General features: G+C 42.8%; 1 long non-coding RNA gene across 2 annotated transcripts; it reads right to left on the bottom strand.

Moving 5' to 3' along the window:
- Window positions 1–40,965: 40,965 nt before the first annotated feature.
- On the bottom strand, window positions 40,966–45,563 carry LOC142491054 (uncharacterized). 2 transcript variants are annotated; one of them, XR_012800243.1, is made up of 3 exons: window positions 45,338–45,563; window positions 43,398–43,461; window positions 40,966–42,353 (listed from the first exon to the last, which is right to left on the bottom strand). It is a non-coding gene; the product is annotated as an uncharacterized LOC142491054 (long non-coding RNA). The 2 variants fall into 2 exon arrangements; XR_012800242.1 differs by having other exon boundaries at window positions 40,966–42,288.
- Between the last annotated feature and the right edge of the window lie 26,526 nt (window positions 45,564–72,089).

Genomic DNA, 72,089 nt, shown 5'->3' with positions numbered 1-72,089 from the left:
GGGTAAAATAATCTTGGCCAGATTTTAATAGAACAACAGATAATATATGTGCTCAAAAAATGCTGTGGTCAATTTTAAAGCCTTCAATGGTAAGAAGCAAATGATTTTATCTTAGGGCATGAAAAGGTGACCTAAAGGGACGCTTAAGGGTTTGACTGTATTTGGTGGCCTTATTTATGGCACACATGCCCCAATAGAAGCCCACACCAAAATCTTTGGTCTTGTATCTCTCTACAGGTGTTTACGATTAAACCCTATGGAGTAAATCCTTTCCCATCTGACTTGTATGAGCTGATTAAAATGCACTAATATAATAATAGTAGTTGGGGAAGATAGTGATCCTATTGGCATCCTCTCTACAGAGTCCATAAAAACCTCTGTTCCCACAACCACAGAGAGGTCCTCTAAAATAACCCCCTATTTAATATGCTGTGGAGACGTCTTCCTTGCACTGAGAAATAGATCAGCTCCATTCCAATAGATTGGATACAAATCTGCCCCAGCACAGGAAAGACGATTGCACAGCATGTTGAATAGAACGTGCACAGGAGAAATCTCTGATGTGATGTGATATGGGCAAAGAAAGCCAGTTACAGGAACCTATGCCTACGTTGCCCTACATTGTACATACTTCAGTTTCTATTTTGTATATTAGTGGTTGGGAATTCCAAAAAAATGTGATGCACATCCTATCATTTGAAAGTGTGAATAGTTGTCATCAACAAAAATATTGGATTTAATAGAGAAAATGAGGATCCACTGCACTAGCAAACAACATGACAAAACCCCCAAAATACTATTTACACAAATTCATTAAAAAAAAGTTCAGTGTTTTTACTTGAATTAGTCCATCACTAAAATGCTTGCAAATGATACCAAAACTAGAGATCAAGCTTCTCATACAGCAGAGGACCTCTAGCGCATTAGTGTATGGCCCTTCCACAGACTCACTGAATACCCACTGCACTGTGTTGATCTCTGGTTGTGGCATTTGCAAGCATATTTGTATTTGTGGATGTGACAGATTAGGTGATGACACATTTCATGTGCAGTAGCAACATGCTAAGTTTTCAATGGTAGTGATTGTAATTACTGTACATTTTTTGTACATTTGTAAGAAATCCGTTTGGTAGCTTTGGAATGTCAATACATGGAAATTGTACCTTAGACAATGTTAGAATTTATTTAGTGCTCAAATTCAGGAAATATGGATAAACAGATTTTGACAAATACAGCTGAACCCCGTTATAGCGCAGTCCTCGGGGTCCACCCGAGACCACCGCATTAGTAACGGGGTCGCGAAAAAACAAAGTGGCCGCAGCAAAAAAAAAAATGGCCGCCGCATAAGTGCTACTGGTTGAGCAGGGAGGGGTGTTACTGTTTGAGCAGGGGGGGTATTTTTAGCAGGAGGGTACTGTGAGCAGGGGGGGGATACTGTGAGAGAGGGGGGTACTGTAAGCACGGGGGGTACTTTGTGAGCAGGTGTGTACTTTGAGCAAGGGGGGGCTGTGAGCAGGGGGGGGGGGTGTTTTGTCCCAATTTATGCCCACCCCAAAAAAAAATTTAAATTTAAAAATAATTTTTAAAAAACGGGAGCCACGTGAAAACCGCGTTATAACCGATTTCACGTTATAACGGGTCGCGCTATAACGGGGTTTAGCTGTATATGTATAAATCAAACTTTAAGATGTAAATTTCAGTCATACATTTCGTTTTAGGAAAATAATACTGTAGCTTAGAAACGACTAACCCAAATAATATCACAATTATCAAACATTATTTAAAATGTAAAAAAGCACTTCAAGTAAGAAGAAGAAGCATTTCATTAAACCCATTCTCAAGGTACTTAAAAAGATCTTTACCTGTATTGACAGGGATAGAAAAATGCAATTTAGAATTAGAAACTGCATGGCTTAGATATTCACCTTCCCCAGTATGTGTTACATTAAAACTCTAAGGACAGCAATGATTGATAAGGCAACAATAAAAGTTAAGAGTAAAATAAACACTTGAAGAGACATGAATTTGGACAATGTTATAAAAACCATTATGGCACCAAATAGCAGTTGAAGAGGTTTTGCAACAATGGATACCACAGGTCACCATACTGTGATGGAAAATTCTCTAGTCTAGAGATTCATTCAGCTAGCTGATGTTAGTGTCTGGTAGAGGACTTGAGCTCCGCTGAAGAAAGGATACAGCAGTTTTAGCTATGTCCCCTAATTTGCTTTTAAATATGTGTTGAGGCAAAAAAACTACTAGAGAATTTCACAATAAACTGTGTAATCAATGGAAAATGTGAAAGTAAAAGTCATTTAGACAAGAAAGGGTTAAGCAGGTCTGAACTCTAAAGTGCTCCTTGCTTTAATCACAAGAGAAACAATGGTAGTAAAGTGGAGGGATTAACTAATTATTTGCACATTAACATATAGGCTTTTCACAACTGCTATATAATGGGTCAATATACAGTACAAGTTATATGCCATTGTATTTTTGGTGCAAAAAGATACTGAGCAATTAGTTTAACGTGTTATACTATATTAATGAACATTATATTGCTTTCCATAAGCCCTGCGAACCATCTTGCAGATTTTTAATAACTATTCCAATGAAATGTGTTCGATTATATTCCCAAATCATATTTTGCATAGAAACTAATACCTCAACCTATACAGAATATTGGATGGTCATTAAATACTGGCATTGCCTTAGAAGTTTACATAAATACCTCCTACTGTCTCTGTAAATTCTCCCCACTTAGATTGTAAGCTCTTGGGGCAGGGACTCCTTTTCCTCATGGCGCGTGTATTACTGCTCTAAAGCGCTATATACATGGATGGCACTATATAAATAAAGATACATATATAAATACACTACTTATACTACAGAGAGCGATCAGTGGAAACAAAGACAAACCAGGCCAGTAGCATAAATTCCTCTCTGGGGCTAAAGAAAGGTTGGCATTGCTACTAACGCACTGAGAGCTTTTGGAATCCCTGCTGAGAAGATGGAGTCCTAATCAGTGGTCTGTGAAGCTGTCCTCTTCAAAAGATTGCCTAGCCAGATCAACCAGAGGTCCTTAATGAGCACAAAGCAAGATATTTCATTATCCATAGATGCAGAATTTGTTTGGTGAACTCACATTTAAAGTGCTTAAGCTTCGTTGCTAAATGATTATTGATTAACTGTTTATAAAGCAGAATTATCACATGTAAATATTAACTCTGTAAAGCGATTGCTTTGTTAATAATTTTTTTTACACTGGATGTATTTTCATGTGTACTGAATTGTAATTTATATTTAGTGTTCGTGAGTCGATTGTTCAGTGAGACTAAAGGAATTTTGGAATACTATAAAGCGTGTTTTGATATAAATGCCCAGATGAAATACAAATGCAGTCGGTTGCTTTGTTATGCTTAAGCTTGGTACTGTACTAATTAAACAAACATGAAACGACATTTTATCCTTTTATAGCTAATACAGCTCTTGCATTATAGTACTCAATATAATAATTCATGAAATCTAATAGAAATAAGAAGATATAAATGCAGACATAGCACTGCAAAATGTATTCTCTGCCACAGTCCCAAAGAACGTTAGTTGTGCTAGATTGGGATGCCTCACAGGTTCGTCAATGTTGTTACGTCAGAAAATTGTGGTGTCTCATGACACAGTCTGATCCACCACACTGTCCTGGGGGAAGAGCCGGGACAACTGTCAAGGACCCGGAGCTCTGGGGGACTGGCAGGCCTAGACAAAAAGTTAGCCCCAAGCAGCAGGCGGGCCTAACTTCGCAAGCGTTTAGCACCTGGGTGGGCCTGCCTCCTTCAACCTGGGCCTATATCCGTCCACTCTACTGGGCCTGTGCTCTCCCCGCTTCTGGAATTTCAGGTATTAAGGTCCCATTTGCTGAACTACCCTTCAGATGGATATCCAATAGCAATGGGAAACTAAAAAATCCAATATATGTGTAGCCCTCTTTCCTGCTGATATAGAGAGACTACTAATGCTGTATATACCTGCTGGCTCAGCGAGATCTGGGCCTCAGCTAACTGGGAGCCTGGGGTAACAATATGTACTTGGCAGTGCCTCCACTTGCCCAGGATCCCCAATAAGTAAGATTCCCGTGGACAAGAATAATGATAATAATCCACAACGTTGTAACCTTTTACTATTAAGTGAATGCAGAGCATGAACATACACATATCACCCATATAACCACCGTGCATACATATATATAGCAATGCAATAATTAGATATCAGTGGCCTCGCCACACTCCACCTTGGAATAATGTCCTTTACCCACCACCGTCTGCGCCCACACCGTTTCCAAAGTACTGGACCAGTCCCTTGGTCACTTAACCCTCAGTGTCCCCAAAGACCCCCCCCCCCCCCAAGGCGGGATCAGCGCCTGCCGGTGCACTTATAGACTACCTTCCGACCGCTCCAGCAGCCGGTAACAGTACTTCGCAAAGGATCCGCCGATCCAGCATAGTCTCTCACGAGTAGTTGCTTGACTCCAGCAGCTTGATCCCAAACCACTGGCAGCACAGCAATGCAGGAAGAATACTGTGTCCCTGTCTGATACTACAGTAAAGGGTATGCTGTCCCTATCTATGGCTGTTCCCTGCAGTACCACAAGCTAGTGGTGACTCAGGGCCTGCACTGGGGCCTAAGGGGAATCTCTGGCCTATGCAGGTGGGTCACTGACCCCCTGCAACACACACCTCCTCTCCCCTTGCTCCTCCAGGACCCTCTGCTAGCGTGGTCTCTCCCCCACGCTTCCCTTTCCTGCCTGCCAGCCAATCCTCCTCTCCTATTCGCTCCCTGGCATCACATGCCCCTACTGAGGCTTATGGGAATTGTAGTCCCAGCTCAGAGCCTTTCTCCTATTGGCCATCCTTCGCGCGCTATTCACTGCGCATGCGCAAACTTCTTCAGTCCTCCCGTCGCGCATAGGTACTGCGCATGTGCCAGACACAACATGGCGGCGCCCTGTGCTATCGGGCCGCCGCGGAACCTCCCTGCTCAACCCCCACCTTCCTAAAGTGCCGGCGGGTCTGCCGCTCATCCCTGACAGTGCCGTGATCGCCCCTGCAGCAGAGGTACAAAGGGGACCAGGGGAACACCACTACATATGTAATCCAAGAATAGGTCATACAATAGACATAGAAATCATTGCTTAAATTGCAGTGCACATTTTTTGTGAAAAGTCATTTGGGTGATCAGGGGTAAGTATCTAAATAATCTACAGTGTATACATGCATTAAAATCAAAGCACACATTAGAATATTGATTGACACTTAACAACTAACATAGTTCATAACACTTTATATTTCACTTGTCCTCATGGTTTTAGATAAAAAGTGGGTGCAGAACTCACTGCCTAACTGTTGGTCATTTGTGCTTCTGGAGGGGTGAGAGATGACAAAAACAAAGGGTGCAAAATATTCAGTTTAATAATGATTAAATGAAACCATTTCTATTACATGACCGAAAACATTGCAATGGATAATGATGATACTAAACACACAATCCCAGCAAGCTCTAACCCTAGAACCGACCACATCAAGTACAGTATATATATATATATATATATATATATATATACACCATAATACTGAGTTAAGTTATGGTGAGTAAAAAAAGTGACAAAAACCCTCCACAGGAAAGCAAATATGCAAATACAACTGTATGCTCATCTGCATGTCTTAGGCAGGTCTGCAACCCCGCCTTTCCCCAATCCCAGAATCCCTTGCTGCAGTGGAAGTGCTGTATGCTGGGTGATAATGGGGAAAGGCGGGGTTGCAGACCTGCCTAAGACATGCAGATGAGCATACAGTTGTATTTGCATATATATATATATATATATATATATATATATATATAGATGAGCACTCCCTTGAGAACGGTCCTGTTGTTATGACCGAAACGTCAGTTGATTGTGCCTTTTAAATACATCGTTTTGGACTTTACCATGAGTGATGTCTCTTTTCTTGCTGCGTGGTCCTGGATCTCCTGGTCTGCCTGGTAAGGAACTCTGTTACATATATATATATACCGTTTGAAGCACGAGATCAGGAGACAGCACTCTGGTAAATTTGATCACAAGTTTTTGTATCGAAAAAGACACATAAATAAAATTGTTTATATGTCTTTTTCAATACAAAAACTTGTGATCAAATTTACCAGAGTGCTGTCTCCTGATCTCGTGCTTCAAACGGTATCGTATGGTTTATTATTGCTTTATGGGACAAGCACCCAATTTTTTCTACTTGCAAGTGGAGTGCCGGCTGCTTCTTAGGGAACCATGTTAAAAATGGTTATTGAGGCAAAAAGTGACACTGTGTGCTCATTTGCATGTCATTTCCCAGAATCCCTTGCTGCAGTGGAAGTGCTGTATGCTGGGTGATAATGGGGAAAGGTGGGGTTGCAGACCTGCCTAAGACATGCAGATGAGCATACAGCTATATTTGCATATATATATATATATATATATATATATATATATATATATATATATCAAAAGGAGTGCTACTGAGTGTGGCCAAATGTATACAACAAAAGACAGAAATACCCAATGCTACATCCAATGTGACAAAATACATAGTTAAATACGTAAATGTTAGCATTCTCATGAGTAAGGGTTATTTAGTTAAATCCTTTGGCAAAAAGCATTATAAGCCTGCAGCCACGTCACGACATGACCAGTAAGCAGGTCCTAACGCTACATGTGAAAATTCTCATTTACCACTGCTGGAGGGAGAATGGCCTCAGTGGACCTGTCATGCTCAGGAACATAAAAAAACTGCTATTTAAAAAGTGGGGTGAGCTTAAACCCTGGGAGGAGGGACCAATAACCTCCAAACAAATGATACCAGTTGAAACTTAATAAACACACGATCCCAGCAAGCTCTAACCACAGAACCCACTATATATATATATATATATATATATATATATATATATATATATATATATATATATACGACAAATCACCAAAAAATCTACTCGCCACACAAAAAAATCTACTCGCCACCTAGTATCAAACGTGTGCTGCTTGGGCCAATAGGACCTCGCCACGATGTTAAATCTACTCGCCCGGGGCAAGCAAATGTATAGGTTTGTCGAACACTGTATATATATATATATATATATATATATATATATATATATATATATATATATATATATATATGTAGCCATGTGTAAAATTGGTGTACATATCTCTTTCTCATGCTGGCAGTAAACCTGGTAAGTATGCAGGATTGCCAGTAGTCATCATGGAGGTTTGCCCTCAAACCCTGGTGAGGTGTCATATGTCCCAAAGGAAGTGACAACATGCTTGGTGTCCACCCTTAGTGACATCAGAGATGTGCCTGTTCCTGAGGTGATATAAGACACAGCACTGCCTAAAGTTAGTAGTTCAGTTCCTGTTGTTGTGCTGCCTCTGATCAGTAAGAGGCACGTGAAGGTCTGCAACATTGTTGCAGTAGTCTCATGCTAGCTGTGAGTCTAGAAGCAGACAGAGAAGCTGTTGAATCTCCCTAAGGGGAGAGGTGGAAAGCAACTCCATTAGGAGAAGGAGGAACTTTCCAGATGTAGTGCAGCAAAGGAATGAGCAGCTAAGCTGATAGCTGTGAGGGGCAGCTGGCCCATACCACCATGCCAATAAAGATGACCTTGAATAAAGACACTTCACTGTGTGAGTCTGGAATTACTCAGCAGGGGAAGGCATCACCAAGAAGGAGTTCCTCATCAGAACCATCCCCATGCGGACGCAGGGATCCTGATGAGGTGGAGGCACTGCACTGGATATAGGTAGGACTCGCACACACTACCTCAGCTACCTGTCTGGGTTGGCAATCCCCACACATCATGCGGGAGACTCAGGAGTCCTGTTGCCAACAGGTGCACCACCAGACACTACACTGTAATGGGGACTGGTTAGACCACAGGGGCCAATGTGAGATTGGGTGGGTCAGGCTAGGCCAGAAAATCTGTTACATTTGGAGGCGCTGCTGAGATACCTGTCAACAGGACAGGCTTTTGCTAGGCACACTGGGAAACAGGGAGAGTGTATGCTGCCACTTTGTGCTGTGTTGGGACGGACCTAGGGGTAGTCAGGGGGCTGATGGGGTTTGTCAGTTCGCAGGGACGACCTAGGGGCCTGAAAGGAGTTGGGGGTTTGGAGCCGGGCTATAGCTGTCCTAGTCACCTTGAGGTAGTGCTAGTTGGTAGGATGCCTGAAGGGATAGCCTGTTAACGTGGTCAGGAATTCTGGAGAGGGTCTGCGCTAGGCTAGCCAACAGTAGGTAGACGTCCAAGTACTGCATGGAAGAGCCAGAGTACTCTAGCCCATTCCAGACCACTTACCGAAGGGAGCACAGACTGGGAGGAAGGAGATACAGCAGACACAGAGAGAGTGAGCCTAGCATGAGGTAGTGCAAACACGAGTCCTGCCTACATTAGGTACACAAGGTGGTGCATCAAGGCAATCTTTATTGTACTGGTGTGGTAGCTTCCCCGCAAAGATGAGCTCCATGTACAATAATCGAAAGTACAGCAATGAAATGGCGACCGCAAAAGTGGAGAATCCGCGCGGTGCGGGAAGTCCAAAATGGCGGACGGAGGCAGATGGAGGGAGCGCATGTAGTGTGCGTTCCGCTGAAGAGCAAGTTACTGATGTGACTTTGGCAAGCCTGTTGTGGAGTGGCGCGAAAGCTGTGGCCGCGCCGTTCTGGTCCTGCCTAGGGCCGCGGAGTATTACTCCGGATGATAGCAAGGAGGACATTTTCGTAATGTGTGGGGAGAATGGTGAATTTGCTTGCCAGTCAGCGTACAACACACAAAAAGCTACCTCAGTTGCTAAAGAGATTGGCGATGCAAATCAAAATGGCGGCTCCAGCTTCCCTGGGAGCCCGCGTGGGCCAGTTGCAGAAAATTCTGCAAATGCGGGACTTGCAGAGAGTTGGCCAGGAGTGGCGCCAACAGGAAAACCCCGCCCTGATGGGGGGTATGGCGCGAAAGCTGCGGCCGCGCCTTCTTGGACTATGACCAGCTCAGCCCCAGTGTTGGGTCACCCGATAAATCTATGGGACCTTCCCCTAATCTCAACCAGGTGAAGTGGTTTCCAATTATGCCCCGTGGGCATGACTCCAGCGGAGCAAGGAGCTGGTGAACCGGCCGTATCATTACAGAAAGTAGTTCCTGTAATCAGTGCTGCCCGCGGAAAAGAGGACAAGGATTTTGCAAGCAAGGTGGCTGCAGGAAATGGGCCGGAATTGGCGCCAAATAAGGAGTTATGCTCAGGGGGTAGTGGCGCGAAATCGGAGGCCGCGCCCCCCAGGACTGTGAAAAGTTCAGCCCCAGTGCCGGGGCATCCAATTAACTTGTGGGACCCTCCCCAAATATTCACCAGGCGGAGGGGTCTCTACCTCTGCCAAGCGAGACCCGAGTTGTCTGAGGGAGGAGCTGGATGTGAGCTTCCTGTCCCAACGTTGCGAGGAGCTGGTGAACAGGAGAGACCATTGCGCAAAGTGTCGCCCGTAACCAGCACTACAAAGAGCGAGATGGACATTGGGGTACTTCGTACCTTCGTACCAGGGCAGACCGAGGAGGCGGGAGCGGACACAGCCATGCTGACGGCTGAAGCCCCGTGCGTGGTCCGGAAAGAACCTGTTGATCCCGGAGTATGGGGATCGCTCCTAATGATCAGAACGGAACCTGAAGAGAAAGGGGCCTACAAACGTGGTGAGAACCCGGAACCTCACCTTCGGTCCCCTGCGGGAGTGCCACTCCCCGAGTCGGAGTTCGGCTCCTCGAAAGAGGAACAAGCGACCCTAACGACGGTGGTGATGCGCCTACCGGCGGACCACTACAGCGGTGCTGGAAAAGAACCGGCACTTACCTGTGTCACGGCGGAGCGGAGTCTCGTGTCGCCAGTGCAGAAACAACCTGAGAGGCGGAGTCCCATGGCCGTGGTGACTGGCGGAGTCGATGGCGGAGGAAGAACCACCCCGAGCCGACGGAGCGGTGAGACACATCCTTACCCTCCACAGGCGCCGGTGGTGGCAACGGCGGAGGAAGGCCTAGCCCAGGCCCGTGCGGAGCGGAGAGCAGAACCATCACTTCCGGCGGCGGATGTCGTTCTGGAGGAAGAGGTTCCTGATGAGGTGGAGGCGCTGCACTGGATATAGGTAGGACTCGCACACACTACCTCAGCTACCTGTCTGGGTTGGCAATCCCCACACAACATCATGTGGGAGACTCAGGAGTCCTGTTGCCAACAGGTGCACCACCAGACACTACACTGTAATGGGGACTGATTAGACCACAGGGGCCAATGTGAGATTGGGTGGGTCAGGCTAGGCCAGAAAATCCGTTACATATATATATATATATAACGGAAATAGCCGTGTTTGTCCAGTTGCGGATATGATTCAATGCAACCAATGTTACCAAGGATGCTACATTGGGGAATCCAGCCTAAAACTTCAAGGCAGAATGAATATACACAGACACTATACTCCACAATGAACAAGAAAGATACTGCTCACCTGTGGGACATCATTTCTCACAACCAGATCATTCCATAAATGATTTAAAAATCAAAATACTCAATGGAATGTTTAAACGCACCCAAGAACGGAAAACATTTGAATTCATAATGGTAAGACTCTTTGACACAAAAACAAAAGGACTTAATGCGGATATTGGGTTTCTCACACATTATCAGAATTTTTTGTAATTATCCTGCTTGCCTCTCTTCTTATCCACACCTGCCCCCCACAGCACCCCCTTCCTCTCTATGCTGCTCCTTGACCCCCTTCCATGTCTTCAAACACTTTCTCACCCTACTTTATCTACAGTACATCTCTGTTGTTTTTTCTTTTCTTCCCCTGCTCTCCCAAATACTGCTTTAGCCATAGATTCCTTTGTTAATCAGTATTGCTGACCTGAGGAATAGAGGGGAACTCTCGAAAGCTTGTCCTATGACATAAATTGTTAGTTCAAAAAAAAAAGGTATCACCTAATACTGAAGAACTCATTTATTCTGCACTATATATATATATATATGAAAAAAAGAAAAGAAAAAACAGGCACACACCTAGTGCATTAACGTTATAAAAATTGTATTAAAGGAACATAAAATCTGACAGATGTCCACTCACAAGGTATAAGCAATAAAATAGCGTGTATGAGATAGGCTCTCATTTGCCGTTGACTCGCTCCCCTCTGTGTAACTCCAAGTCCTGGTGTCGTCACGTGATTTTGCCAGGTTACGACAGATCCAATGTGACCATTCTTCCTGTAATTATACAGCTTGGAGGGAACCCCTGAAGAAATCACTTCCTGTGACGAAACGCGTAGGGCGTGACTAGCTTGAGACCGCCATTTGCCCACGAGCACAGAGGCTTGCTGCTGCCAGAGACTCCTCCGTTGGTGTGTATCAGACGGCTCAGATACAGCACTACCATAGAGGACCTGGAGGACCTTTGCCGTCCAGAGGGTCCCTTCCCAGCCGACTACATGTGAGCTTCCGTTTCCGGTTCACCAGCTCACCGGTTACACGAGGGAAATCACGTGACGACGCCAGGACTTGGAGTTACACAGAGGGGAGCGAGTCAACGGCAAATGAGAGCCTATCTCATACACGCTATTTTATTGCTAATACCTTGTGAGTGGACATCTGTCAGATTTTATGTTCCTTTAATACAATTTTTATAACGTTAATGCACTAGGTGTGCGCCTGTTTTTTCTTTTCTTTTTTTCAGATATGGTCAGGGACTGGTGATCCCATCAAAACGGGCAGCAAGATCCTGGTGTTTTTATCATTGGAACAGGACTTTTAATTTTGAAGGTTTTTTTGTATTTTTTCATTTTTCACTTTTTTACTTTTTTACTATTTTGTGTTATTAAACTGTTAGCTATCCAAACCTATAGAGGTATTTTAATTTAGTTATAAATAGTGATTTAGTCCTTATTGCATTGTATTTTTTAGTCTTTATCATCGTGTATCAGTTTTGTAACTAGTCACCCCACCAAGCACTTTATATGATTAGCTTTACTGGTTCTTATATACTCATTAGTTATATATAGAGGCGCTACTTCATTCCTTTGTTTGTTTTGATATATATATATATATATATATATATATATATATATATATATATATAGGAACAAAAGTAGTAGCGCCAGAGTATAACTATAAATGAAATATACCTAATTAGTGACTAAAGTGTATAAGCTAATTAGTGTGAAAATACTACATAAAATCTAATCTAAGTATAAGTGCCCATAAGCAATGATGTGTATCACAATAAACTTAACAAAATAAATATATTAGTGCAAAAAATGTGAAGAAGATATGTAAATATAAATAGTCCAACCAGTCCTTGTTATTAGTGAATAATAGATGAAATTGCTGGTAAAGGGGTCTCCGGCTGCTCTCACATGGGATGAACCACATCCAGGGGTATCTAGAAACAAGAAAAGAGAGAGAGCGCACGCCCCATAGCATAAAACTGTGTGCTTTCCTTTCCCTTTTACTATTAAACACACAGTTTTATGCTATGGGGCGTGCGCTCCCTCTCTTTTCTTGTTTATATATATATATATATATATATATATATATATATATATATATATAAAAGAGTTCTTCAGTATTAGGTGATACCTTTTTTACTGAAGAACTCTTTTATTCTGCACTATCGCAACTGGACTAACACGGCTATTTTCTGCTTTATATATATATATATATATATATATATATATGTATGTGTGTGTGTGTGTCAAAATGAGTGATACTGAGCGTGGCCAAATGTATACAAAAATACCCAATGGTTTAACTAAATGACCCTTAGGCCAAGTCCCCAGGGGCTGCTACAGCGTGCGCAGCAGGAACAAGATCCGCTCCTCTATGGTGGCGGCCCAGTAGCTGCCTGCACGCATGTTGTCTTTTCTTGCGGTGGCCACATCATGGCGGCGGTTCAATCAATGAGGGCGAATGCTTGATGTCATGACTGCGCCCCGTCACCTCTCACACCCCATCGCAATCTCCTGCTCTTCTCCTGCAGCTCAACCACAGACTGCAGATCACAACTTTCACCCATCCACGCGCCACCAGGCCGCCAAGCGCGCGTGCAGCATTTAATACTGGGGCCGTAGCTATTGCCATGAGAATACTAAAATTGATGTATTTAACTATGTATTTGTCACATTGGACATAGCATTGGGTATTTTTGTCTTTTTATGGATAATGATGACAATGTTTTGTACCCCATACTACCTTGTCATTAGTCTTACAGAAATCATACAAGTTATGGAGCTACTGTGGAAATCAGCCAACTTTTTTCTAATGTTTGTTATGAAATAATTTTCATGGAGAAAGAAATTGAAATTGAAATATCTGTAATAAGGATTTTTTTTTTAAACACTCATACAGAACATCTTCTGTCTGTGAGACCAATGCAAATAATTGCAATTTTAAGTGGTATTCCTCCTCAGCCAGATGCAAGCTTATATCTATGCCACTCATTGCAGCTGTGCCACTTCTCTACATTGCTAATGCATTTTAACATGGTATTTCCTACATTGAAGAGGGACTTGTGAATATGGTGCACTTCTCTCGCACACTTACAGTAGTTCTCAGAGTTTGTGGGTAGTTACATTATGGGCTATTTGCTTGATAGGCCTTAAATTTCACTAAAACATAATACCGTTAAGTGAATCTGGATATTTCTCTTAAGTAACGTGCATCCTGCAACCCACATTATTTAGAAACAAAAAGAAAAAACAGGTTCCAAAAGGCAGCACCTGCAGAAACTCCTATCTCTGCTATCCAGATCATTGGTCAGCAGCTAGCTGTCTTCCCGGTGTGTCCATTTGAGATCCGGTGCTCCGGTGTATGCAGCTTCAATAGCACTCCGCTATCAACAGATGCCTGTGTGTGTAAAGGAGCCTACCAATCTGTGCCAGTAACATGGAGCCGTCTGTTTGAATATATCACCTGTCGATCTTTTCATGCTATATTTTAAGCTATTTAAGGCACCTGGGGTATTCCCCTTTCATCCCTGCTATACGGATACTATTGCGGGTGCAGCATTATACTTTGCTGCTGGGTACGCTTTGAAGAAAATATTAGCTGGATTACATCTATCTCTAACAATCTACCTGTTTAGACCTCACTTATATGGGGTGTTTAATACCGGGCTCAAACAGATCGGGACACATGGACATTTAACCTGATATCCATAATTTCAGGCTGCACTTAAAAAGGGACTTCCTTTAAGTAGTGGCATAGGCTTTTTGCTACATGCTATACTTTTCATTTTGATACTATGTCATGAGGCATCTCCCAGATATGCCACAGCATTGTTATTCTCCGATGTCAGCTTTTCATGCAGTAATTATTCACGTTTATTCATGACCTAACAGCTTCTCTTCCACCAGTGTTTGTAAGCTTAATATTATATGTCGGATTCCTTTCCAGCTGGTTAGGCGTCCTCTAATTTGGGAGAGGTTTTTTTTTTTTTTACCCCTCCTGGATTTTTGTGATTGCTGTGATCATTCATTTGCTGACATAATTAGTATTAGTATCTTCTGGCTACTGTTTTGTGCTTTGTGACCTATAGACAGCTTTTAAGCTTGCTGCAACCATTTATTACTATATTTAGATGATCTGGAGTAGTGTTTATATGTTTTTTAATCTATTTTAGCATTCTTTTGTCTTTCTTCGACCAATGGTAATTATAATACATTTTGTAATATTTTTCACCAACCCTGAGTGCCCCGTTTTGGAGTTTCTGCAGGTTCTGCCTTTTGGAACCTGTTTTTTCTTTTTGTTTCTAATCATGTTTTGCTGCTGGGTGCAGCACCTTTAATATTTATATTTAGGAGGTGTTGGATTTTGTTATTTATATTTGGTAGTAGAGCTTTTCTCAGACCCCCTTTTTCTAACCCACATTATTTATTTGCCTAGTTACTAAAATCCCATATAAATGAACCTCTTTACTTAAGTCACAAAACATAAGCTTTTCTGTAAAAATGGGAAAAATCAGCAAAAATTGAGTACTTGTCAACAAAAGCTTTATCTTTGCAGATTTTCTTCAAATTTTCTAAATGCCCAAATTTGCCTTGTTTGCTTTTGCCAGTGAATTATTCACTCATCCGTGATTGTGTGAAAACAATCATAACCTCACTTTTTTACAGCATGCATTATAAATCTTGACCAGATACATCGGTTCTAAACGTGTTTATAAACATGATAAAACCAGCACTAAACTATTACTTAATCACATCTCATTTTAATGGGATTCTAAAGTGACATCTGGTGACAACATTATCAGCAGCATTTGGCTAATAATTAGAATAACAATATTAACATATATATATTTAGCAGTATTAATGGTGTTATTAATGAGATTTTTTATGAAAGACAGATTTCTTGCGTATAATTATGAAAATTGATCTTTTGCATTTTACTTATTCTTTGAAATCAGATAAGTGATTTAACTACATGTATTATTTCTAATAAATATTCAAGAGTGCATTTAAACAAGGCTGCTCATTCTATTCTTCTTTATATTCCTCCCATTTAAATAAAAGTGTAATTGCTCTTCTTTTTTTTTACAACCGTTAGTTTAGATTAGCTGTCTAACCTGTACAGTGTGGCTGTTTGCTGTTTGCATTTTTAATAGCTTTATTACCATTTGGTGAAGCCTTAATTTCTGACTCTCTTGAAGTCAGCTCCACAATTTAACCAGTAATAATGTGTCAAAGATCCTCACTATGTCCAACCCCTAATGAAACACAGTAGAGATGTGATGTGTATTATCATGTCACTGTTTCAGAATAGATCTGTGTGTGCCTTAAAATATAACACTTCAAAGTTTGACAAACTTTACATTGTCGTGTTTAACAATTTTAATCCAGAGTTGGGCATGCATTATGCCATTCACTAGTACAGATACAGCAATTATATTAAACACAAATTGTCTGGATCTCATGATATGAGAAAATGATCCTATTTGATCAGGCAAAAGAGTATTTTGACAAGCTTTACTTAACTGGTATTTTTATTTTATTTTATATAACACTGCCTACATATATTCTGTTTTTCATGATACATATTCAAACTTAAGGTACATGTTCGAAGTCAATAATAATATTTTACACGTATAGGGCTATGCTCCCGAGACATTCATGCAGCCATAGGAGACTATGCTGGCAGTATGTTTTCGGAAACTATGGTCTGCAAATAAAGGTATGTAGCCATCTATCCTATGCTCTAGAGTGACTACGATTACTGCATACACCTGTGGCTCCAGGAGATGCCTCCACTAACTGGGAGCGTGAGGGTACTAGATATCGTATTGGCAGCGCCTCCACTTACCCAGGATCCCCGTTGCGTAAGATTCCCCTGGGCAAGAACAATAGCAACACACATATGATGGGAACTGTTTACTGTAACGTATGGACAACCCCTTATTGCATAATCATGACAAGGACACATATAACACTTTAAGTAACTTCTATATAACACTAGTGGCTCGGCCACTCTCATAAGGAGAAATGTCACTGTCCCGTCACCGCGTGCCCCCACACCGTGTCCATGTACTATAATATGTATATAGGCTCAGTCCTTTGGCCACTCCACTTAGTGTCCCCAAAGAGTGTTCCCCAAGGCGGGATCAGCGCCTGTTGACCGGTGTTGGTGCACTTTAGTAAATACCTTCCGGTCACTGCGGTGACTGGTAACAACTTCGAAAAGGATCCGCCGATCCAGCGCCTGTCTTTCCAATGTCACGATGCACAACAGTTTGGTCCCAGATGACGAGCAGCAACCTTGGCTCCACACACTTTGTCCCTATCTGTTGTACAGTAAGGGCTGATGTCGCTATCACTACAGGGCGTCCCTGCAGCATACAATTTACTGTGACTCAGGGAACCTACTAGGGCCTACGGGGAAGATCTATCCTATGCAGGTGGGTCACGGACCCCCTGCACCCACACTACCTCTTCCCTTGCTCCTCCGGTGCCCTCTGGCTAGCGTGGTCTCTCCCCCACGCTTCCCTTTCCTCCTCCCGCGAATCCAGCCATCCCATTCGCTCCCTAGCGTCAGGTGACTCCACTAAGGCTCCTGGGAGTTGTAGTTACTGGCTGAGCCTCTCCCTTATTGGCCAGCCGTTCGCGCGCTCGCATTGCGCATGCGCGACCTCTCTCTCCTTATTATTGAGCAACAACATGGCGGCGCCCTATACTGTCGGGCCGCCGCGGAACCTTACAACACTCCCTCCGGAGACGCACTGCAGCAAAGGAAAGGCAAACTAACACATCCCTACAGGTATATTATTAATGAGCTAAGACACAAGGAAATAAAGCAGCGTCAGATAATAGAGCAAGTGTTACGGTTACATCTAAAATGCCCTTTTAATATGGGGAATTATTTGAAAGCCCTCATATAATGGCAGTCTGATTCTTTAGCGAGTACTGAATTCCCAGAAGCCCCTTTACCCTACCTTACAAACTAAAGTATATACAAGAAAAACGAAGAACGAGATGTAGGGCAACAGCTATTTAAATTTCTATGCCACTGTATGTAGTGTATAAAGTGTACTTAGTTACATTAGGTCTCATTTATTAAACCATGCTATTAAATAAGTGCTGCATAATGAGTGAGGTGGTTTATAGCGATATTACCCAAGTATTCATCTTTAGAGATAGCAAGGCTACATCTCAAAGATCCTTGAGAGGATTGTTGCAATCCCATTTAAGGGCTCAAACTTGCTTCTCGTATATTTATATATAATAATGATATAATAATAAGTAATCACAAGAGTAAAACACTCATGCATACAGACACTAATTTATCTTGCAAGCCTTGACCTGTGCAGGCTCTCCACCATCATTGAATGAAAGAAACACACAATGCTTCTTTGTGGGAACAAGGCCACTGCTTTATTAAATGATATCAAGAACCAGATGACCTTGCCAGGATTCCCGTCAGTGATCTTGAGCCCATATCACTGCCATAGCTCGTTACTCCCACTGCTCCCAGAACTCCGGACCAGCAGATCTGTTATTGATAATGAGGAATACTTCCCTAACTGAATAACCCACCGTAGAGCACGATTAAAACTCACCAAGTAATTCAGCCCCAACCTGGCCAGTCAACTCCACAAGCGCACCGCACATTACACACACTTCAACACAAATACATTCATTCATCTTTTATTTATTTTTATAAAAATTATTTTCATATATATGTATTTTTTTATGTAAAAGAGTACAACAGCCAACCAAAAAAGAGTCAGGGAGGGAGGAACTGCTTCACTGGAAGATCACTAGGTAAGAGGCCTTCCTCATGTGACCACCCCTGTTAAGGACTAGCCTAAGGAAACACCCCTCCCCCCGCCCCATAGAACTTAACCCTTAGGGCCCTATGCAGAGAGCAGCGCTAAAATAAATTGGAGATGTTAATAAATTGTACCTGTAATGGCGTGATTTTATGCCCATATGCAGAAAGGCCCGAAAACTGCATTTAAAATCATGTGTGATTATGGAGAGTTTCAACCGGCGAGATGCGCGCTGGTGAAACATGTTTGAAAAAAAACGCGTTTTTTTTTCTTCTTTTCCCTCTCGCCGGTGAGCTCCAGCTTCCTGCCAACTTTTTTTGGCGGAGCAAATTGTACAATTTCTCTCCATTTTAATGGCGCGAACAGCCACTAGATGGCGATCGTGCCTTTCTGCATACGGCGGTTTAAAAGACTGAAGAAATATAGGTTCTCGCCAGCCGCGCGGCGAGATTTACAAATTGAAAAAAAAAATGGTGCGTTTTTCGTAACCCGCCATTTTCTGCTGTTTTCAACGCAAATTTCTCCAAAAAATGGCGATATTTACTATAGCGCTGCTCTCTGCATAGGGCCCTTAGCCTTCATTGTGTTCTGATGGAGGGAGGGAGATGGTTGGCTTGGCCATGCTGCACCAGCATTAGTACAGATGGTTTATTTTTGTTGCAGTGGCATTCACAAATGAAAGAATAACTTCTTTTTAAACGGATTTTAAACCAAAGAAGCATGTTGCTGTTCCAACTGGAATTGTCATCTAATATTTTATTTATTAAGGAGTCAAAGTATAAAAAAAAAATTGTCAACAACTTTCCAGTGTTTACAAAAATAATCAGTTAAAGTTAGTTTTACTTATTTGAATCCTAATAAATATGAAAGAAATATCCCGTTTTCTGAATAGGTGTACTGTGTATCAGGTAGTTATGTTTATCTAAACAAAGAAAAAGAAGTGCAAATCCCAATAGACAGGATGAGCAGAAACTCCCTGATGATCCACCCTTCCCCCCCTTCGCTTCATCAGAAGTAATTAAATAGCCCTCTAAATGAGCTTATAAAGGAGTAATAATTGATAGTACACACCCATCTGTTTAATGAATTCATTGTATATATGTAACTGTAAATAAACATAAACACTTGTGGTCTAAGGAAAACTTAATGAAAACTATATATCGTGTGTGTGTGTGTGTGTGTGTGTGTGTGTGTGTGTGTGTGTGTGTGTGTGTGTGTGTGTGTGTGTGTGTGTGTGTGTGTGTGTGTGTGTGTGTGTGTGTGTGTGTGTGTGTGTGTGTGTGTTTTTATAGCAAAATTTGTGAATGAAAAAACCAGCAACACAAGCATGAGGATGAATAATAAATAAAATACAAATGTATCACATACTGAAACTAAGGACAACATGTGTAATACGGAATGAAAGCAAAATATAGAAGTGAGTAAAAAAAAATAGGGGAGGAGTGTTCCTAACCAAGGACTACAACTCGCTCTACCAGGCTAATTATCCCACATTGCTGAAAGTATTAAAAGCAGACCTCATGGTATGGACTAAATTAATATTTCATGGGTGGGTAGAGTCTAGTCAGTAAAGATGAACCTACTTCCCAGGTTGCTCTACCTTTTTCAGACTCTCCCCATACCCATTGTGTTCTCAGACATACTCCAAGCCCTGGTTTCAAAATGTATTTAGAACAAGAGACTCAGACTTAATCGCAGGTTGTTGACAAGACCCACTAGAGCATGTGGTCTGGCGCTCCCCCGCCTCCTCTCGTACTACAGGGACGCCCAGGCAAGCCAATGGGTAGCCTGGAACACCAGTCCCTTACTCAGGCAGTGGGTCGCCTTGGAGTCTCAACTATATCCAACCACCAAAAAAAATAGTCTTTGGCTTCCTACCCCTGTCAATCTGTTGAAACACCCGATCTTAACAACAATCTCACACTCCCTCAGAATATGGGACAGGCTTAAGTTTAAATACAAGCTTAGTAGTTCCAACTCTCTGACCCCTATTTTTCAAAACAGGGACATCTCTCTGGGCCAGTCCATGCACATTTTTGCAACTTATCGGTGAGCCAATATCAGCAGACTCCTTGATACAAGCAATGATCTTAATGTGATCCCCTTTGACAAACTCGTAAAAGAAAGGGGAATTCCGTTGAGGGAGATCTTCCGTTATTTTCAAATTAGAGCTTTCTATACAAAAGTCCTGCCCGCTAACCCTGTTACATTATTTGTAAAACTGTGTCTGAGGGTGGACTCCGACCAGAGGCTTATTTCAGAGTTGTATGGGCAATTCTCTCTGTTGGACTCAGGATCTCAGGAAAAACCTGGGTTTATCAGGAGGTGGGAGATAGACCTGGGTGAAGATTGGGAGAAAATCTTTGATTGAGTAGCTAAAAGCTCAATATGTTCAACAGTCTGAGAGAATGCTTATAAATTTATGATGCTGGTTGGTACAAGACACCCGAAAATATCTCTAAATATGTACCAGGCTATTCCCCTCTGTGCCCCAAGGCGGTGGTGGCCTCTTTCCTCCATATGTGGTGCTCCTGCCCATGGGTGCACGAGCTGTGGAGACTGGTGAGAACCTAGCTTCAACAGATCTCGAACCAAGACATCCCCTTAGACCCATGGCTATTTCTTTTAAATAGGCCTCTCTAAGGTCACACGAGGGCAAAAAACAAATTAATAACCCATATTGTAACAGCAACGAGATGTTCCATAGCGATTCTCTGGAAACAAAACAAGCTACTATCAATCCAGGTCATTAGGAACAACCTATGGTTTATAAGTATGAAGGAAAATTAACTAGTTTCCTGAACGACACATGCCATAACTTGCAAAAAGTCTGGATACCCTGGATTTCTTATGCAGGTAGCTCACAGGTGGATTCAGGTTCCTTGTGTTTGTAACCCCTCACTACCAGTTGCTTATAACATGCAGGGGCTCGCTGGGAGGATCCCCTGTATTAATTTGGACTGTCACTCACTACGAGTTCTCGCTAAGACGCGTGATGTGTTGAAGTGGACACCCGGGCAGGGCAAATGGTCCACTCTAACTGGCAGGACATTTATTTCATTGACACTATAGTTTTTTTCTGGGATGCCTTTGTCTTGAGCAGCACTTGGATTCGCTATTACTTTTTATTTTTTTGAATCAACCAATACACTATTATTCATAACTCTTCAACATATTATATATCAATGATGGAGTGTAATGCTTCTTTTTTTATTATTACTACCCATCAATTAACATAAAGCTTTGAATCATTTATAGGATTTATTATTAACAGATTTTATTCTTGCAATAAAAACTACACATACAAGTCACCAATTTAGAAAGTCGTGATGTCATCATATTTGTAGGTTTTTTTTGCCGAGGTTTGCCAGACGACTATTCTGATGAGATTAATTCCACAACTACAGGTACATGAGATTTGCTGTTTAGAATGTCAGGCAAATGTCTTGACATCACCAACACTAAAATATGGATGAATACATGGCCTAAATGGTCTGACAGAACTTGACATGACTGAAGCTTGAAAAACATACTTGTAGTTAGGATCATGTCCCATGCAGCAACTATTTGGACCCCCTGCTCTGAAGAGAACCAGTATGTGAAAAGGTAGAGAGGACGAGTTTACTTTAGTTGAGGTGATCATTCAGTTGGATGAATTTAATATACATTGTGCACTAGATACTTCGCCCTTCTGTGATACATAAGGATACTCCAGTAATAAAAAATATACATAAACATACAGTAGTTATCAAAAGAAACATTATCCACGCACAAGACACTTATCAAATGTACTGAATAACTTGGTATGCATTACTTTTCCTCTTTTTTTTTGAAGACATTGTATTTTATAGTTTGTAGTGATGTATTTTAACATTTGCAGGTCTTTTGTGTGTGTTGCCTGGTATAGCATGGATTTCAACAAAAGTATATTACACAACAACAGTTATTTCATATTTGTGGTTATTTTTGTACCATTAATACATGTACTCGTTCAAAACTCCAGTTTAATTTGTTGACTGCATCCAGTGTATTAATTTGTACATCATTTGGGATAACAATTGAACATTAACTGTACTAAAGTTTACTTCATAGAAATATATTGCACATTTAAGTTATATATTATCTATTATTTCATATTCATTAAATAAATCATATAGGAAAAAGACTATTTGTCCAACATTTTGAAGTAGGGAATTAGTTTAGTAGACTTCTATTCCATATACTGTATGAGGACCAGAGTTTAAATATTTTTCTCAAAATCTAGGACTTTGGAAAGGGGGACAAAAATAGTTAGTTAATGTGCATGTTTTCTAAATTAAAAGAATATGCCACATTTTGAAGTTTTGGAATGGACCTGACGTCTTAACACAGTGAACAGATAAGAAAAGTTCCACTTTGTATTCAACTAAAATAATTAATGTAATATATTGGAAGTTATTACACAGGTAACGTTGGATACAAATGGCTCTAGAATTCGAGACAAGTCCCATCGCCTAATCGTTACTCCTTCCAAACAATGGTTATTGTCATTTGTTCAGTTCATTTTTATAATGGACAATAGATTGTCAATATTTCATTTCAAAACAGATTATCCAAGGGGCAAATATTTTGGGACCCATAATGTTTGTCATCCGTGTGTTATTGGTCATAATTGTAAGTCAGTACCATATTAAGAAATGCAAATGTATTGTAATATTTATTTTAATTTGGGTTGACAACAAAATATTGATGCTGATATCGGAATGGGGGAATAGGGTCAAGGAAAATTTATTATTCAGAGTGCAATATTTTAACCTTGTTTTGTACAGCTATTTTAATTCAATGTATTTGTTTTAATGAAAACACAATGCTTAGCAAATTAATTTCACGTGAACGATTTGCGTGCGTCTCTTAATTAAGGATGTGAAGAATATGATTGCAATCAAAGCCTCTTCCGTGCACCTACACGAAGGTCAGAATATGGGGGGGGGGGGGTAAGAGTTAGCAAGCTTTTAGATCTACAACCAGCTCATTCACAATTAACAATCAACTTGTGTATGAAGTGGTAAGGAAATGCTTTTGGCAAAAAAAACATTGTACATATACACGGTGAAGAAAATGATAAACATTAACAAGTATATTATGTTAAAAACAATGGTACACTGGTCATAAGCCAGAGCCTGACAAAGCTCCAGGTTTCAAAAGGGTTTCTTTGAGTCTGTCTTCTTGGTATAATTATTGAGGGTTCAGAGCAACCAGATCTGGAGTGTTGTAAAAAGCAACACAATGAACTTGACAGACAGCCAGATTTCTGTTCTCAGCCAGTTTAGGGTTACTATAATCTCATTATTATGCTTGAAAGACGACAAGTAATAGAATCTCAGGTAGCTGTTCTGTCTTTACTCAGCCGCATCTTCTCTTTTATGCCGATTTCCCTTGATTACATGAACTAGTGCAGCTCAGTTTTCAACCACTTATCCTACAGAAATAATCATCTGATCAGCCTTACAAGGTTCTCACTGCAGTCAATGGTTTTAATGGGTCAAGCGTTAAATTAACCCTTTACACCATATCCCCATGGTATAGATGCCTAACTTCCTGTGAAGCAATTTACCCTCTCCACATTGTTAACTTTTCAAATGAAAATAAAGAGCTGTTTAATGCACTTTCCTGTCCCCTTTTTCTACTTATGTAAAGATGATATTAAGACATGTATTCTATTCAATATTGCATAAATGATGTACCATATTTATAGGGATGTTGAGAGTTATAGTGGATGGATTCATAGCAAAGCTGCCCTAAAGATATATTATTTTAACATGGTTCATTAAACTTTCTAGTTTCAGGAAATCATTGTTAGCATTTTCTTAACCATCACTTCCTATATGAAACTGCTATAGTATAGTACAATTTCTGTAATTTTTATACCAATATAATAGTTTATGTTATATCGCCCCTGGGATATTATCTTTTTTATAACAAAAGTTGTGATTTCAGTACTTTAAATAAAAATTCAAATAACTGAAAGGTTCATGCACACCGATTCTCTTTTTCACGCATAGTATACAGTACTAGCAGAATAATGGCAGATTAGTTCCAATGCCCATGGAATCATTAGTCAAAATAATTTTAGTCCTATTTGTTCTCATTGTTTTTTATCTGCATTTCCTTTGAAGTTATGTACCTTTAAGCACAGAAAGTGGATTCTCAGAAATTATATTCTTACATATTTTTTTTGGAAGTCTAACATACAGTACACACAGAATAATGTACAAACTGTTTAACAGTGTTGGTCTGATTCCACCAGATAACGTAGTTTATAAAGGGTAATATCAAACATTTCCAATTGAATATTTAAGTAAGAGTAAGACAAATTTTAGGAAAAATAAGAATTTCCTTTGATAACTTGGAAAATGTGTCACGGCCTTACTACCTATCTTACTAGCAATATAAATATCTCCTACATTGATAGTGGATTACAGATTCAACAACGTTATACCAGTCATTTGTTTGTGCTCGAGATATGGTAATACTCAGTCAAATCATTTGTCAAGTGATAACCACTATGGTTTAGACCAACACAAGGATGCTAAGCTTAAGCATGCCCCAGCTCCCATTCATATGAATAAGAGTATAGGGGTGCTAATGTTTAGCACCGTTTTGTGGATCTGGGCCATAGATTGTAAACTCACTGGAAGGATTATTTTTCCTGTTGCGTGACTTTGTTTGTACTTATTACATAATATTTTTCCTGTATTCTAAAGTGTGATTTGTAAAGAACAGCGTGCTTTGTTGTTATAATGTCCAATAAGTTTAATTTCGCTGATTTTGGTCCTACACAAGCACACCTTTCTCAATGCAGCATTAGTGTTTTGAGAACTGATAAATTTTGCACTTCTGGTGGCCAATGAGCATTGTATAAAGGTGATGATGCCTTCCATTTATTACATTATCTTGATAAAGGTCCATGCTTGTAGAACCAAATCATTGATGGAATTAAAAGACCAGTGTGCCACTTTTGCTTTTTTAGGCTTTGTATATCACTACCCAAGGCTGAGTGAGCACACATTGTTTATTGTAAGAGGCATGCTTTCATTTGACATCTTTTATGCTAGTAAAGCATGCCAGGACCGTTTTACCCATCTATGTTTATATAATAACCTACTATTTTCATTATTGAATGACCAAAAACAGACATTATTATTCCAAGACTTACTATTACATTGTGTTACTCTATCAATAACACATTATATACATTTATATATGTAAATTACAGTGAAGGCCAAGTATTGTGGGACTTCATGAGATTAAATGTCAACAATTTACTGATGTGTGTGATCTATAAGGAGAGCTCTGGAAATTCAACATCTTGGTAGAATGGAAGAATTTGAAAAGATTTGAAAAATAATAAACATGCATTTGTGGTAAGTATTTTTTATTTTATTATTATTATCTCCAGGAAAAACTGTTTCTTAAAAGAAAATCTAATTTTTCTGGGACTTAAACCCTATAAAACACAAACACTTAAAAAAAAAAAAAAAAAAAAAAGACACTGCAAGTTTTCACAATAGGACACAAACTCCGGGGGGGGAACTAAATAACAATAAGATGCTCCATCTTATTTTTCTGACAAAAGAAGGTTGCAGAAAGCTTACACAACCTAAGAGATGTCAGTCACTATAAATGCCACTAAATTGGGCTCATCTTGCATTCAGTGTGTAGGGAATCCCTCTTGCAACATGGCCATGTCATAACCAAACAATTTTCCTGTCATGATTTTTTCTGTGTTGATGTTTGTAGTAAAAAAAAACCCATTAAAACCTTATAATCTAAACCATAGCACTTTCAAGTCTAGAGATGTACAATTGAAGACTTTGTTCAAGGTGGAAAACATTAGCAAATTATCAATACTGATGTGCAAATGTGTAGAAAGCAAAATGGACTATTTTCCACCTGCCAATTATTTTGCAATTGCAAAAGGGGCATATGTTGTATTAGTAATGCAATAATCAGCTAATCTAGTGTAACCCCCTTTCACTGTGCTTATGGGAAACCGCAGGCGATTACGCGTGCTGCTATTACCTGTGAGGCTCAGAGGCCAACGCCTCTGCTTCTGGGGAGCCTGGGGTACTATATCTCTCTCTTTCTCGGTGCAGCACCTCCACATATGAGGATCCCAGCTTAGGCGGGATTTGCTCCTGTTTCCATAGGAAACAATATACTCAACAATAATACTATTACAACCAAAATATATATATAACTCGTCTTTACTGTGGTCCCACAATAAAACTCAGACAATAATAAACACCATTTAAAACCAGAGACAGAACATAAAACACAGACAAAGCTCAGTTTTAGCACATCTAGTGAAACTCATACACGGTACAGTGCCTAAATATATATGTATAAATATCTATTAAATTAAATGGTCTTTTAGTTTGACATTTTTGGCCAAAATTGTTGTAAGCCCCTGAGCCAACTTCACGGCAGACCACAATTCAGGGGTCCCTAACGCTAATATAAATTCTTAATAACCTGTGTAATAACAGGAAGAATGATTTATAGTAAATCTGTCAATATTAGTTGCAAAGTTCTAAGTCTGATTGAAGCCTTTATTAACCTGTACATTACCAGGAAAAGCACTCTGTATTAGAGTTGTCACTCTACTGCAGCCTAGTGGAAATGCACTGGCTTGCTCCTGCAACAATCCCTCTCCCTCCAGAGGCTCCTTGCTGACTCATTCGATGGCTCTCTGTCCGCGGAGGATATCCTGCTCCAAAAGGCTGTAGGCATCCCATTGGCTGGGTGGGACATCCCATGTGTCTTGGCCCTCCCCCCCCCGCTAGGATTATGGGACTTGTAGTCCCGCTTCATTACATGCGGAGCCATCCCAAGATAGCAACCACAACTTTCTCATGAGTCTTCTAGGGGTTGTAGTTCCGTGATTCCCAAAAATGGCCACCGCAAATTAGTCTTGGGCTGCCGGAGGAGCGGAGCAGTTCCCCCTCACATCGGAGATAAGGAAAGGTGACCCTGCTATATCAGTTTAAAACATTTAATTGAACTTTGTCTTCTATAAAGTTGTTTATGATATGTGAAGTGCTTCCAGATACACTTCCCTGTGTATATCCATATTAATAAATATCTCAGGTGTGCTTCTTTTTGTGTACAGATGTCTCTCCATGTGGTGTCTAAGGCCTGGGACATAGAGGGTTCAGCCGCGCTGAGCCGCGCTCCTGCTGTGTCTCGCCTGCTGAAAATGGTGCTTTTTTCTGTCCTTGCAGGCGAGGCAGTGAGCGCGCTCTGGGGGCGGGGCAGAGGCGGGGCAGACGCGTGTCAGGAGGCGGAGCGGGAGGCAGGGCTATTCCCCCACTCCCATTGGATGGGAGCGGTCACGTGACCGCTCCTTCACTTCCCTGAGCGGAAAATTTGAAACTTGCCTGTCTCGGCAAAGTTTCTGAGCCTCCGCACGCATCAGCACGCATGCGGAGGGGGAAACTGAAACTGATGACAGATGCAGGGGGTTAGTACATCTGCTTAGCGTGGCTCAGCCTGCCTCAGCGAGGTTGAACTTACTATGTCCCAGGCCTAAGGGTTAGTCCCCGCTGGCACTGAGCATGCTCATCCTTGGAGAGCGCCCCAAGCTTGAGCGCCGGGTGTCCTGGCATTTGCGTGTGCGGGGGGGGGGGCATTGCGGGTAGTTGAGCACGCTAGAAAGTCAGTTTTTTGTTGTTTACCTGAGCACCGGTGAGCGTGTGTGCCCATGAGCGGGGATTTACGTATATCTATATATGTAAGTAACCGCGGCAAGCGCTACCCGTGTGTGTGTGTGTGTGTGTGTGTGTGTGTGTGTGTGTGTGTGTGTGTGTGTGTGTGTGTGTGTGTGTGTGTGTGTGTGTGTGTGTGTGTGTGTGTGTGTGTGTGTGTGACGAGCATAATAATCAAAAACATATAGACGATACCGTTCTGTGGCTAACAAATTGCTTTTATTTGTGTTAGCTTTCGAGATACACTGATCTCTTCCTCCGGTGGTGTTACAATGGATAAAGCAAGCAAGGGTTTTACTTAAAAACAGTGTCTCTTGGAATGTGGTACCTATTGGTATATAAGGATAGAATTACATTGTACATATATGTGTAGGAGACAGCTGTGTGTGCATTCATTTTGCACAGTATGTACAGACGTGGCCTTTAGCACTCATGGGAAGAGAGTTCTCTTGTTTCTGATTAGTGACTCATGAAGCTGCGGTCTTTGTTTAGGCACCGCTAAGTGTCCCGAACAGTTGTAAAAATGTGTGCTCGTGCAACCGTCTCTCTTTCGGTGTTCTAAGATTACCTTTGAGTATGGCCACCTTCAGATCGTTCATTTTATGGCCAGAGTCAGAGAGATGTTCGCCGACAGGACTGTCTCTTGTTCCGTGTGTGATGCTGTGGCGATGCAGATTCATTCTCGGCACTTTGGACTCCAGCAAAATAGGACTCTCTCCTCTCCAGCAAAATCCATATTTCATGATATGAATGGAGCTAACACCACTTTAGGTCATAGCTAACTAACGCCTTGTTAAATCCCTACGTTAACTATCACAGAGCTCTGTGGATTGGCGTTGGTACAGGGAACACCTCTTTTGCATATCATTAGCACCAACGTCCGTTGTAGTAACGCAAGGCCTGTGATGGCTGAAAACAGCGCGTAACGCAGTGTTAGTGAAGCTTTGAAGATACCCGTTAGCACTTAATGATGCGTCAACATACTGCTGCGGCCGAGTTTATTCGAGCATTTGCCCGTTCTCGGAGGGTGCCGGGCGCGCGCCGAAGCAGCGGAAGAGCGCCCTCCGATCGGGGCGCTCTCCCTCCCGCTGCCGGGTCCGCCGGGTCCCCCGGAACCCCCTGCCGCCGTCCCCCACATCGCGGGACACCAGGGCTCCCTCTGGGAGCCCTGGACGCGCGTGCAGGGGGCGCTGGCACCCGATGACTCGTGACCGCGCATCGGTGACGCGCGGCACGCCGAGGGAGTGGGGCTGGCAAGCCGGGGCATCCCCCGGCTTGCGGAACTAGCCCTGCTCGAATAAATCGTGTCGGTAGTGTAAGTCAATAACGTTGCTCTGTGAATCTGGGCCCTAGTTTGTCCCTAACCCTCCTAACCAAGCTCCTTACATGATATCTTAAATTACATTAAAAAACAAGCACACGTTGATCTGTATAGTTTTTACCATTCATTTGGGGCCTATGTATTAAGCATGGCAAATGGCTTTTTAGTACAAAATGAGCACATGGAAATCTCCTTTTAAATTGCGCTTGTTTGTGCCTACGTACTAAAATTAAATTTCTAAATGTATTGATCTGAATACAGTTGCCCCAAATAGTTTATGAAGAGTTATGCTTTTTTCTCTATATCTGACCACTTATTCTTTTCTTGAATATCACCCTGTCTGCAGACTATTTGTCTACAATCAATCTATAATATTCATATGGAGTTATGTTTAATCCATGCACGTTTGCTTTTTCATTAAGGGTCTCAATTTGATATTTCATTATATCTTTCACTTTTATCACATGACAAAAAACAAAACACAAAGGGAGCCCAGAGCTACATCCAATATGATAAAAATACACAGTGAAATACCTATATATATATCTTTTGTAAAAAGGGTCATTTAGTTTAACCCTTTGGCCAAAGCATTATAAGCCTGCGAGCCACTTCAAGGCATGACCAGGTAAATAAGAATTTTAATCAGTTAGTGTTAAGACCTGCGATATCTGGTCATGCCTGGTCATCACCCAGCTACCTGAACAAGCTGCTCACCCCTACCACATGCAGTACCTATCACCTGAGATCAGACTCCAAAAGACTATTCATGGTCCCAAGACTCAACAAAGTTCCCGGACGTACCTCCTTCTCCTTCCGTGCACCCCAAAACTGGAACAACCTACCAGAGACTCTCATATCCACCACCAGCTTAAGTTCTTTCAAATCTAAGGCTGTCTCACACTTTAATCTGGTCTGTAACTGTTTCATACGCTCATAATATATATTTTCTTTAACTGTGCATGCAATATCTTGTATATAATGTATACCTTGTTCATTTATGTAACTGTATTTGTAACCATGTATTATTTTGTTTTACTCTGTGCCCAGGACATACTTGAAAACGAGAGGTAACTCTCAATGTATTACTTCCTGGTAAAATATTTTATAAATAAATAAATAAATAAATAAATAAATAAATAAGTGGCTCGCAGGCTTATAATGCTTTGGCCAAAGGGTTAAACTAAATGACCCTTTTTTCAAGATATATATATATTAGTATTTCACTGTGTATTTTTGTCATATTGGATATAGTATACAGTGCCACGCCCAGTAGCACTCCTTTTGACACTAATATAAATATATATATTGGGGTTTCTATGTGCTTACTGGGTTTCTGTGTGTACCTTTTATTATATGGACTTTATGATCACAAATAATGTCTGTAGGTAACAGAGACTGTGTATTTAAACTGAATTCGCTCTAAAGCTATCTACTCGTATATTTTAGATCGATTTTACGACGATAAAAAACTATAATCTTATACAGAATTTAAACCAGACCTGGTATTCTCTCTTCCACCGTCCCCATATTGTTTTAGGTTGATTTATTATTGGTTGTATTATGTGAGATTCTAGCCTTTATAATACTCCTTCTTTGTCTTCCTATGGGCTCCTACATGGGCAACATCATCACACTGGGACTATTTAGACTTTGCTGATACAAGGTACTCTTTACGTCCCTGATGCAGCTGGTAGCGAAACGCGCATTTGGTGATATCATTGTGGCATGCACGAATAGTCAGAGATCACCGGAGACTGGGATGCACATCACTATGTGTTCTCCACTTGTATCTGAAAGAGAACACTGTAGCTCTGATTACCTAGGCAACGATTTTGAGTACATAGCACAAGGATATGTTGAGTATATATACCTTATAATTCTGTGTTAGCTTTTGTATTGTGGTGTATTGGTCCTTAAACATTTCTGTGTATTTACTACTGAGCAATATCCCCTCCTAACTTTGGGTACTAAGTTATTTTTCTTGGTGTATCCATTATACAACCTTTCTGTATATACCGTGTAGCAGGGTCGCCCCTAACTACTATTCTGCCCAATGGGCTGACAGTAAACCCTGGCACTATCAAGTTGCCAGTAGTTGGTATAGGGTTTTCCCCCTCACCTTTGGTACTGCACTTGAGTGACAGCAGAGGGTGGTACATCCTGTTATAGCTGGGACAACGGGGTGCCCGCCTTCTGGTTATACTTAAGGGCAGGACTGCCCTAAAGTTAAGAGTGCCTTCCCCCACTTGAGGAAGGCAGGTCACACATTGGAGAGGCTGCATATTGGGCCTACTCTATTCCTCTTCCCCTTGGGAGAGAATTAGTGTGTACCTTGCCTCCGCTAGAGAGGTGGGGAAGAGCTAGGATGGCTATGGGTGCCCTTGGCCTGTAGTGGCGGTCCAGGGACATCATCCGGTGAATCCTGAGAGACTGAATTGGGCAGATTCTGCCTTGTTCCTGTTACTGCAGAGTATAGTAATAAACCCGTTCCTGTTTGCAATGTACCTCCTGCCTGGTGCGTGACCTTACTGGGGGGAGAGGTAATAAGTTCTACCATGGAAGATCACCTTCAATTCCTGGATTCTACGGTAGATGGAGGCGCTGCACTGATATAGAGATATGTGGGGTATGAACTCCAGAAGCCTGTTCCTGTGTCCCCACTACCATCGGCTGACGACTCAGCCCTCCTGTTGCCAACAGGTATATGCACCACTTACCCTGTAATGGCCTCTATCTGCGATCAGGTGAGGGAAACACCGTTACGTGCCATGTTATTAGGTAATATTTACTTTGATTTAACATATCCTCTGGCCTGATTATGCATTGATATTGCTTTAAAGTTCCCATGTACGTTTGTACATATTTCAGGACAGGGTGCATGTGATACCCCTCCTGACCCATGGTCTCATATGTTTATTTAATGCATGTATTAGAACTTGCCGGCCTTTGGTGACTGCAATTATTTTTATTGTTTTGATCTATTTTTATTCAGTCCTGATATAATACACTTTTTCTTTTTTTACCTTGAGTACCCTTGTTCTTTGGGGGAGTTCCTTACTTTATTGTAAGTTCTCTCTTTTATGTCATTTCTCAATTTATCCATCTTTAAAAGTCCCCAGACGATCTCCTAGCTCCTTTCAGAGAGAGGGAGTGTCTCTGATATGCTTGCAATATTTTGGGAAATGTGAGTACCCTTTTCCTTTATTCTGAATCCACATATCATCATCCCAGCCTCCATATACTGCACTATTGGTATTTTTCTTTTTTAATGTGGACCTGTGCTCCCCTTTACCGAAGACTCCACTGCGATTGAAGAACCATCAGAATGGTTCTTTGTAGAGAGTTTTTTGAGCTGTCTTAAGAATGCTATATATCTATATTTGCACATGTACACTTTTTTAATTTACACCATTGGCACATTTTGTGTCCACATGTTATTCACTTAAAATGGATTATCAGTAATAATTTTATTTCTAGTGATTGCACTGTTTCACCATCTATTTTAGGAGCACCCTTTTTTACATTCTTTTTAGCAATTTAACAGGGACTAATCCCTGTTTAAATAAAGCAGACTCAAGCTCCGAGAAGTCAACAGAGAGATAGTTAATTTCAGCCACTCAATTAACTAGTCTCCACCTGGACTAATGACAGCTCATGTGAGACACAGGAGAGAGATTCCTTAGCTCACAATTGGGCTGACACAGGAAAGCAGAGAAACCTGCACACAGACACTGTCTTGAGCACAAAGGTGTGCTGAGATCAAGACATCCAGACAACCAGAGACCTATATTTCCTCGACACAGAAGATCCAGGAACTTGCCAGAGACTGACATGGAGGGACACCTGCTTAAGGTACCTCCTGAGACTTTGGGGTGATAGGCTGGTAATGGGAATATCCCTCCAGTCCTGCAGAGGGTCTGGGGAAGTAAGTTAGTCCTTACAAAGGGATACGGGTTTGTTATGTTGTTGTTTTTGTATGTTTTGCCTGGATAAAGGAACAGGCTCAATAAAACCAAGATATAATTTCACCCTAATCGTCTCCATTATATGAACCTCTGCACACATCTCTTACAAGCACATTTCTCAATTAATGCCATCAGCTCACAGCAATGGCCTGCACTTGACATACAGATATACTGTAAATGGCATGTGTCACCCAAAAAACGCAAAAAGTGCATCAAAATCATCCACCAAGTTCCTTTGTCATAAACCCTAAAAAGTTTTATTTAAATTGTTAGCGCAAAATCAAGTTCTATAGCAACAAACAATACATTTTTTCCCAGCACGGATATTTCATTATACAGTATACAGATGTAGCCAGACTTACTGTCCTTGTGGAGACAATAAGTCTTCCGGCCAGGAAGTCTTCATACTGCGAAGTTCCATACTTTTGACACTTCTCCCCCATGTCACACTGCCCCAATGCCACCAGGGGCTGCCTGGCAAATTTTAGCCCAGAGGAAGGGGGAGGGGGGGGCAAGTCCAACACACTGGCCAAAGAATCAGGTGGCGCACATACCAGACTCCCCCATCATACACACACAGGGCCGCAGACCGCTTTCCCAGGGGCCAGAACCCCCTCCCCCCAGTCTCGGTGGCCTTGCAAGACCCCTCCCTTCTCTCTCCTCCTACCTCTCCCTCATGCCCCCACCTCTCTCTCTCTTTCCCTCATGCCCCCACTTCTCTCTCTCTCATGCCCCACCTCTCCCTGCTGACTTATCTCACCCACCCATTGAAAAAGTCAGGCCATGGAGAAACACACAAACACACGCTTACCTGGGGTCCTCCCAAGCGGGCCAACTTCTGGCGTGTGGGGGTGGGGCTTGATTGGAGGAGCAGCAGGGGAGTGATGGTCGGGGCCCGGCAGGCAATAGAGGCCAGACATGGATGTTGGGCCTGACCTTTGTCAGCCCAACTTCCAGCACTGGCCGGCCATGCCCCTGCAGCCACCAAATCCACGAATGATGTCCTGGTAACCCCCTCTATACAAACCATACAATAAGCAAGCTCCACACGCATACAGACACCCAAGAAACATGCTCATCAAAAACACAAAGCATATACATGTGTATACACACACACACACTAGATACATGCAGCATGAAAAAAATCTGTCCCAATCACACACATCACACATCACACCAGACATGCTATGCATGCATTATATAATGGGTGCGCAAACTTTTTAAGTCGCACCCCCCTGCCTGCTCTCTAACATGCTCGCCAGCATCTCTCTGTTATGTCGCAACGTCACGTTGTTATGACAACGCAAGATCACGTTGTCATGTCAATGCAACGTCGCATTGTCATGCAATCTCATGTTGCCATTTGACGTTGCGTTGTCAGAGCAACGCATATCAGGAGAAGCCGGAGAGCAGGTAAGAGACAATTAGAGATGCCCCGCGCTCTCCCTCGGCAATCAATTAAAATGTTGTGGAGAAGAGCGCGGAGCCTCTGTAAGTGCAGGCCCCCCGCCGTTACAAAATTGCGTGCCCTCCAGTTTGTGCTCCCCTGCTTTATATACATACAAACACAACATATATGTACATTATACATACACATGTAACACATTTTATTGCACTAGTTGGTGTATTACAACAGGTTCAACACACCATCCGGAATAATAATGTGTGTTACATTTGTAGACACAGAATACATGCACAATATACATAAACACACGTATGTATGTGTATATATAAATACCAGTGAAAGTGCCAACCCTTATTTACAATCATACTCATCAGTCATATTGAAACGTTTGACATGTTACTTCCAGTTGATAAACAATCAAACAGGACAGAATTGCCATTTACATCAGCAGTATGTCTTTATGTTTGTTATAACAATGTGGGGTGTATTGGATAAGGTTTGGTCTATTACACTAACTGTAGGGGGGCTTCACCAAGTGGCCCTTTGGCTAAACTTACTAAGTGGGGCTAAGCCCTAAGACACCTTCTGTACACCCCAGTCATTTAAATTGGCTGTAAGATGTCTTATAGTGTATACACCGCTTAATAAATATGACTCTGTCTCCCTGTGGCACCAAACATTCAATTGTAAATTCATGTGTAAAGTATTTAGGAAATGGGTTCTTAATGCCTGTATTATTCTTCGGTGAAAAGTAATTATTGTCTTTCTCAAAGTGCCCCTGAGATCTTTTCACTTGCCATGAATAAAGACAAATTTAAGGTCCCAAACATCATCATAATAATGGTAAAGGAAACCCAAATGCCATCTCATTGCAGGTCGCCCTAGCCAGGGACGCAAAGTTATATCTCATTACTAATATTTTCCAGATCATTTTACTGAACTACTTGTGCAGTTAAAATGATCACATGGTCCATATTATATTTGTCCTGGTAAGACAAACTTTTCTAGCATACTGAACCGTCTATCTGAATTTAATAACATAAATTCCCCCTATGCTACCTGGACCCGCCTTCTCCCCTTATAAGACCGGTTTATATTTTCCTGATTACAACTTGGTGCAAAGGAATGTATCTTGTAATAAAAAGGCTGACTGTCTAGATAGAATAAAGTCTGCCTCCTGGCTGACAATAGCAATTCCTGCATATTTGAAGGCGCACATTTTAGAAGCTGTATTGATCCTTAAATATATAGTTGGAAGTGTTTAGGATGTTAAGGCCCATATTTACTAAGACATGTTACGCCATAAGACACCTTCCTGCACAACTAAAGGGCCTTATACCGCCATTTGAAATTAATGTCCTGTATAATTTCTTCCCTCTCTGTGATGTCTTATGGAGTAGCACTTTCCCATGTGACATCATGTTGTCATGGCAATGCGCCGCATGTAACAATGTAGCGTCATTTGCTACAGAAGGAGGAGGGCGGTGTGAATGAAAAGGTAAGACACCTTTCCAGAGTCCCTATGCTCTACTCCGGCAATCAGTGGCAAAGAGAGCTGGGCCTCTGTACATTTTGCTGCTTTGGTCAGGGCCTAATGGGAAATCCATCGCTGATAAAGAGAGATACATTGTTGACCCAGGGGAGCGACAGACAGGCTTTGTTAAAAGGTTTTGCTAAAAGTTCTGTTTATCTCTAGTCTATAGCCAATCCATAATCTAAGCAAGCCTGTACACATAATGAACATTTCTATCATAGCCACTTGAAATTTATAGTGAGCAAACACAGGAAAAGGCAAACATTTGCACATTCACTGTGTTTGTAATTAACATGACTATCTGCTTTTTGAGGGTCATCGATATGTGCAATGAAACCAGGGGGGTCTTCTATAGCGTTATTCATAAAATTTTATAAAATGTTACAAACTGCAAAAGTATGTGCTTCTCAATTTTATTAATGCCATTTACATAATGAAGTGTTCTCTCTTTATATGAAGTATTAAAGGGAGTTAGGAATTTCAATGTGGTCATATATTGGTAGGAAAAAGATGAGTGGGCTATTTATGGTGGTAAGTATAGTCTGAACAAAAGTTGCAAAACCTTACAATACTTTTATGTAGCCTTTCTTTGTGAATTCTAAACAGAGTTGAGTAGGAAGGTATGTGACGTTAGAAGCTTAGAAGCGAGGCTTAATTAATCAGGCTTTTAATAGTGTTCCTTCACAAGTGAATTACGTCATATGAAGTATGAGTGCACTTAACAAGAGTTTTAAGTGCTTATCCGGTGTATTGTACCATGTTGTGATATAATGGTACTGAGCTGAGTTTAATCAAAACTGATATTTGTTAAATGGACTAGATCAAGATAAAATCTTCATCAAGATACAATTATGTTTGGACTTTGGATTTCTCATGCTGATATGAATGAAAAAATAAGACTTCATTAGTACGGGCACATTGTCTGGAATCGAATAGTACTTTCTTGTTCCAATGAGTAGGCAAACCATGAGAAGGACACATACTTCATTTTACATCTAACAGTGTAACATTTCCACCTACTGTAAGTTTGTTTGGAAAAATAAGTATCCATTCCTCCAAAGTATTTAATTACCGTGACAGAGGATCCAAGTGGAATGAAAGATTTATGGATCCCTGATTATCATACTGGAACAGAAAGTGATCTGTTCCTATGAGTTTTATTGGAAGGCACTTTATTGCAACACCCAACCCCCCTTGGTTGCTGACTGTAAAATAAGAAAACTATTACCCAGCTGGGGTAACAATAGGCTCACACTGTGCTTTTCTGCTTAGCCTGCAGCTGCCAGTGAAAGTGGAAACTACACCAGCAGGATTACATTCTTTTCTTACAGCCTGTTTCTATGGCCAAGTAGCCCTCCCACTGGCTCAAGGTATTTTCTATGCAAAACTGCAGAAGAAGTGACATTTTAAAAGTTTTGACCTTTGTTTTTTTGTGTGTGTGTGTTTTACACAAACTGAGACTTACAATTTTTAAATCCTTCTCACAGAGTTAGAAAACGGCCCAGAGGCATTATTGTTATAATAAAATGATTACAAATGTGAAAAGTCTCTATTAGATGACATCCATAGACAACATGTGTATGGAAAATGAGTGATGTGGCATTTAATCTAACTTCCACATTGTCAATTAAACATACAGTAAATTGTGACTATGATGTCACGTGATCTGCTAAAAGTGAGTCATGTTGTACTATTTCCTTCCCCCTTAAAATTATTTTAAATATAATTCAGTAAACTGTATGACATTGTGGTGATGTTAGGTTTTCAAATACACCCCCTTCCTAAATATATAAATAAGAAACAGTCTGAAAAATACAAGAGGTTTGTTATGTTGCTATGAATATCTTAAAAATGTAGAATGGAAGCGAACGCAACATTAGGCTACAATAACGTGACACTAAGGCTAAGGCCCCGGTCTCTCCACTGTAACGCGTGCCCGCGCTTTTGGCGGCGCGTTCAGCCGATTCCCCGGTCTGCAGCTCACTGCAGGAGGAGAGACCGGGGGGGGCGTGGCGGAGGAGTGACGGGGGCGCGGCCATGACGACACCCGGCAGGTTCGCCCTCATTGGCTGAACCGCCGGGGGGCGTGCCTAATCGCTCGACACGAGTCCTGCTCTCAATTCTATTGAGAGCAGGAATAGCTCTCACGCGAGCGCTGCGGCCCCCCCTAGCAGCGGGCCTGGCACCATTGCGGGGAGGGCTCTCGTGCGCACAGCGTCCGCCACAGCGGACGCTGTTGTAGGCAGCGGGGGCAAGGCCTAAGCCTTCTGTAGGCTAAAAAGATGTAGAACAGCCATTGTTTTTGCATATAGATAGTTTTAAGGATGTATGTTAACCTCGGAGAACATAACCACCATTCCTGTTTTGGGCAAGATCCTATTATGATATTCTAAAGTGTGTTTTAGTAGGTGCTCCCCCAGTTAACCAGTGAAAAGTGTTGACTGAAAAATCAAGCTGAGTAAAATATAATATGGTGATAAAAAGGAATAGTGATTAAATAGTGAAATAATTTAGTGAAAAAGTTAAATATAAATCATGCAACAGTGAATACAAAATCTTAAACAGTGCAAGCAATCAAGGTAATCCCTGACTCAAACCCAGCAAATACAGGAACAGTCTCATAGGCTCCTTTTTCTGAACAAATGCGCCAAGTAAGAGGAGCATGGGATACCGAAAAATAAAACACAGAAACAAAACCCAATGGCGCAATATCGTTGGAGTTATACGTGAGTTATATAGGCTTGACAAAACCTATTAGATCTGTCTGATGCGTACTTATATTCTCGAGGAAAGAGAGGTACGCAAAATAGTACAGATGGTAAAGACATAAAAACTTTGTATAAGTAAAAACTATAGACTACGTACTTACAACGAGTACATCCTTTAAAACATATAAAAAGCAGAAAATGCCAAATATGGGGTCTTCCAAGTGTAGACCTGCCTCGGTCTCACCACCTCTGCAGGACCTGATGGAGCTGAGTCACAATGAAACGCATTGAGTCGTTTGCTAAAAGACTAAGAGTGGCGCTGTCTTGGTTCCCCAACAGAGCAAGAGAGAAAAAAACGGAGCACTAGATCCAAACCTGGCAATGCCAGAAAAAGTTCAAGGATGCGTTCCCATAAATAAAAGCTTACTTTAATGAATCAGAAACAAAAAACCACACCAACGCGTTTCAGACTATCGCTAGTCCTTTATCAAGGTGAATGACTATTTACCCCCTTGGAGTGTCATTTATACAAAAGAGGAGATCTAGGCATGCCAATCGCCGATACTTCCGCGTATGTCACGTGATGAAGACGTCCGACGTCATCACGCACGGACGCGTCACAAACACGTGCACACATCAAGTCCGACAGCAAGGGGGGTGCGGCATATAGACAGGATAGCCACTATCCGAAGCAGTGGCTCCCAAGTATCAAACGCTACTCCCCCAGATGGAGTCGAGCATGAAACTAATTACGCCCATCGACGTGACGTCATTACGTCACGTGGCGCGGCGTATGACGTACGCGTGTCATAGAATCCAATTTACATTGAAAAAACTTTATTGAATTTAAAAATTTTAACACTTCAAGTGGGCAATATCAAAGGAAAAGAAAGAAAAAGAAAAGCAATATGCAAATAATGAGATAACATGATATAAACATAAAAAAGTTACAAAATAACAAAAAAAACTTTTAAAAGAATCATTAAAAAGATAAACAACCTTTGATATTTGCCAAGAATATCGTAGTAACGAAGGTAGTGCATTGGGCAATGTAATCTTGAAATATCAAAGAAGATACATATAAACTGTATATATTAAATCCACAGAGCCCAATGCATATGGAAAAAGTAAAATGAGACTAAACAAGAGCATATTTACAATCAGTAAATTCTTAGTAAACATATATTGTTTCAATCATATTGTGAAATCAATAACTGAAGAATATGTAAATCACATCAATTCTATCACATAGACAATGATCTGTCAAATAATTGATATAAATGATTTGAATAAACATACATAGTTGGTTCCCCAACAGGACTGACTGGTGTAGACCCCCTTGAGTCTCACCACCTCTGCAGGTCCTTGGAGTCACACGTGGGAGTCCCAGATTTACACTTGTGTAACAAGTCAGTCCTAGTTTTGATGTCTTTACCATCTACACTATTTTGCGTTCCTCTCTTTTCTTGAGAATACGAGTACGCATCAGACAGATCCAATCTGAATTTTCCACAGTTTGGAATTCTGCCTATTTATCTTACCGTATGGACTCTGATCTTTCTTTTAGACTCTACCCAAGGTTGTCTCATCATTTCCCCCATTTACATCTCCAGCCCTCGTCCGTCTTATACCTTTTTCACTAATCTCTCCCTACCTATGGAATGCTCTTCCACTCAATATTTGGGAAGCACTCTCATTTTCCACATTCAAAGCCCATCTGATAATCCACCTCTTAAAAGAACTTTCTATGCCTCTACTACGAAATCCAGATGCACTTGACCACACCTGTCTGCACTTTTAATAATGCACGTTTTTCTCCTACTTTGTCTGTAAGCTTCCCAACATAACACTTGCATTGTGAACTCTTCAGGGCAGTGTCTCCCTTTGCCTTAGGTTGTAATTTACCTGTTGCACTTATCCCCATTGTTTATACTATAAAGTGCTATAAAGTGCTGCGGAAACTGTTGGTACTAATTAAGCAAAATTATACATACATGTGTTTGTTTCTTAAGAAAGCTATGAGTAATAGTTGCTGTTGTATTTTTGTATAAGCTGACTGTGTACAAATTGTTGAAATTGCTTCTGGAAAATGTGACAAGGAAACCAAATAAAACAACAATGATTTAAAGAAAATAAATGATTTGGAATAAATATATTGATAAACAAATAATAATCTGCAATATATTGATGTAACGCGTAGCTCACCACAAATGAGGCGCGGCCGCGGGGCTGAGGTAGGGATTGATATAGAACGCTGTAGACGGACGCTCACAGAGGTACACAATTGGAGACTTTTGTAAGGTGAAATTATAACAAGGCTTTATTGTGCCTTTTCCTTAACATCAGGAAACCATCCAAACAAGGGGGAAACAAAGCTTCTATTCACTTGGGAGTGGTTCTAGTGAAATACTATGCAATTCACAACTCCCTTAGTTAAGCATGTCTCCCAGCCCCAAACACATAGCATGAAATGAACAGATATAAAAAGTCTTGTTAATAAAAGTCTTATCTGTTAGCTGGCTGCTGTAGGGGAAGTTTCTCTGCTCTCCTGGAACCGCACCCGTGTGGGCACAGAAAATTTCAGCATCCAGGTTTAGAAGTCTTATTTGTCAGCTCCAGAGATCTGTGTTCTCTTGGTTAGTCTCTCCTGGGAGACTCAAGAACCTCTGCTCTGTCTCCAAAGTTCAGTAGCCAGAGTCAGGATTGGAGAAAGCAGAGTTGTCGTTAAGCCAAAGCCAGAGTCAGTGCAGGAGAGTATCAGAATGTCCAATGTCCAAGGCAGGGTCTGGCAGCAGGATAGGAATCAGGCAAGGCAGGATGCAGCGAGGTTTAGTGTCACAAACAGGAGTTATGCTCGGCAATGCAAGAGAGTACCGATAAGGAACCTCCCTCCAATGGGAGACAACCAGGAAGTGGCGGAACCCTCACCGATAGGCTGCTGGATCGCGCAGGTTCTATTATACAGCCGATTAGGAGTGTGGGTGGAACCTCTAACGACACCTGCGTCAGTGCGGGGGCGGAGACCGGAGGCGGGACCCGAGGCGAGGGGGAAGGAACATGTGCGACTACTGTGCCACGTACCTCCGACGTCTGGGCGGGGCCGGGAGCGGAGACCACGGAACTCTGAAGAGTGCGCACCGCGCGTCACAGCCACTGGGGGACGCGAGTATCCTGGACGTGGGAACATGTAGACCGTCCGAGCACGCACTCGAACCGCCGCTGGGATGCCCTTTCTGAGTGTCTCTTGAACCTGAAGGACAGGTGAGGGTTAACGGGACAGAACCGCTGGAATGGCGAATCCTCACAATAGAGTACCTTCACAGAAAAAAAAGTCACACTTATTGTTCATAGCTCACACAGCATTTTATAACTTGTTGGAGCTTCTAATTAGTGTGATAAAATATAATGTGTATGACCATGACAAGTATCACTATTAATTCTACTCAACTGGTATTTTCACAGGAACCTTGAAAGTACAGTATCTTACTGCTCTTCCGTTTCCATTTTGTGAAACTTGCTTGGGATAGTAGGTAAAGTTAAATCCCCGGGATTCATTCAGATTAGAGATGTATTTAAATTTTAGCGCAAAGGTGAAAAGTTAATGCAAATGTTTTTGTCGTTAAGCATAAATGAACATTATGAAATTCATCAAAAATCTAGCTAAAGTCAACTACTGCAAAAGATCACCAGACTATTCATGAAAATATAAGATTCTGATAATGCATCTTTAATTTAATATTTTCGCAAAAATGCACACATATTTTCTTAATCTTTACCAAGTATATAGTTTCATAATTTTTTTGTGGCCTTCTCATGTGATTTCTTTTAACTTCAGGACTAAGGCCCTATATTCACTATGCACTGCTATTCTATGAGACACCTTCCTGCGTCAATAGACACCAGAAGGTATTTTATGACATACAGTAGCTCTTTTTAGTACATTTGGCCCTAAATCTCTTCATGTTATGTGCCGGGAGACTGGAATATGACATTATGTTCTAGAATACAGCAGTACATATTCCCAGTACCCAAATGGAATATATATGATATCCAATAGTACAGGCTCTTTCTATGTATACACACACATATGCTATCATGTACAGCAAGTATGTCAAACTCAAAGGCTAACACGGGCCAAATAAACAAGGTTTAAGTTTATGTGGGCCGCAAAAAAACAAAAACTTCAATTTTCGTGGAAACGTAGGATTATTTCGAAAAGTACAGTGTGTGTGTGTGTGTCGGATGACCTCACTTACTGAAAAAAAAACCCAGATGTGAATGACTTCTGAACCCATTAACCAGTGTCAGGATGCCCCCTCTTAACAATTTCCAAAGCAGCAATCCCGCCTGGGATCTTACCTGATCTGCAGTCCCTCAAGGTACTATACTGGAGGGGAGGTCTTCTGATGTCCCCCGTGTGAAACTTGAGAGTCAGATTTGGAAAAAAGCAGAATAGGTTATTTCGGTGTAGGTATAGGGCAGTTAAGATAAAACAGAGAGAGTGGGTGAGGGTGACAGAGAGAGAGAGGGTGACAGAGAGAGAGAGAGGGTGACAGAGAGAGAGAGAGAGGGTGACAGAGAGAGAGAGGGTGACAGAGAGAGAGGGTGGCAAAGAGAGAGAGAGGGTGACAGAGAGAGAGAGAGATGGTGACAGAGAGAGAGAGAGGGTGGCAAAGAGAGAGAGAGGGTGACAGAGAGAGGGTGACAGAGAGAGGGTGACAGAGAGAGGGTGACAGAGAGAGGGTGACAGAGAGAGGGAGACAGAGAGAGGGAGACAGAGAGAGGGAGACAGAGAGAGGGAGACAGAGACAGAGAGGGTGGGGAGAGTGAGAGAGAGGGTGGGAGAGTGAGAGAGAGGGTGGGAGAGTGGGAGAGAGAGGGTGGGAGAGTGAGAGAGAGAGGGTGGGAGAGTGAGAGAGAGAGGATGGGAGAGTGAGAGAGAGAGGATGGGAGAGTGAGAGGGTGGGAGAGTGAGCAAGGGTGGGAGAGTGAGCGAGGGTGGGAGAGGGATGGTGGGAGAGTGAGAGAGAGAGTGTGGGAGAGTGAGAGAGAGAGGGTGGGAGAGTGAGAGAGAGAGGGTGGGAGAGTGAGAGAGAGAGGGTGGGAGAGTGAGAGAGAGAGGGTGGGAGAGAGAGAGAGAGGGTGGGTGGGAGAGAGAGAGGGTGGGAGAGTGAGAGAGAGAGGGTGGGAGAGTGAGAGAGGTGGGAGAGTGAGAGAGAGAGGGTGGGAGAGTGAGAGAGAGAGGGTGGGAGAGTGAGAGAGAGAGGGTGGGAGAGTGAGAGAAAGAGGGTGGGAGAGAGAGAGAGGGGGAGAGAGAGAGGGAGGTTGACTGACTCACCGGGCCTGGGACGCCAACCCTGGCAGACCCCCCTGTTGGCGGCCTTGTCCCTAATACTCTCTCTACATCCCCCCACCCCCCATTTTCTCTCACCCTCCCCCATTCAATCTCCCTTCCCTCCAAACCCCATTCTCTCAATCCCCTCTTCTCTCTCCCCACCCATCTCCCTCTCCCCCCCCCTCCATTCTCTCTCTGACCTGCACAGACGCACACAGCCACTGACCTACAGACACTCACACAGACAGACCAACAAAGACACTGACCACGCACAGACACCCACACAGTCACTGCTGGCCTGCACAGACACACACACACAGCCACTGATACACACAGCCACTAATACACACACTCTCCCCCCCCACCACACACACTCTCCCCCCCACCACACACACTCTCCCCCCCCACACACACACACTCTCCCCCCCACACACACACTCTCCCCCCCCACGCACACAATCTCCCCCCCCCCACACACACAATCTCCACCCCCACAAACACTCTCCCCCCCCACTCGCACACTCTCCCCCACACACACACACTCTCCCCACCCCACACACACACTCTCCCCCCCCACACACACTCTCCCCCCCCCCACACACCCACTCTCCCCCCCAACACACACACTCTCTCCCCCCCCCCACACACACACTCGGCCTCTCCCCCCTCCCCCCCCATGATCATCTCGGCCTCTTCCCCCCCCATGATCATCTTGGCCTCTCCCCCCCCCATGATCATCTCGGCCTCTCTCTCCCCCCCCATGATCATCTCGGCCTCTCTCTCTCCCCCCCCCCCCCATGATCATCTCGGCCTCTCTCTCCCCCCCCATGATCATCTCGGCCTCTCCCCCCCACCCCCCCATGATCATCTCGGCCTCTCCCCCCACCCCCCCATGATCATCTCGGCCTCTCCCCCCAGATCATCTCGGCCTCTCCCTCCCCCCCCAAAAAAATATTGTCCTTACCTTATTCCAGGCAGGAGGCAGAAGGCAGTCTCACAGACGTCTTTGAAGCTGTCTCCGCCGGGGTGTTGGCTCCGCCCCCGCTGTCCTCCCACACACGGCACGAGTGCAGGATGACTGCGCCCGGCCACCGTCCGACTCCAGTCCCAGCAGGCCAGCTTTTCCTTCCGGCCGTGCTCGTCGCATCCGCCACACCCGCGCTCGCCACCGCGCTCGCTACTCCCGCGGTCAAAACTTGCAACCACCGCCCACGCGCTCACCGACGCACACGGCCGCCGCACCGGTTGTGGGTGCGCCGCAAAAATATTCGTGGCGGGCCGCAAGTTTGACATGCTTGATGTACAGTATATGTTGTAGATAGAAAAAATCAGCATTAAACTAGAAATGCATATGAATATTAACTCTTAATTCATTTTAAGGTTGCAAAACTGAATCTTGTGTTCTTTCAGCTTTCTATAGAATGCAGGCCAGGTGTTTTTATTTCACTTTACTGTACGTTTGTTATTAACAGTTAAACTAAATGAAATAGTAAAAGGTAATGCAATTAAGTGGGATATTAATATTCAGGATGGTGTATATCCTTGGTTAGCAGATGCAAAAATAGTAACAGACTTATTAAAGAAAAAAACAATTTTTAATGAGAATGTTTTTTTCTCTCTGATGAAAAGGATCTGTTTTGTTACCCAGTATTGCACTTGTTTTGTGGCAGGTAAACAGCAGACAAATGATCACCATTGTCTTTCCAATTGCAGATCAATGGAAACAAAGTCTACCACCCTTGTGTTTCAATTATAATATTTGCATTAGTATATTACATGCATCTTTTCCCCCTTTAGCCACTTAAAATTATTTGTGTATTTTATTTTTCTAATTTACAAATAAAATAGATACATACAATTCAGGGATTTTAAAATGTAGGTTTAGTCTTAGAATCTAGCTTGGAAATGGCACACGCCTATTAAATCCTGCTACATTATCTCCGGACAGAGAGCTGCTTGGCCATTTCAAACTGGGAACAGTGCCACCAGAAAACACATTGGCTGCATTAACATTATCTCTTGGCTCCCTAGCATCATGCTAATCTATTTAGATGGCATGGTGCCTGCTTACAGGTTTATCCTTCCCATGCTCATGGCATACAGTAAATTCTAAACAGCAATGCATTGTGAATCATTGCTTTAGAAAGAAGTTCTATAAGGGTGCCAGCAGCTACGTAGGGAAGCACATGTTTTAAAAGCACAACACAAATAGTTATAGCCATGTTTATGAAAGACAATTTCCTCACATCTTTTTTTTAGTCCAACCACCATCTCTTTTTTTTATGCGCATACATTTCTATGTTTCTTAAGAGCACATACAAACATCCAAAAGGACCAAAATTATTGAATGAAGAAAACGACAGTCACATTGTAAATGATTAGATTATAGGGATTGTTGAAAGATGTTCTTCATCTGTACCATACTTATATCCTACATATAGGTCCCCCCTGGGTTCCCATTAGCTCCCTTACCTCTGCTGCGGCCAGGGAGAGGTTGAAATATTGTGTAATAGGTGAGCTCACATGGTCACAGAACCCATGTCAGAGTCTTCTCCCTACACAGTGCCATCTTTTTGCAGTAATGCCTTTTAATGTTGCTGGATTTTCCCTTTGCCTTTTATAGGAAAAGACCTTCATGCTGATGTAAGTATATAAACTCAGATGTGTATGATTTACTGTACGTTATTTTGCAAAGGAACGTGCCACTTTGGGGAACATTTGCCAATGGTGCTGTCTTAGTGAATGAATTGCTACCTTTTGGTGGCCTGGCTTTTCGAAAATACATTTGCACTCTTTCATTTAAAAATTGCAAAGGTATTCATGAAGAGAATGAACTGGGACACAACTGAAGCATTGGACAGCAACTTCTACACTTTACTAGGTGCTTAAATGTGAGATTTTAAATTGCGTACACAGTCGTACAAATAAACACTCTAAATCTTCCCATTTTAGCATCTGGTATGTTAAAAGGAAATGTCAAGGCCTTGACCCGTTATAATAAGCAATGTTTAAATACAGTCGTGTTTTCTTTTTTTTTGTAACTCACATTTTATTGAAGGTCAATACATTTAACATACATATCAAAACATCACATTTATTTATTTATTTATAAAATATTTTACCAGGAAGGAATACATTGAGAGTTACCTCTCGTTTTCAAGTATGTCCTGGGCACAGAGTTAAGACAAATAATACATGGTTACAAATATAGTTACATAAATGAACAGGGTATACATTATATACAAGACATTGCATGCACAGTTAAAGAAAATATATATAATGGGCGTATGAAACAGTTACAGACCAGATTAAAATGTGTGACAGCCTTAGATTTGAAAGAACTTAAACTGGTGGTGGATGTGAGAGTCTCTGGTAGGTTGTTCCAGTTTTGGGGTGTACTGTAAGAGAAGGAGGAGCGGCCGGATACTTTGTTGAGCCTTGGGACCATGAACAGTCTTTTGGAGTCTGATCTCAGGTGATAGGTGCTGCATGTGGCTGCTTGTTTAGATAGCTGGGTAGCTTGCCCATAAAGAATTTAAAGGCAAGAAAGGAAAGGTGAACTTTGCGCCTAGACTCTAGTGATGACCAATCGAGTTCTTTGAGCATTTCGCAGTGATGTGTGTTGTAGTTGCATTGGAGAACAAAACGACAAATTGAATGGTAGAGGGTGTCAAGTTTGCTAAGGTGGGTTTGAGGTGCCGAGCCATATGCTATGTCTCCATAGTCAATAATTGGCATTAGCATCTGCTGTGCGATACACTTTCTGACCAGGAGACTTAGGGAGGATTTGTTCCTGTAAAGTACCCTTAGTTTGGCATAGGTCTTGGTTGTCAGGGTATCAATGTGCATTCCGAATGTTAAGTGGGAGTCAAACCATAAGCCCAGGTATTTAAAACTAGTGACAGGGGTTAGGGTGGTGTTAGCATTTTTTCTAATCAGGAGCTCAGTCGCTGGAAGCTTTAAAATTTAGTCTTGGTCCCAAATATCATTGTTACAGTCTTGTCAGTGTTTAAAAACAGTTTGTATTGGGAAATCCAGTTTTCGAGTCTCAAAAAGTCAGACTGAAGTATGTGTTTAAGGTCAGAGAGGCTATGGCTGTGTGCATATAGGATTGTGTTATCTGCATACATGTGTATTGAGGCTTCCTTACAAGCTGTGGGAAGATCATTAATGAACACTGAGAAGAGTAGGGGGGCCCAGAACAGAGCCTTGCGGGACACCACAGGTGATATCCAGGGGTTGGAGTTAGAGCCTGAGATGGACACATGTTAGGATCTTCCTGATAGGTAGGACTGAAATCCAGGGCTGCCAAACTTTTGGGAATTTAGTACCAGTATCATTGACCATGCTCGTTAATGTCTCCATTTGGCAAACATACCAAATTCTGTTTCAGATTTTAGCCACTAATGGGGTTTCTTTTTGTTTCCATAATGCTGCAATCTCGCATCTCGGTGCAGTGGCAAAATGAGCAACAAGTTTACTTTCAGCTCTGGATATACTTTGTATTGGTCTGTTTAGAAGGAATAGCCAGGGATCCATAGGGATGCTGAGGACTAAAATCCTCTGTAGCCAATTTTTAATTTTCCTCCTGAGAGATGCAACTTGAGGGCTAGACCACACCATATGTAAATGTCAGCCAGTTCTCCACAGTTTTTTTGGGCACATTGGAGAATAGCCTGGAATAAATTCGGAAGCTTTACATGGGTAAGGTATCATCTCATTAAGACTTTATATGCATTCTCCTTTAACGTGGTGCATATTAAGCTCTTAGCAGCCTACACAAAGATCTCATTCCAGTCTTCCTCATCTAAAACGTCTTCTAAGTCAGTCTCCCACTGTGTCATATATTGCATTTTGTGTGTATATTCTGTGCCAGTACATATTACTTATTTATCCATTTAAGATGTGAGACCACTAGTGTCTGTCTCAAGTACAGAATACAGGGCTTTTCAAAGTTTGTTAGCGGGGGAAAAGGAAGGTGCTTATTATAAAATGCTCGAAGCTGGAGGTACCGAAAGAATTTAGTATGGGGTAGTTCTTTTTGTCTTAAGTTGTTCATATGTCTTAGTATTTGTATCAGTCCCTAAATCTTTGAGCCTATGTAGCCCGTTCTGTTGCCAAATTGCAAAATTTTTACTGTCCAGACCGGGAGCAAAATCTGAATGATCCAAAAGAGGTGTCATTAACGATCTTTTGGTAATCAATGTGCATTTGAATTTGTTACCAATTTTGGAGACCAAATTATTTTATTCAGATCCAGGGGAAAGCAAGCTTCTTTATCTAATGCTACTCACCCTTTCAGGTTGGGATCAATATGCCATTAAGAAATTTGGCTAAGTTGGGACGCTCTATAGTATGATAACAAGTATGGTACTGCTAATCCTCCTGTTGTGTCGGTCTTTTAAGAACACTTCCCTTAATTCTTGGTTTCTTATAGTTCCAGATGAATTTGGTGAATAAGGATTAAAGGGAAAGAATATCCTTTGGTACAACCGGCACTGGAAGGGTCTGAAATAGATATAAAATGCAAAGGAGCAAGTTCATTTTAATACACTGTAACTTGCCTATCCATGAGATATTATATCTGGACCAAATTCTGATATTTTCCCTGAACGTTTGGAATAATTTGGGGAAGTTTGCCCGATAGAGAATTTTATAGTGGTTTATGAGTGAAACACCTAAGTATTTAATGGAAGACGGTTGCCTTTTGAAATTGAAGTTGATGGCTTGCAGTTTCTCAACTTATTTTGGTACATTTATATTCAATGCTTCTGATTTAGCATTATTTATCTTAAAACCTGAAATGTTGTTCAAAGTCTTGAAGGTTAAATAGGTTAGGCAGGGAAGTAAGAGGTATGGATGCCGTCAGGATAACATCATCTGCAAAAAGAGCTACTTTACAGTATGTGACTACTTGTGTATTTGAATCCCAGTTATATCTGGGTTCTTCCTGATCTGCCTGTGGCTCCATACATAAGGCAATAGTAGTGGGGAGAGCGGGCACCCTTGTTGTGTGCCACTCTCAATCTTGAAAGAATCAGAGGGAAATCCTTGAAAAAAATACCCTAGCTACTGGATTATAGTACAATGTCAAACTGGCTCTCATAATTCTTCCTCCAAAACCAAATGCTTCACGCGAAGTGTTTAAATAGGGCCAGTCAATCCTGTCAAATGCTTTTTCAGCATCTAGACCCAGAACCATAAGGGGTATTTTCTTTCTGATGGTCAGCTCGGTTAAGTCAATTATTTGCGGCTTGTCTTCATTTTATAAACCCTACCTGATCAGGACGAATTAACCTAGGTAAAATCTGACATTCTATTAGCTAACATTTTCGAATATATTTAAATGTCTGTTTTTATAAAGGAAATTGGCCATTAACTTGTGCAATTTGTTGGATCTTTACCCTGTTTATAGTTTAAATAAATGTACACTTGAAGCATGTGTTCCAGGAACGAGGCACCCGACATTATTGAATTAAACAAACGAAGGAGTTGTGGGGCCAATAGATTTGCAATTTGTTTGTAGTACAAATAAGAAAACCCATCTGGGCCAGGTGCCTTGGAGGGTTTTAGAAGTTTAATCACTTGCAATAGCACTTCTAATGTAAATTTCTTAAATCCTTGCTCTCTTCCCTGCTAAACCTAGGAAAATCCAAATTCACTAAAAAATATTTCAACGCCTGTCTCGTGTTATGCGTGACTTTTTCTCCATTATATAGGTTCTCGTAGTAATGTTTGCACTCTAATTTTGGGATATGAGGTGATATTTTCAGACTTTAGTCTAATAGCTTGAATACTGTAGTTTGTTTGCCTATTTCTCAGCTTATTCTCTAACAATGTATCTGGCTTGTTAGATTTTTCAAAATACGTCCTTTTTGACCAACTCAAAGAATTTTCTGCCTTGGAGGTCAAAAGTAGATTTAGTTCTACTCTGATATCCTTTAGCTCCTTAAGTATTCTTCTTTACCATTTTTTTGTGTAACGTGGAGAGCTCTGCCAATTTTGCTTGTAATTTAATTGTATGTGTGTGTGTGTGTGTGTATATATATATATATATATATATATATATATATATATACACACACACACACACACATACAATTAAATTACAAGCAAAATAGCGCTTCACAGTAGTAATACACGTAACAATCATATAAATAACAAATAATACAAATAACAGATCATGGGAAAAGGTGCTTCAGACATAAAATTAAAATTTCGGAAGAGGAGTCCCTGCTCCGAAGAGCTTACAATCTAATTGGTAGGTAGGAAGAACGTACAGAGACAGTAAGAGGGAATTCTGCAGGGGGCCAAGCTCATGTGTATCAAGTATCATGTGTCTAGTATTATCCACGGTGCTACTCATATGCTTCTTTAAGCAAGTGTGTCTTAAGGTGGGTCTTTAAGGTGGATAGAGAGGGTGCTAGTTGGGTATTGAGGGGAAGGGCATTCCAGAGGTGTGGGGAAGTCATTGACAAAGGTTTAAGGTCTGACAGGGCTTTGTTACAAAGGGGTAGAGAGACGACATCCTTGAGCAGAACGCAAGAGTCGGAATGATGCATAGCAAGAAATTAGGGCTGAGATGTAAGGAGGGGCAGAAGAGTGTAAAGCATTAAAAGTGATGAGGGGATGAGTGCGAGATGCGGGATTTGATAGGAAGCCAGGAGAGTGATTTCAGCAGAGAAAACGCTATGACAGATTTAGGAAAGAGTAGAGTGATTCTGGCAGCAGCATTTAGAGTAGATTGTAGGGGAGACAGGTGAGAGGCAGGAAGGCCGGACAGCAGGGAGGTTACAGTAATCGAGATGGGAGAGAATGAGGTCCTGAGTCAGAGTTTTAGCAGTCCAGCAACAGAGGAAAGGGCGTATCTTTGTTATATTGCGGAGGAAAATTATTTATGGCTTTTCTCTCCTTTCTCCTTCCTGCTGCTATACTAAGCAGGAATCCTCTCAGGGTGGCCTTACGTCCCTCCCACAGCGTTGTTTGGGATGTCACATTGTCTTTAGAAATTCTAAAAAATTGTTCTACTGCTGAATTAATTTTCTGATATACAGTACTTCTGGGATTTTTTAAATTGACTAATTTAATTGATTAATTTGGGAGTATTGTATTTCTATTAGTGCGTGGTCTGACAATGATATATCATGAATCTTGGATAAAGAAATCTTCGGGACCCATCTGTTGGATATAAAGAAGTAATCCATTCTGCTATAACTTTGGTGTGGATGAGAAAATAATGTATTTCCCCTTTCATTTGAAAATATCTTTCCAAATATCTGTTAATTGTGTGGCCTTTAATCCCTTAAGGAGTTTGGCTGTTTCCCTTTTTGTGGTGTTTTGACTGTGTAACCCATGTTCCCCCCCCCCCCCGATCGCAGACTGGACCCCTAGAGTGTAGTGAGGGCTGGTTACATGTATGTGGGTGGTGCGTATCTGTGAGGAACAGGAGGGCCTGAGTCTCCCGCGATGGTATTGGGGATAACAGGGACAGGCTTCTGGGGTATATGCCTCCATCTTCTTTAGCAGCGGTGGTGCAGCGCCTCCATCCCTGGCGAGCCTTAAGGGATAAGGTGAAATCCTCCCAGGGCGAGAGATTTCAGTCTCACACAATCTTTTGTATAAAAGCAGCAATGTCTTTATTCTGTACAGCAGATCAGCAGCACACAGCACAATGTACAGGGTCTTGTCCTCCTCTCCTTCTCCTCCAGGCTGTACCCCTGCAGGATGGGCTGTATGGGGCTTCATTACCCCGACACCCACCCCAAGGGTATACCCTCTGGGTGAGGCAAGATCCCCCCCCTCACCCCCTGAGCAGGGTGAGGGCATTGGTCCACCAGCTATAGTCTTATCAGCTCTAAGCAGGCTGGTCTTCTGCCTCCTCTCCAAGCACAGGTGTCACTCTAATCATGACCTCTCAGGTCAGACACTCCAGCACTCTCTGCTCCCAGGACAGAACTGCTTGTCACTTACAGGAACAGACAGGACTAACTTTAGCCAGCCCCACCCCTCATGAATTCAGCAGGCCCTCCCATGTGTCTCATGCCTGCACACAGAGTCAGGTGCCTACCTCCACCAATCATGGCAGGGCTTGAAGCGGGGGAAACCCATGATAACTACTGGCGGCCTGCCCTTAGCAGGACTTACACCAGTAGGAGAAAGATATATAGCCCCCATTTCTTACCGGGGCTACACTCTCCCTCAGGTGGAATCCAATGGTCCCCACTTGGACCTAACTTTTGCAGCACCATCCTGCAGATGAACATCTGGAAAACAAACATATTGCAGGTTATGATATGCAAGAAACCATCCATCAGATGGCGTAATAATACAGAGGCACCTCCCAACGTGGAGAACCTAACTTAATAGTAATGCCGCGGGTCAGGCTTCTTTACTTCCCGCCCATTGTGATCAGTTACAGTGATGTAGTATGGCTGTACCGACTGAGACTCTGGCCGATAAACCACTCTGTGCATGTATATGCACCTCCCCACACTCCAGGCCCAGACTACATCACTGATCTTATCCTCGTTGTGGTAGCCTGCCTTCCTGAACCTCGTTCGTAAGTACTCTTGCACGGCCTCTCTGAGCCAGCTATCTTGGTGCTCCTTTATCTCACTTATTATGGGTTCAGGCACATAAGGGAACTCGTACCCGTGTGACTGCCTATACCTGGCCACTATGGCCATGTCTGCTCGGCTCAACTTTGAGAGTCTACGGTCACCTGCCCTGCTTGGCAGTACCCAAAACTCTGGTTCCGCTGGGGCAACATCATCATACAAAATACTAGGCCCCCTAGAAAGGATTTTCCTCTGTTCTATCTCTTGATATCTGTGCTCTAGCTCATCCGCCACCTCCTGTGGAGTAAAAGCACCTACCGCCCACCAATGGTCAACTATGTTGCTCCTAATTAACAGGAACCTGGTACGGTCCATACCCTTGTGGTACCCAGTAAATAGGGGTGCCCACCACTTGTCATGGTGCTCGTACTCTGACACTGCACTGGAAGTACCTGACTCTGACTCCACTTGGGAAGATACACCGGACGTGACAGCCTCAGCAGAGTGCGAGCCTCTGCGTCTACCTCTTGTATTGGTGTAGATGGTGGGGTTCATTTTGTGGACCACTTTGCTTACAGGCCCCGCCTCCGCAGAAATCTGAGATCCTCAGGCCCTTCCTCTAGACACAGGGGAAAATGATATAGGGTTAGGCACACATATCACATTGCCATATGGTACTTCCCCATCAGATCCCTCATCACTCAATTCCCAATCCCTCCAATTTTTGGAATACTTGGGGTTCTTGCTTAATTTATCCCCGCTAGGTCCCGGTGTCATGACTCGTGACGAAACAGGGGCAGTGGCCGGGGCAATGGCGCTAGGGGTTGGGGCTGGGGTATCAGCAATGTCCGTATCAATGTCCAGCAAGTGGGTAATGCCACGACCGATGGGCACTTTCCTGCTTGCCCTCTCCGGCGTGCTTCGTGCTCCTCTGTGAACGCCGTGGTGGTCAAGGGTGGCAAGTGCAGCTGCCATGGCTGCTCCTCTGGCCACAAAGATGGCCGCCGGTCCTCCGTGCCAGCCGGAACCGGAAGTGTCATCATCATATCCACCCACGGAATCTCCATCCGCTCCGTGGTCACGCACCGGAAGTGCGTCGAGGACCGGAAGGGGCGGTGGTGGATCATCCGGTCCGCGGTCGGGTAAGTAGGCCGCAAGCCTTTCTGTCTCGCCCTCTGCAGGTTCCTTCTTCACCTGGCGGGAGTAAGGGGGTGGTGAAGTCTCCTTACCGCTCCGCTGCCGGCTGATGACCTCTGGTTCCTCCGGAGCCGTCTCGGATCCCGTCTCCACCGCACTGGGAGTCACCACGGCTGTGGGACTTCTACGGGCCTCAGGCCGCACCAGCGCTCGCCGTCGGGAGGTGTCCGGACTTGTCTGCTCCCTCTCTCCGGTAAGTGGACCGCCATCTTTATTACAGCTAGGGTGGTTCGCCGGTAAGCACATCGCCACCAATGAAATGCCATCTTCTTCCTCCGAAGACGACTTGATCGGATCCTCCACTAGGGAGTCACCTGGGTCTTTTGCGGCACCGCCAGTGGGTAGTGGTACGAAATGGGCCCGCTCCGGTACCTCAACTGTGGTCGCGCTCTTCTCCGCCAGAACATCGCTCAGCTCTGTAGTTAGCTGGGCCTTGGTTCCCACCTCAGCGGTGATGCAGGGAACTAAGGCAGCCTCGTCCGCTGTCTCCGCCACCTCCATTAGTGTTCCTGGAGAGGCACCCCAAGGGGTCTTTAGCATGGGCCATGGTCCGTTAGGCCACAGGTAGTACGTGCTACATTGAGGGCATTGTGCTTTGGTGCTTGCGGCCGGTCCGGGTGTTCTGCAGTGTATGCACAGGCACCAGAGATACTCTCGGCCATCGATCTCCACCACCAGTTGGAAGACCGTCGTGCTTAGCTCTGACATTATTTGCTCGGGGTGGAACAGTTCAATGGTTCAGCTCCTTGTTCTTCGAATGCCAGACAGAAGTGAAGTTCCTCGCTCTCACTTCCTGTCCCTCCCTTCTCCGGAGTGGACGCTTCTGATTGGCTCTCCTTGTGCCCCCTCCCTCTGGTGGAAACAAGAGGAGGGGCACTCCTTCTCTCAGTGTGACGTGGCCTTGTCTGTCGGCCAGTCACAGCACATGTGGGTGGGCTTTTGGATTTCGCGCCGCTCCGCTCCTTATGCAGGGGATCTGGTTTTGCCGTCAAACCCCTGCACATCTCCCGCCACATTTCTCTAACAGTCTCTTTGCACACTTCACGTGCGCGATCCAGGATTGGCAGGAGTCACCATTTTAGTTCGGCTGCTAACTGCTGGGTCGTGGATGGCGCTGCGTCGCCATTTTTAACCCTTTCTTGCTCCGCGGAGCACATGTAGTGACGGCCGCCATCTTTGATGAGCCCTCCAAATGTATATGTGCACTATTCTCAGTGTCTAGTGCATAGCTCGTTCCTAGACACTGACTGCTCTCAGACTGCTAACTGAACGCTCTCTGCATGCTCTCTGTGATTGCTTTACCCACTGATATGATGTGGCATACCCCAGGCTAGGCAGAACTCTTTCTCTGTGCACCGCACTCGCTGACGGTTCCTGCAAGTACTCTGTGGTGTGTTTTATGTGGGTGTTGGCTAGTGTACCCGGGCATCTCCCTAAGGTACGGGCGTCTCCTACTTTTGGCCACTCATTGTGCGGGCCCTGGGCCATGGTCCCTGGACAAGTTAACAAGCTATCCCCCCCAGTTGCCTCACACTATCTGCCTCAAGGGACTAGGACAGCTATAGCTCCACACCCATCTTATATCACCCTCTTAGGGCACCCAGAGCATACTGTGCGGGAATCCATGCTCCCCTGACTACACCTGGTATGCATAAATCAAAAATTACAACAGAAAGGAACAGATATTACAACATATACAGTGATTCCCTGGCGCACTACCAGATATTGAACCTGACAGAAGGAGGTAGTCCCATAAATCGATTGATGATATGAATGAGATCCACAGTCCACAATGTCCCGTTCTTTTAGATAGGTGACTTGTCTGAAAATACAAATGAAACGACCATTGCGCAGTACCCTATGGTCAGTGTTCCACACCCCCACTGTTGCTATCTACTTACTTAAAAATAGACAGAATTGGGCCTCAAAAGGTTTCTTTAATTCTCCTCATGGTTGGCTCCTACTGATTCCTGCTACTGGTACACGATATTCACTTCCAGCATCAGCAACACCATAACCGATTGGGAACAGAAAGGGGCGCCAATAGTGTAATACTAAAACATTTATTATTAAAAATAACAGGCTTATAGACATGAACTCACATGCTGAAAAGCCCTATGCGTGTCCTACAACGTGCCGTCCGCTTCACATGCAAGGATGCCGAGGGATTGCAGGAGGAGGCTGGAGTCGGCGTGTATCCCCACTTCGTGGCCGCGACTCGGAGCGCCTAGTCCCTCCTCCGATGACGTTCCCCGCCAATCAACCTCTTCTTCCTGCACAGGGTCTGCACGTCGCTGCATGTCTTACAAGCTCCACCCTACGCGCGTTTCGTGACTCTGACGTCACTTCTTCTATAGCAGCCAACCATTATTAATATTTTTTCACCACTAGTTGTATCCATTATTGCATAACAGCAGCCAACCATTATTAATATTTTTTCACCACTAGTTGTATCCATTATTGCATAACAGCAGCCAACCATTATTAATATTTTTTCACCACTGGTATGCATAAATGCCCTACTCTCTCCAGTACTTGCATGGAAGGTGCACTTTACACTTCCAGCTCTGCTTCGCTGAAAGCCTGTCCTGTTCTGGATCTCAGCAGCTTGCCTCCAAATGTAACCTATGTTCCCCCCCCCCCGGTCGCAGACTGGACCCCTAGGATGTAGTGAGGGCTGGTTACACGTATGTGGGTGGTGCGTACCTGTAAGGAACAGGAGGGCCTGAGTCTCCCACGATGGTATTGGGGATAACAGGGACAGGCTTCTGGGGTATATGCCTCCATCTTCTTTAGCAGTGGTGGTGCAGCGCCTCCATATCTGGTGAGCTTTAAGGGATAAGGTGAAATCCTCCCAGAGAAGCCCTGGTCTCAGGGTGAGAGATTTCAGTCTCACACAGTCTTTTGTATAAAAGCAGCAATGTCTTTATTCTGTACAGCAGATCAGCAGCACACAGCACAATGTACAGGGTCTTGTCCTCCTCTCCTTCTCCTCCAGGCTGTACCCCTGCAGGATGGGCTGTATGGGGCTTCAATACCCCCGACACCCACCCCAAGGGTATACCCTCTGGGTGAGGCAAGATCCCCCCCTCACCCCCTGAGCAGGGTGAGGGCATTGGTCCACCAGCTATAGTCTTATCAGCTCTAAACAGGCTGGTTTTCTGCCTCCTCTCCAAGTACAGGTGTCACTCTAATCATGACCTCTCAGGTCAGACACTCCAGCACTCTCTGCTCCCAGGACAGAACTGCTTGTCACTTACAGGAACAGACAGGACTAACTTTAGCCAGCCCCACCCCTCATGATTTCAGCAGGCCCTCCCATGTGTCTCATGCCTGCACAAAGAGTCAGGTGCCTACCTCCACCAATCACGGCAGGGCTTGAAGCGGGGGAAACCCATGATAACTACTGGCAGCCTGCCCTTAGCAGGACTTACACCAGTAGAAGAAAGATATATAGCCCCCATTTCTTACCGGGGCTACAACTGTATAGATTTATCTATATTAGGATTAAGCACTGTATTAAAATCCCCTTGCAAAATCGTATATCTTTTCATTATACTGCCTAATATGTGAAGGAAAGATGTAAAAAAATGGGGGTTGGATTTGTTTGGATCATATACATTGGTTATGCTGAGAGGTTAACCATGCAATGAGCCAATTATTAATAAGCATCTACCATCTTTGCCCTTTTTAGTTTGCTCCATTATAAAAGGAATTCGATTATGTACCAGGATTGCTACCTCTCTCTTTTTTTTTTAACTTTGGCTGATGATAGGAAATTTTGTCTGCAATTTTTGTATTTGGGAGAAATAGCGCTACTAAAATATGTTTCTTGTAGTAAAATTAGATCTGCACCTTTTCTCTTATAATCTGACATAGCTAATCTTCTTTTACAGGGACTGTTAAAGCCTTTCACATTGTGTGATAACACTGTTGTAGACATTGGCCTAATGAAGACCTGTTGCTAAAGTTAGGGCTGGGACCCGCTGCGCCCGGCGGCGCGGGCGGCCGCACATGCATTCCCCACCAGCAGGGGAATCCTCCCGAGCCGGTCCCAGTCCCCCCTGGCTGCACAGCTCACTACACGCTGTGACGCGTCAGCCGCCAGGGGATTCAAGAGAATTGAAATCCCAAGCGGCGACGCGTCACGTGGTGTGGCTGTGAGCCAATGAGGAGGGGAGGCTTCAGGGAGCGGGGAGGAGAGTGTGGGGGGAAAGCAGCGATTTTAAATAAACTCTGCAGCACCAAGGAAGTCCCCCCTGCTCCCTCCCACAGACTCTCTCCTTTTGGGGGGGGGGTCCCACTTCCGATTCCCCCCCTGCTCCGATTCACCCCCCGTGTGTATTTGTGAGTGCCTGTCTATGTGTGTGTATGTGTGTGCCTGAGTGCCTGTCTGTGTGTGTGCCTGTCTGTATGTGTGCCTGTCTGTGTGTGTGCCTGAGTGCGTGTCTGTGTGTGAGGAGTTGAGGGGCTGAGGATTTGAGGGCTCAGCGGTTGAGGGGCTGAGGGGCTGAACGGCTGAGGAGTTGAGGGGCTGAACGGCTGACGGGTGGTCCCGCCCCCCCCACATCATGGCCACGCCCCCCCCCGTTTTGGCCACGCCCCCCCCCCCCGCTCGCAAAAATGGTCCCTTCGGACCAGAAAAAGCCCCAAGTGCCTCTCCACACGCTGCTTGTCTGCAGTGCAGCCGCGTGGTCTGAGGCAGCGGGGCCTTAGCCTCTGACGATACAAAACTGCACAGAGAACCCCCTGACCATCGTGAATGCAAGTACCACCTATTTTTTTCTTTACACTTTTTTTGGAAGGGGGGAGGGGGACACAACACTAGGGAATGTGGGGGGGGGAAAGAAAATAATAAAAAGAGCTAAATGAGGTCAAAATGGACCTTAGCTCATCATCCCTTGGGTGGGACATATACTCTAAACCCGGAAAAAAAAGCCGGTAAAGGTAATATGGATACTACACTGGCGACACACTTTATTCGAGCTCGGCTAGTCCCACGAATTCGGGTATACCCGGGTGTATTGAGGTTTGTGACTGTTTTCTGCCCGAGTGCATTGAGTTATTTTCCAGGCAGGGATTGAAGCATTTTATTCCAGCTGGCTGCAATACTGCACAGTATATATATATATACTGCATTACAATTCATGAATTTATGCCATCTGGTAGACACGCGAAGCATTGCAGCCTATTAAATCCTAATCATTATCATTTAACAGATCAGCCGCCCATCAGCCAGGCATGAACCCAGGCTGGGAAGGCAAATGCAACGGGGCTTGTCAGAGGTGAGGAGCGGCGCATTCCAGGTATCTGCCAGGTACATACTGGGTATTTGCTCGAATAAAGTGTGTCGCAGCAGTATGGGTCCCAAGGGACATTGTTGGTAGCATAGGCCAGCCCATTGCTACCTGCATGTGGTGTCATGTACACGGCAGGGGTAACTCAACTCCTCTACAGCTCCTACCACCTAGTGTATTCACAAAAATTCACATTTTGAGAGAAACATAACAAAGAAAGATAGCCGGAAATATTCTATAACATTAATCCATCTCACTCTTCTATATTAATTATTCTAATTTTGTTATAATAGTTTATTCTAATATGTTTTTCATTCCAAACGCAAATTTTCATTCTACTAACTAACTAACTCTAATTTGTGCAACTTTAAACTTTTTGAACATTCTTAGACCTAACACAACATATCTTCAACTTTAAAACTCCATTAAATACTTATGTAACACCCTTTTCCAACCCCAGTATGGTGACTGCATTATGCATTACATAGTCTCAAAGGCCATGCCAACAATAACATGGCCGACACAATACTGCTGCTTCTCCTTACTACAGAGCTGCTCTCTCCCCCAGGAGGTAAGAAGGGGGGCCCCTGCTACACTTGGAAACATTAATCTAAGCCATTCCTCACCCACTCTCCCCCTCCCCCCCCCGAGCAGCTTTTTAGCTTCAGTCCATTGCCCCTCTGAATAAACTGTTCCAATCGGAGTATTGATACCCTGGGAGGTCTTATATTGGGGCCCGCTGGGGTGAACACAAAGTAATGTTAACCGTTTTAATTGGGATCAAGCCTTTCCCAGGTTCGGACTCTCGTTCGTCTCCTAACTTCCTCCTTGGGTCTGCGGCTAGGATCTCGTGCATCTGGACCTCTCCAAATCCTCCACAGGTTCCCGGCTGTGCGACAAAGCTCCCCGGGTTCCCACCCAACTCCATCCACCACATATAGCTCTGGGATTCAGCCACTGGGTCTGTTACATCCCGCCCATCTCCCATCGGGAACCCTTGCGGCAAACCCGGCAGTCCCGCTTCCATTCTTACCTCCCACATTGATCTCCTTTCTCCCCAGAGCTTCCTGTTCATGACTCAGCGCAACCCACCAGAGGCAACTCCGCAGTCGCCCATTGCATCCCAGGGAGGAGCATTCAGGAAGGTCGGGCGAGTGGCGAGGGAAACTCATAAAACCAAACCTGAACTTGTAAGTAAATATAAGTAGGTGTCAGTTGCTTTGTTTCATGTACTGTTTCTTTAAATTCTCAACGTTGGATACAAAGAAGATCCAAGGAGGATCAAAAGAATTCCCAAAATTGCAAAATGTCCCACAATTCTCTTTTGTTCTCACAGTTGCTGTTTATTGAACACTTTTCCTTTAAGGTCTCCATTGCATGTGTTTGGCCACTATTTCTTTCCGTCCACGTGGAGACCCTCTCTGTTCCCTCCAGGTCGGCTCCAGTGCAGACTCCTCTCGGTAAGTAGATTCTGTACTAAGCCCCAACTTTTGAAGGAAAGCCTCTCCTTCTGAAAGTTTTTTTTTATTGTGAGGTCTTGTCCATTTTTAAGTACCAGAAGTCTGAAGGGGAATATCCATCGGTAACGCACACCTTTCTCCCTCAATACTTTTGTCACAGGTTGTAGCTTGCATCTTCTGGCTAGTGTAATAGGTGACAAGTCTTGAAAGATTTGTAGTTTGATATTTTCAAATACATTGGAGTTTGTGTTAATTGTTATGAGGAATAGGGCTTCCTTTGTCCTAAAGTGGTGGAATCTAATTATTACATCCTGTCGGAGTGCCTCAGGTTGCGGCCTAGTGTGTAAGGCTCTATGTCATCTGTCCATCTCTAGTTCTGCCGCCGTTTTTTTCTGGCAGCATGTTTGTCAGCCATTTTGAGATGAAATCCTCCACATAAGTGATTGTCTGGAATTCCTCGAATTTTTACATTATTCCTTCTATCTCTGTTCTCAGAGTCTTCATGGCGGTCAGCAATCTGGGTTTTAAGGTATGTACTGTAGTCATTTTTTCTGTTTTATTTAATGCTTTAATAATAGCATTATTTTCCAGTTCGTCAGTCCTGTCACCAATACTTGTTATTTCCTACAAATTTCCTGCATCTCAGATTGAAATAGTGCTTTCAGATCATATGATAATTCTTTTATGCCATTTTTTGTTGCCTCTTGTCTTTTAATTTCGGCACCTTCTTGTCTCTCAGATTCCTGCTCCAACTCCGATCCTCCGCTGGAGGTGGGCAGTGCGGCCCTCGGAATTCAGCCGATTCCTCTGCTGGAAATAGTGCGCTAAATCGTGCGAGATTTTTTTCCTTTGTGCTCTTTGGTCACCTTGAGCTAATTAGGCCATTGCTCCTTTAAGAAATGAGGGACTTTGGCAATTTTTTCCCCCCTTTCGCTTAAGTTAATCCCCGGGGTTTGGCGAAGCTCTTATCTCAAGCCTCCATACCCATCGCGGTCGCGAATGTGCCTCCTAAATACAGTAATGTTTTATTAACAAGTTGTACAAATAAAGGAAACAATTATAGTAATGAGATATGAACAAACTTTGTTCACCCCCACAATTAACATTAGCAAACAGTTTGATCGAACAGCATAATTGTTAAATTTCGGCAAATAAGCTATATTTGAAAATTCAGACAACACCCAGAGCCTGAAATATGGCCTTTGCATGAGAAGTCGAGAGGAGACAAGAGGAGAGGGAGAAAATTACAACTTTTGCCTGGTTTGCAAATTTAGGCGAAAAGTTTGCACATCTCTACTAGAAACTCATCCAGGGACTGGTGATTTAGGCTTCTTGATTCTTTACTCTGACCTGGTTGCAAACATTATCACTTAGTCAAGCTGTTAAACAATAGGAGAGTGTAAGAGATGTGTGCAGAGGTATGCAAATGGAGACCGTTTTAGGGTGAAATGTAAACATAAAAAACCCTGCTCCACTATGGAGAATAACTAGACAGTACTGTATATGCCCTATTTAACTGGGTAGCTAGGCTGATATATATATATATATATATATATATATATATATATATATATATACAGTGTTCGACAAACCTATACATTTGCTCGCCCCGGGCGAGTGGATTTAACATCGTGGCGAGCTCCTATTGGCCCAAGCAGCACACGTTTGGTACTAGGTGGCGAGTAGATTTTTTTGTGTGGCGAGTAGATTTTTTGGTGATTTGTCGACCACTGTTTATATATATATATATATATATATATATATATATATATATATCATATATATACATACACACACATACACATACACGCACACACACTTGTCCAACAAGAAAGTCTCTTATCTGTTTCTGTTGTTGCAGCTGTAGAGGAAGGCCTCTCTGTTCTCTTGGCTCAGCATCCTTGTGTGCTATGGCACTCTCTGTGTCCAAGTATAGAGGCCTTGTCCCCTTGTCTTGCTGTCAGCATACAGTCCTTCTGTGTGCATCAATACATCATATTATCCTCAGGTCAACCCAGTTGTGGGCTAATGAAATCTCTGCAGTCGTCCTTCTCCTTATGTCAGCCCAAATGTGAGTTAAGGAATATCTCTCCTGTTTCCAACAGGAGGCTTTTCTTATAGACTTAATTGGCCAGATGGCGTCTGGTTAATCGCCTGCTGCACTTACCCTGCTGGATTTTAGAGATGGCTTCTTTAACAGGGATAAGTCCCTGGTACAAAGGGTAAAAAAAACTCCAGAGAAACAGCAGGAAAGACAAAAAAAATCCTTGTCTCACAAATCTTCAAGAGATTATATTGAATTGTAAATGTACTAGATGGCATCATACAGGTTTATTTTTCAAGAATGCAAAATATAATAATTTGAGCTATACTGTATATGCTTTACCATATGTTTCCCATATTTTCCTGTTGATCACTGTGCAATGGAGACAGGTTGAGAAGAACATTGAGCGCACAGGGAGGTCTCTCCCATATCTGCTTACTCCTTCCTGTTAAATCTCAGAGTGCCATTGACAATGGTAACTTAACTCCAATCCTAGATGCTTTATTGGACTGTGGGAGGAACGCAACTAAGGCATCAGCTAACATACAGATTTTCTGTTGTCAAGTTTCTTGTGTACTAGGCACTCAGTGACTAGAAAGCAACGGGGTGCCACAATTGTGATGTGTTAAGGTAAAAGGGTTAATTTACTGGTTTTCTAAACTGTAATTACCACCTGTTTTATCTCATCTATGTCAGTCTCTGTGAGGTCCTTTCCATCACATTGGATTAGTGGTTGACAAGGTATTAGTACATAATACACCTTGCACATACTATACACTTCTGGCTAAATTATTTCTATTGTTATGCCCTCAAAAGAAATCACGCAAAATAACATACAAATGAACAGTAATTAATGCTATATCAAGTTTCAGATTTTATAATGTGCGAGTATAATATCAAAATCATCTCACAAAGATTACCTTTTAATTGTGTTTAATTGCATAGTAATGATTGCGTGATTGTCCTTTTTCAGTGCAGTGGGGACTTGTTAGTATATAGAGTATGTTCTGTGCATCTCTCCAAACCTTTTCACAAATGTAATGAAGAATTCTAATATAAGATACAGTGCTGCAGCAATATAGGATTGTTACAGTCTGCACTCAATCTTTCAAGACCTCACAAGTCACTTCTTCAGATGTCCTGTCCCTTTTCATGTTCTTCAGGATAATGTATTGCTCAAAACATCCAGGGGGAGCATGTGGGGAGATAAGAGAACAATATATACAATTTAAGTGCAGACGTCAGGTGTTATATGGTTATAAAAGCTATGTCTTGGCTCTTATGGTAGATCTACTCACAGGAGCAAGGTGATATAATGAGCAGTTGGCAAATAGGGTTGCCACCCTTGAAGATATCTGTGGATGGTACCCCCCTAACGATTCTCCGTCAGCAGAGTATATATAGAGAGAGGGAAAAGACTACATAGTGCGATCAAAATGATATTTTATATTTGAAAAACACAATAAAAATGCGCACTTACAATTTGAACAAAAGTTAAAAGCATATATCACAATATGTGAATGGAGGATCTCCCGAAACAGCTCACCGCCTCCTTCAAGTCAGGCTGCTGGCTTCTACTGCTCTGCGTCCTGGACCGGAGCTTCCTTCTGCGCGCCCGTCTGCAAGATGTGACGTCACTGCATTCAGAGCTGCTTCTACGGATCGTCTCCAAGACCAAAATTGGTCCACTGGTATAACTCTACGCGTTTCGCCTCAGTTACCAAACTGTGTCTCGGCTTCGTCAGGAGTATAAGCTGTGTACTATTGGCGGCTATTTATACATGTTCTATCAATTAAAAATGGCTTAATTAACCATGATTGCACTGGGGAGTCATAATTGGATACAGATAAGGATATAGTAATTTGGTAAACATGGGTACAAACATCACATTGAGACATGGGTGGATTACACTCTATTCATTACACACAATATGTTTGACAATATTGATTAAATAACAATTCAACCCTTAGTAGGTTTTATGACATGTCACCAGAGAAATGCTCATAATTGCTGATGTTTAGCACTGCAGGCATATCAAGTGCACAATGCTTATATAAATAAAAAAGGGTAAAAAAGTTGAAAAACCCATGATACAAATGGGAGGGAAAATAAGGATTTATACTATAATAGATGCTACTACTGGCCCAATTAGTTAGAGGGAATTGATAACAGGATAATGTATTCTAGAGCTTTGTAGGTAGTTAGCAGAAGTGATGGCAAACCATTTTGCCTCTATCTATCTAATAGAAGGTCAAAAAAGATCAAAAAAGAGACTATTGAGGTTTTTGCAAATGATGTCATTGGTCATCAAAAAATGTGTTATTAGACACTTAAAGCCATATTGGGTGATATTTAACTCATACATAATTGTGAGTATGTGTTCTTAACTCATATCTAATTCTTAGATTATTAAAGGGTAGGGCTGATGTTGTTGTGCTTATTGATCACACAAACATTAAAAGGAGATGTGTTGCAGTGATCGAAAGTGTGACTGGGGGTGATTTATTGAGCAAACCATTACAGTGACATATCATTTACATATAATAGTGCATATAGAATATATGTGTAGCTAACAAAGACATATTTAAGAGACTGATAGCCATTTCTTGAGGTAGATCTGAAACGAAAAGCAGGTGAGAGCAACGAGGGAGCAGAGGCAAAAAACAACTTATACATTGACAGATGTTTTAATTCAGAAAGGGGGTGATGTCTATCTCAGCATTTAGTCCTCTTGGGGCTAGTGTTTTGAGACGGTGAATCCAAAAGGTTTCTCGTTTCAAGAGTTCTAAACCCCTATCACCTCCCCTCCAATGGGGTAATACATGTTCAATGGCTTTGAAGGTTAGAACTCTTGAAACGAGAAACCTTTTGGATTCACCGTCTCAAAACACTAGCCCCAAGAGGACTAAATGCTGAGATAGACATCACCCCCTTTCTGAATTAAAACATCTGTCAATGTATAAGTTGTTTTTTGCCTCTGCTCCCTCGTTGCTCTCACCTGCTTTTTTATTTATATAAGCATTGTGCACTTGATATGCCTGCAGTGCTAAACATCAGCAATTATGAGCATTTCTCTGGTGACATGTCATAAAACCTACTAAGGGTTGAATTGTTATTTAATCAATATTGTCAAACATATTGTGTGTAATGAATAGAGTGTAATCCACCCATGTCTCAATGTGATGTTTGTACCCATGTTTACCAAATTACTATATCCTTATCTGTATCCAATTATGACTCCCCAGTGCAATCATGGTTAATTAAGCCATTTTTAATTGATAGAACATGTATAAATAGCCGCCAATAGTACACAGCTTATACTCCTGACGAAGCCGAGACACAGTTTGGTAACTGAGGCGAAACGCGTAGAGTTATACCAGTGGACCAATTTTGGTCTTGGAGACGATCCGTAGAAGCAGCTCTGAATGCAGTGACGTCACATCTTGCAGACGGGCGCGCAGAAGGAAGCTCCGGTCCAGGACGCAGAGCAGTAGAAGCCAGCAGACTGACCTGAAGGAGGCGGTGAGCTGTTTCGGGAGATCCTCCATTCACATATTGTGATATATGCGTTTAACTTTTGTTCAAATTGTAAGTGCGCATTTTTATTGTGTTTTTCAAATATAAAATATCATTTTGATCGCACTATGTAGTCTTTTCCCTCTCTCTATATATACTCTGCTGACGGAGAATCGTTAGGGGGGTACCATCCACAGATATCTTCAAGGGTGGCAACCCTATTTGCCAACTGCTCATTATATCACCTTGCTCCTGTGAGTAGATCTACCATAAGAGCCAAGACATAGCTTTTATAACCATATAACACCTGACGTCTGCACTTAAATTGTATATATTGTTCTCTTATCTCCCCACATGCTCCCCCTGGATGTTTTGAGCAATACTTAACCCTTGGAACCCGTGACACAGGTCCCACCAGTGAGGTTTGAGCAAGGGGTTGGATTATTAATCCTATCTGTACCACTTTTCAATTACAATCTACAATAATTTCATTCACGAAGTAGCGCCTGTTTTTTCACTCTTTTCTAGCACTACTTCAGGATAATGTATACAGCACAGCCAAGAATTTGCCATGGAGGGCCCAACCAAGACTGATGATGTAATATGCCATTTTTCTCTACCTGCTTTCTGTCTGCATTGCAGAGATGTTAACTTGATCCAGTGTCTTGGGTTTGTCTCTAAAAAAAAATTTAGGTTCTGGTTTTGAACATTTATTTACAAAAGAATCCCATAGGATGCACTCAAAGACCGCACTGAGTGATAGTTAAAATATAACCTTTAACAAACTGATATAAAACAATAATTTGGTGTAGGGAACTAACACTGGAGAGAACTGGTTTTGCCTAAAATGTATTGCTTTTGGTTCTTGTTTTAGATGATGGGAAAATTGGGAATTTGATGAAAAAATGCCCTGCCTCCAGTAATGTGGAGCTGGCTTTTTTTTGTTTTTGTTTTTTGCAGCCTTTATTTTATAAAATATTTTTACCAGGAAGTAATACATTGAGAGTTACCTCTCGTTTTCAAGTATGTCCTGGGCACAGAGTAAAACAAATAATACATGGTTGCAAGTACAGTTACATAAATGAGCAGGGTATACATTATATACAACACATTGCGTGCACAGTTAAAGAAAATATATATTATGAGCGTATGAAACAGTTACAGACCAGGTTAAAATGTGAGACAGCCTTAGATTTGAAAGAACTTAAACTGGTGGTGGATGTGAGGGTCTCTGGTAGGTTGTTCCAGTTTTGGGGTGCACGGAAGGAGAAGGAGGAACGTCCGGATACTTTGTTGAGCCTTGGAACCATGAACAGTCTTTTGGAGTCTGATCTCAGGTGATAAGTGCTGCAAGTGGTAGGGGTGAGGAGCTTGTTCAAGTAGCTGGGTAGCTTGCCCATGAAGAATTTAAAGGCAAGACAGGAAAGGTGAACTTTGCGCCTAGACTCTAGTGTTGACCAATCTAGTTCTTTGAGCATTTCGCAGTGATGTGTGTTGTAGTTGCATTGGAGAACAAAACGACAAATTGAATTGTAGAGGGTGTCAAGTTTGCTAAGGTGGGTTTGAGGTGCCTTTGTAAGTTTTTGTTATGTATAATCTATTTAAGAAAATAATAAAAAATAATGGTTTGACTGCCTGAAATATATTCTATTCATAATAAGTGAAAAATACTGTGACGGATTATTTGTGCAATTCAGCAACAAGGGTCACAGTCCTGTGTTATAGATTATGGTCAACTTCCTCGTCATCTTATCAGCATTGTTGTGTTGTAAGCTCATCCTCTCTGGAATCAAATGCAAAATGTTTGTTTCCAATGTTGTGGTATTCATCAAAAATGTTGTAGCTCGTTTGAATGAATACTAACTTTTCACATGTGATGATCACGAACAATGCTGCCAGTGGTTCTAAATATTCTTTGGGAGTAGGCACTGGAGGTGGGCAGCTCTAGTAAGTCATAACCAGTCTGTATAAAGTTCTTTGGATACAGTAGTTCTCTTTTCCTTCCAGTATAGAAATTGGCTGTCCCCGATGTTAACTTTTCTGTTATCTTTGAAACAATCTTCCACCCTTCTAGAAAATGAGTACAGTATGTTTTAGTCTTAGCAGCATGATCTTTGAGCATGTCTGTTGCGGTGAAGGTAGCCAACCTTCATAAGGAAGGTGAAGCCCGGCTAGATACCCCTAAAACGTGGTTCCCCGTCGGCTTATCAGCACCGATAAGCCAAGGACAATATGTGTGTTTTGACCTGTAAGAAATGTGTGCAGAGGTATGCAAATTGAGGCTGTTTAAGGGTGACATTATATCTTGGTTTTATTGAGCCTGTTCCTTTATCCAGGCAAAACATAAAAAAACAACAAATAATAAACTCCTATGCCTTTGTAAGGAATAACTTATTTCCCAAGACCCTATCTGCAGGACAGGAGGGATATTCCCAGTATCAGCCTATCACACCAAAGTTTTAGGAGTTGCCTTAAGCAGGTGGCCCTCCATGTCAGTCTCTGGCAGGTTCCTGTGTCCAGGAAATATAGGTCTCTGGGTGTCTGGATGTCTTGATCTCACCACAGCCTTTTTGCTCAAGACAGTGTCTGTGTGCAGGCTTCTCTGCTCAAATGTGAATCTCTCTCCTGTGTCTCACATGAGGCTTTTTAAAGAGGTCTCATTAGTCCAGGTGGAGATTAGTTAATTGAGTGGCTGCAATTAACTCTTTCTCTGCTGGATTCTCAGAGCTCTGAGGCTGCTGCTTTATTTAAACAGGGATAAGTCCCTGTTACATGACCCTTTATGTGTTTTAGCTGCAAAACTGGGACTTCGTCAATGGGACCCTAGTAGGGGAAACTGGGGGGCAAAAAGGGTTAAAATATCTGTAAACTTCCTAAAGAAGCTAGAGTTGCCTGACCTCTAATTTTGAATATCTCTGCAAAGACACAGAATACAAGAAGGGCTTAATAACGAGGATTTATACAGGAATCGAATCTGCAGGGGATACCCCGGACCATAGCTATATGATTTGGAGATTGAAATTGACAGAGAGGACTGGGAAGACATACTGTATGTGAAAATGCGGCCAAAACCTCCATCTGCACAGTTACACTGGCGACACACTTTATTCGAGCTCGGCTAGTCCCACGAATTCGGGTATACTCGGGTGTATTGAGGTTTGTGACTGTTTTCTGCCCGAGTGCATTGCGTTATTTTCCAGGCAGGGATTGAAGCATTTTATTCCCGCTGGCTGCAATACTGCACAGTATATATATATATATATATATATATATATATACTGCATTACAATTCATGAATTTATGCCATCTGGTAGACACGCGAAGCATTGCAGCCTATTAAATCCTAATCATTATCATTTAACAGATCAGCCGCCCGTCAGCCAGGCATGAACCATGGCTGGGAAGGCAAACGCAACGGGGCTTGTCAGAGGTGAGGAGCGGCGCATTCCAGGTATCTGCCAGGTACATACTGGGTTTTTGCTCGAATAAAGTGTGTCGCAGCAGTACAAAATAAAATATATAAAACATTTATCAATTGTATCTTACACCATCAAGACTGATCTTTCCAGAATCCTCTGATCAATGCTGGAGAGCTTGTGGACAGGTGGGTGACATGGTCCACATATGGTGGGACTGCCCGTCAATCCAACTATATTGGAGGATGATAAAGGAAATTATCAGAGAAAAATCTGGTCTAACAATTCCACTTGATCTTCTGGTATATATGATAACCAAACTGATCGAGGAAGTTAACTTCCTGATTAAACACCTGATCTCACATATACTGACTGCTGCCAGGTGTGCAATAGCGGCATCCTGGAAGAGCACATCACCCCCTACCAGATCAATGGTGACAAACAGAATTGGGGAAGTGATGTTGATGGAAAGATTCTCTGCTTTCCTCAAGCAATCAACCGAACAATTTTATAAGACCTGGGACCCCTGCCTTGAAACTCAAATTTAGTTGGATTACAGTCTAGTAGAGTGAAAATAGATATTGGAAACAGGAGAAGGCATGAGCGGAAATATGAGCTATGAGTTAGTTTGGTAAACCAGGAATCAACAATCGATAATTAACAAGAGATGATTGAAGAGGCTGCCGACAGTTGGTCGAGCCAAAGTACTCCTCACCGAGGACCTGGAGCTGTATGAAGCCAACCTGGCTCATACTATAGAAGCGGTATTGGAAGGAGTTGCCCAGGAGGACGGGAACCTTGATGCCGAGCAGGGCGGGGAGCACGGTGATCCTCCCGTGGCTGCCCCGGTAGCCAACACTATCTCTCACGGTGAGTTTGCAGCCTTGTTTGCTACCCTGGGTCCAGACTCCACAGCTGAGAAGCAGATTTAGTTTGCCCAGCTAGCCCTACGTTCTTCTACCCCCACTTCCTACCTCATCCCTGTGGCAGTTCCCAAGCCCGTCCAGCCCGGGTGTCCTACCACAGCTTTGCAAAATTTGTGGATGACACAGATGTGAACATCAATGGGTTCTTAAGAGCTTTTGAGAACCAGTGCGTGAGGCATGATCTACCGGACAGGGAGTGGGTGAAGTATCTGTCCCCACAGCTAAGTGGGAAGGCACAGATTGCTTTTGAAGAGATTGAACGTGAGGATGGCCAGGATTATTACCATGTGAAGGCAGTTCTG

This window comes from Ascaphus truei, chromosome 3, assembly GCF_040206685.1.
Source record: "Ascaphus truei isolate aAscTru1 chromosome 3, aAscTru1.hap1, whole genome shotgun sequence".
NCBI classification, from domain to species: Eukaryota; Metazoa; Chordata; class Amphibia; order Anura; family Ascaphidae; genus Ascaphus; species Ascaphus truei.
This window is presented reverse-complemented; position numbering and strand designations above follow the sequence as displayed.